Raw genomic sequence first — 68,615 nt, forward strand, 5'->3', positions numbered from 1 at the left:
GAGCAGGCCCTGCATGAAGCCCAACCACTACGAGAAGAGCCGGTTATGCCCATCAGTCACGCAGGTATGACATGGAGTGTGATGCTCTGCTTTGCTCTTGGTGGGTTTCTTGATTTTTCTAGTTAGGAGAGCACACCCCAGAGTGATGGAAGGCAAAGATGCACCAGGGTGACCCCCCAGAGGAAGGGAGCTGAGGGCAGGTCCATTGCAAAACTACAAGAAGAACCTTGGATGCCCAGCAATGGCTGAGCGGCTCCGCAGAGCTCGGCGACCCCCGCAGCCCCCCCGGAGCAATTCGTGCCCTACAAGGAGCAGGGCATAGCTGTGGCCCCAGTAGTGCCCTCAGTCCCCACCTTCCAGCAGCTGGAGGGGCAGATCCAACACTTGAACATCTCAGAGGCAGCCCCAGGTGGCAGCAGTGGTATCCCCACGGGTGACACCGTCCCCCTCCACAGCAACATCCCAGCAGGCATCTTTGCTGCCCCCAGTCCCCAAGAGATAGAGAACAGCCTGGAGAGCCTAGACAGAGATGTGCGCGAAGAGGTGCTGCTGGAGGAGGCTGCAAGGCTCTTCAACTGCTCCCCTGAGATGCTGAGCGGATCTGATCCTGAGCCCCAGGGGATCAACCACGGCCTCCCCAGCAGCATCCCCGTGCTCCAAGACCTCGGGGATCTCTGTGACCTCGATGAGATCATCACCTCTCACAGCATGAGCTCACTCTCACTGCCCGAAGAGATTCTCTCTTGCGACTACAGCGTCCCTGAAGCCTCCAGCATGAAGCTGAGCACGGAGCAGCTCAACCACGTTTGGATGTGCCCCAAGGAGGCGCGACAGGATCTGACACTGTCAGAAATGCTGCTGGCAATGCCCCGGGGTGATGAGCTCCAGCTGAAGGCCAAGTCAGAAAAGAGGGGGAAAAAGGAGCGAAGCAGCTTCCTGATGAGAAAAAGCCACAAAGAGAGGGTCTCCCCCTGCAGCAGTGGTGTAGAAGAGCAGGGTTAGAGCCATTCATATAGGAAAGGGGGGAGGGAAAGGTGGGATGAGGATAGTGTTCTGTTGTTGTACAGTTTCTCTCGTTTCCTAATAAATGTTTGTTCTGATCCGCTCCACGTCTTGCTGGGGTTGAAACAGCCCTTGGGGGGGGGAAGCTGGGACAGACACAGAAAGTGGTGTCCCCAGCCCAGAAGTGAAGCTCAGATCAAGGGCAGAGGAAGGCTGCAGTGCCTTCACCCCCCTAAGGCAGATGGGGTCACTTCTGGGGGGACGGGGGTGCACAGCCTTCCAAGGGGGGGCCCACTCCAGAGCCTGGGTTGTTCTCCCTGCTGTAGCAAAAGAACCCCAAATAACCCAAAGAAAAGTAAGGGAGGGAGCTGCTGGCAGGACACTACCCCACTCCCCTCGTCCACCCAACATAAAGCCACAGTACCAGAGGAAAAATAACATCACCTTCTGTATGGTAAATAACCCCCAAGGATGGTACTCAGTGAAAACAGTATGGAAGATGGTATATTTAGTAGGCTTATATAGATGGTGCACAGACAGCCGGCAAAGGATGGTGGCTCGGCTTCAGGATGAAAGAGGCTTGCCGTGGACGCCACGCAGGAGGGATCTCCAAGAAGAGATCCTTCCCCGGTGGTGGTCTGCCCTTAAATGGGGTTTGGGAGATGTGGAGCCAGGCTCCACCCGTTCCAATCACACAGGTATATCACCTTTAGCTGTGGCCCTGTGGCTGCCTCGGTGCTCAGCTCAGGTGATCCATCAGTGGTTCAGGCCGTGATTCAACAGTTCCCATACACCGTGGGTACAGCGTGGCTGCACAGAAGGATGCAGAAGGGGATGTCCAAAAATTACCCGTAAAAGCCACAGCTTTTCAGCCAGGCCTGGCTTGAGACGGATCCGGGAGCACGTGGGGAGCAGATGTGGTTAAGGGCGGTGGGTTCAAGGGCAGGGACACGGGGGGGAGAGGATGGGTGGCCCACGGTGCAGCCCCCGGGCAGCTCTCCAGGGCAGCGTGACACTGCACGAAAACTCACTGCAGTGCATCATGAAAGTCAGGCATGAGAGTCAGGCATCCGGAGCCGGAGCCTCAGCAGAGAGCATCTCCACCAGCCCCAAACACAACGGGAACCCCAAACGGGGCTCCACGTGCAGCCCCAAGCTCACACGTCCCTATGGTGGGCGCACGGATGGCCCCAGCACACATTGCTCTCTCCACAGCCACAGAAATCCCCCCTGGGCTGCAGTGATGGGAGCTCTGACCCCTTACCACCTTATAACGACCACGGTGAGGTCACTGCACCTCGCGGTTAACCCTGTAAGCTCATTGGAGGTGAGGAGGACGTGGTGGGCGGGGACAGAGCACGAGGACCCCCAGTAACGACCACCGGCAGGAGACCCCAACCGTTGGCAGTTGGAGCCGCTGCTCAAGAGCAGCAGACGCAGCTCTCTGCTGCTTACATCTCTGCTTCGTACTTCTCCCTGGCACCTCCGAAGCTCATCTATCCTGAGCTCCTCAACAGCGCAGGTGAGCAGCAGGGGGGCCCCGCTCGCCCCACGCCGGCGCTGCCGTCCCTTCTCCGTCCCCCTCCGGGCTCCTCCTGGCGGTTGGGGAGGGGATCGACGCCGTTTCCCCCATCTCTTCCAGTCTCAGCCAAACCCTGCCAGCCCCCTGCGAGGCAGCAGCCCCCGCTGGCAGCCCCGGGCACCTGGTTTACACCGATGGCAACCGGCGCAGCCAACGCTCTCCCACCAGGTTAGACGTGCCCCTACCCGCAGTGGGAGCTCTCCGGGGGAGGGGGTTTCAAAGACCCTTCCCCCCACAACTTCCCTCTATCCCCGCAGAGATGTGGAGAGCCCCGTGCGGATGCTACTTCGACCTCCGTGTCTTTCGCCTCCGGTGGGCAAACACTGCCGTGCCCCCACCGGCCAACCCCACCGGCCAACCTTGGATGCCCAGCAATGGCTGCGCAGCTCTGCAGAGCTGGGTGACCCCCGCAGCCCCCCCAGAGCAATTCGTGCCCTACACGGAGCAGGGCATAGCTGTGGCCCCAGTGGTGCCCTCAGTCCACACCTCCCAGCAGCTGGAGGGGCAGATGCAGCACTTGAACATCTCAGAGGCAGCCCCGGGTGGCAGCAGTGGTATCCCCACGGGTGACACCGTCCCCCTCCACAGCAACACCCCGGTGGGCACCTTTGCTGCCCCGTCTCCAAGAGATCGAGAACGGCAGGGAGAGCCTAGACAGAGATGTGCCCGGTGAGATGCTGCAGGAGGATTGGTTTACCAACCAATGGACTGGTTTACAAACAACATCTTGAGCTGCCTTGAAGTTGTTTCACATTTGCATTTGTGATGATGGCACACAGACTGCGCTACATGAGGTTCTATACTGCTGTTGCTTTTTCATGTTCCTGCTTTTTGTGGTACGTGACGCAGATGAGTATTAATTTAGTACACTCAAATAGTGCTTTCCAGAATTTGTTGCTAATTCATGAATTGCAAGTTTTGTTTCTTGCTTTACTTTGTCATTGTCTTCTGAAAATAAGAAACGTTTGACTTCTCAAAAGCTCCATGTTCTTTTCCTCTTTAAACGGTAATAACTAATTTTACAGAAGGTGAAGAGTTGTGAAATGGGAAGTTTATGTTCACAGTTTCCCATTCTCTGAAGAATCTTTATTGCCAGAGCGCTGCTAGATTGTTAGCTGTGTTTCTGTTTTGCTGTGTGGTTTTTTATACCTTTCAATACCTTAAAAGTAGAAGCTTCCTGTTTACAGTCATGCTAGTGGGTTTTTTTTTCAAATTGTCACTGAGTAAAAAAAGCTTCCTGCCATTATACATATCATTATTTGCCCTTGAAGGACTTTCTATGCCAAATAGGAGGTTCTGAGATTATTAACCCACCCCTAAGGCAGATGGGGTCACTTCTGGGGGGACAGGGGTGCAGAGCCTTCCAAGGGGGGGCCCACTCCAGAGCCTGGGTTGTTCTCCCTGCTGCAGCAAAAGAACCCCAAATAACCCAAAGAAAAGTAAGGGAGGGAAGGAGCTGCTGGCAGGACACTACCCCACTCCCCTCGTCCACCCAACATAAAGCCACAGTACCAGAGGAAAAATAACATCACCTTCGCAGCCAGAAAGCGCCGGAAAACTTCACCTCTCTTTATTGAGCATTTCACATCTGAGCTCCTCAACTTCATAGCAATGCAGCCAACACAGCACCTTCAGGCCACAGTGCCACCACTCTGCCACGCTCGAGCTCTCGGTGTCCCCATCGCCAGCCCCAGGACATGGAGGAGCGACGGGGTCCCAGCAACATCCCGGACCCCAGCAGAACCAGTGGCCATCACCAGAGCACAGAGCCCGATTACGGGCAGCGAGGATGGCTCAGGCACCCAAAAGCTCGGGGTGCTGCCCTGCCCTGAGCATCCTCACTCCAAAACAGAAGCACAGGCAGCAGCAGCGCCTCTGTGGGCCACAGAGAGACGCTCTGCTCAAGAAAAGAAGGAAAAGAAGAGTTCCTAAAGAAAAAAAGACGCCGAGCAGAGAGTCGGGGATGGGGACGCCACAAACGGACCCAGAGCCAGAAGGAGACCGTAACAAGTGCTGCAAACGCATAGGAAATCCAGCAGCTACACAGGACGGAAAGGTCACGGGCACACACTCGGAGAGCTCAGCGCAGCAGTTTACCTTTCGGGCCCAAATTGAACGCCCAGAGCAAAGACGAGGCCCGGACGGCACTCCGGGCAGTCGCAGGAGCAGCAGCAGGGACGGTCCCCGTCCTGAGCTCCAGAGTGGCAAGTCGGGGAAGCAGCGCAGATCCACGGTGCCACGGTGGGGCCTCCATGCAAACAGCCCACAGCTGTGGGGAAGCCACAGCCAGAAAGCCCATAGGGCACGACGAGGCCACGGGGCAGCTCCCAAGAGAAGCCCGGGCAGCTCCGGCCCCGCTCCGCACAGAGGGCGGAGCTGAGGGAGCCCACGGCCTTTCGGAGTCCTCAGCAGCAGCACAAGCGCTCCCGGCTGGCAAAGCGAGCAGCCCAACACCGCCGCGCTGCAGCACAGCCACAGCGCCTCGGCCCGCTCCTCCCGCCGCCCTGAGGGGGCCCGCTCTCCGCCCGCCCTTTTCTAGCCGCCCCGGCCCGTCGCGTGAGTGACGTCATCGCCGCGTGCGGCAGCAATGGCGGCAATGGCGGCAGTGGCGCCGGTCCGGGAGCGGTGAGTGCGGGGCCCGGGGGCTCACGTGTGCTCCCCCCGATCCCTGCGACATCGGCCGCCCCACGGGGCCGTCCCCGGGCCTGGGCTGCGTTGGGGGGAGCGAGCGGGAGATGCTGGTGCTCCTCGCTCAGGGGCTGCGGCCTACAGGGGGGCACCGGGGACGGCGCGGCCGCGTCCCGGGATGCGGCTGGATGGGGGTGGGGATGGGATCGGAGATTGGGAAGTGGCTTTGCTTGGGGTTGGGAGTGGGGATGGGCTCAGGGAGGGGGGCAGGGATGGAGTTGGGCATGGACATGAGGGGTTTGGGATGACGACGGGTTCGAGGATTAGGATGAGGTTGAGAAAGGAATGGAATCAAGGATGGGGATGGGGACTTAGCTGGGGTTGGGAGTGGGATGGAGTTGGGAATGGAGATGAGGTCGAGGAGGGGGTGGGGATGAAGATGAGGATGGGGGACGAGGATGACGATGAGGTCAAGGGGGGATAGGATCGAGGATGGGGATAGGGGTTTAATTTGGATTGGGGTCAGGGATAGATTTGGGAATAGGGATGACGTCGAGAAGGAGATGGGGACAAGGATGAGGATGAAGTTCGAGGAGGGGATGGGATCAGGGATGGGAATGGGATTTAGTTGGGAATGGGGTCATAGAAGGGGACAAGGATAGAGTTGGGAATGGAGATGAGATCGAGGAGGGGGTGGGGATGAAGATGAGGGTGGGTTTCAGGATGGGGACAGGGATGAGGTCAAGGAGATAGGATGGAGGATGGGGATAGGGATTTAATTGGGGTTGTGTTCAGGGATACAGTTGGGAATGGGGATGAGGTCGAGGAGGGGATGAGAGTGGGGGCACTCTGTGGCGCTGGCAGTGCAGCTCTTCACAGCTTCTTGATTCTTCTGCAGGTTCATTGCTTCCAAGGAGCGGTTCCATGCCTACCGGAGAGCCAACGGGGAGCCCGGCAGCCGAGGGGGTGGTGAGGAGGAGGAGGAAGAGAAGGAGAAGGAGGCTGTCAGCAAGCAGAGCAAGCCCCCTGCCAAGAGGGGGAGGTTGGATGCACAGGGCCAGGACGGAGAGAGGCAAGGGGAGCCCGAGGATGGGGAGCAGGAGCCCATGGAGCGCAAACGAGCCCGGGGGCAGAACAAGAGCAGGCCCTGCATGAAGCCCAACCACTACGAGAAGAGCCGGTTATGCCCATCAGTCACGCAGGTATGACATGGAGTGTGATGCTCTGCTTTGCTCTTGGTGGGTTTCTTGATTTTTCTAGTTAGGAGAGCACACCCCAGAGTGATGGAAGGCAAAGATGCACCAGGGTGACCCCCCAGAGGAAGGGAGCTGAGGGCAGGTCCATTGCAAAACTACAAGAAGAACCTTGGATGCCCAGCAATGGCTGAGCGGCTCCGCAGAGCTCGGCGACCCCCGCAGCCCCCCCGGAGCAATTCGTGCCCTACAAGGAGCAGGGCATAGCTGTGGCCCCAGTAGTGCCCTCAGTCCCCACCTTCCAGCAGCTGGAGGGGCAGATCCAACACTTGAACATCTCAGAGGCAGCCCCAGGTGGCAGCAGTGGTATCCCCACGGGTGACACCGTCCCCCTCCACAGCAACATCCCAGCGGGCATCTTTGCTGCCCCCAGTCCCCAAGAGATAGAGAACAGCCTGGAGAGCCTAGACAGAGATGTGCCCGAAGAGGTGCTGCTGGAGGAGGCTGCAAGGCTCTTCAACTGCTCCCCTGAGATGCTGAGCGGATCTGATCCTGAGCCCCAGGGGATCAACCACGGCCTCCCCAGCAGCATCCCCGTGCTCCAAGACCTCGGGGATCTCTGTGACCTCGATGAGATCATCACCTCTCACAGCATGAGCTCACTCTCACTGCCCGAAGAGATTCTCTCTTGCGACTACAGCGTCCCTGAAGCCTCCAGCATGAAGCTGAGCACGGAGCAGCTCAACCACGTTTGGATGTGCCCCAAGGAGGCGCGACAGGATCTGACACTGTCAGAAATGCTGCTGGCAATGCCCCGGGGTGATGAGCTCCAGCCGAAGGCCAAGTCAGAAAAGAGGGGGAAAAAGGAGCGAAGCAGCTTCCTGATGAGAAAAAGCCACAAAGAGAGGGTCTCCCCCTGCAGCAGTGGTGTAGAAGAGCAGGGTTAGAGCCATTCATATAGGAAAGGGGGGAGGGAAAGGTGGGATGAGGATAGTGTTCTGTTGTTGTACAGTTTCTCTCGTTTCCTAATAAATGTTTGTTCTGATCCGCTCCACGTCTTGCTGGGGTTGAAACAGCCCTTGGGGGGGGGAAGCTGGGACAGACACAGAAAGTGGTGTCCCCAGCCCAGAAGTGAAGCTCAGATCAAGGGCAGAGGAAGGCTGCAGTGCCTTCACCCCCCTAAGGCAGATGGGGTCACTTCTGGGGGGACGGGGGTGCACAGCCTTCCAAGGGGGGGCCCACTCCAGAGCCTGGGTTGTTCTCCCTGCTGTAGCAAAAGAACCCCAAATAACCCAAAGAAAAGTAAGGGAGGGAGCTGCTGGCAGGACACTACCCCACTCCCCTCGTCCACCCAACATAAAGCCACAGTACCAGAGGAAAAATAACATCACCTTCTGTATGGTAAATAACCCCCAAGGATGGTACTCAGTGAAAACAGTATGGAAGATGGTATATTTAGTAGGCTTATATAGATGGTGCACAGACAGCCGGCAAAGGATGGTGGCTCGGCTTCAGGATGAAAGAGGCTTGCCGTGGACGCCACGCAGGAGGGATCTCCAAGAAGAGATCCTTCCCCGGTGGTGGTCTGCCCTTAAATGGGGTTTGGGAGATGTGGAGCCAGGCTCCACCCGTTCCAATCACACAGGTATATCACCTTTAGCTGTGGCCCTGTGGCTGCCTCGGTGCTCAGCTCAGGTGATCCATCAGTGGTTCAGGCCGTGATTCAACAGTTCCCATACACCGTGGGTACAGCGTGGCTGCACAGAAGGATGCAGAAGGGGATGTCCAAAAATTACCCGTAAAAGCCACAGCTTTTCAGCCAGGCCTGGCTTGAGACGGATCCGGGAGCACGTGGGGAGCAGATGTGGTTAAGGGCGGTGGGTTCAAGGGCAGGGACACGGGGGGGAGAGGATGGGTGGCCCACGGTGCAGCCCCCGGGCAGCTCTCCAGGGCAGCGTGACACTGCACGAAAACTCACTGCAGTGCATCATGAAAGTCAGGCATGAGAGTCAGGCATCCGGAGCCGGAGCCTCAGCAGAGAGCATCTCCACCAGCCCCAAACACAACGGGAACCCCAAACGGGGCTCCACGTGCAGCCCCAAGCTCACACGTCCCTATGGTGGGCGCACGGATGGCCCCAGCACACATTGCTCTCTCCACAGCCACAGAAATCCCCCCTGGGCTGCAGTGATGGGAGCTCTGACCCCTTACCACCTTATAACGACCACGGTGAGGTCACTGCACCTCGCGGTTAACCCTGTAAGCTCATTGGAGGTGAGGAGGACGTGGTGGGCGGGGACAGAGCACGAGGACCCCCAGTAACGACCACCGGCAGGAGACCCCAACCGTTGGCAGTTGGAGCCGCTGCTCAAGAGCAGCAGACGCAGCTCTCTGCTGCTTACATCTCTGCTTCGTACTTCTCCCTGGCACCTCCGAAGCTCATCTATCCTGAGCTCCTCAACAGCGCAGGTGAGCAGCAGGGGGGCCCCGCTCGCCCCACGCCGGCGCTGCCGTCCCTTCTCCGTCCCCCTCCGGGCTCCTCCTGGCGGTTGGGGAGGGGATCGACGCCGTTTCCCCCATCTCTTCCAGGCTCCGCCAAACCCTGCCAGCCCCCTGCGAGGCAGCAGCCCCCGCTGGCAGCCCCGGGCACCTGGTTTACACCGATGGCAACCGGCGCAGCCAACGCTCTCCCACCAGGTTAGACGTGCCCCTACCCGCAGTGGGAGCTCTCCGGGGGAGGGGGTTTCAAAGACCCTTCCCCCCACAACTTCCCTCTATCCCCGCAGAGATGTGGAGAGCCCCGTGCGGATGCTACTTCGACCTCCGTGTCTTTCGCCTCCGGTGGGCAAACACTGCCGTGCCCCCACCGGCCAACCCCACCGGCCAACCTTGGATGCCCAGCAATGGCTGCGCAGCTCTGCAGAGCTGGGTGACCCCCGCAGCCCCCCCAGAGCAATTCGTGCCCTACACGGAGCAGGGCATAGCTGTGGCCCCAGTGGTGCCCTCAGTCCACACCTCCCAGCAGCTGGAGGGGCAGATGCAGCACTTGAACATCTCAGAGGCAGCCCCGGGTGGCAGCAGTGGTATCCCCACGGGTGACACCGTCCCCCTCCACAGCAACACCCCAGTGGGCACCTTTGCTGCCCCGTCTCCAAGAGATCGAGAACAGCAGGGAGAGCCTAGACAGAGATGTGCCCGGTGAGATGCTGCAGGAGGATTGGTTTACCAACCAATGGACTGGTTTACAAACAACATCTTGAGCTGCCTTGAAGTTGTTTCACATTTGCATTTGTGATGATGGCACACAGACTGCGCTACATGAGGTTCTATACTGCTGTTGCTTTTTCATGTTCCTGCTTTTTGTGGTACGTGACGCAGATGAGTATTAATTTAGTAAACTCAAATAGTGCTTTCCAGAATTTGTTGCTAATTCATGAATTGCAAGTTTTGTTTCTTGCTTTACTTTGTCATTGTCTTCTGAAAATAAGAAACGTTTGACTTCTCAAAAGCTCCATGTTTTTTTCCTCTTTAAACGGTAATAACTAAGTTAAAATTTTACAGAAGGTGAAGAGTTGTGAAATGGGAAGTTTATGTTCACAGTTTCCCATTCTCTGAAGAATCTTTATTGCCAGAGCGCTGCTAGATTGTTAGTTGTGTTTCTGTTTTGCTGTGTGGTTTTTTTATACCTTTCAATACCTTAAAAGTAGAAGCTTCCTGTTTACAGTCATGCTAGTGGGTTTTTTTTTCAAATTGTCACTGAGTAAAAAAAGCTTCCTGCCATTATACATATCATTATTTGCCCTTGAAGGACTTTCTATGCCAAATAGGAGGTTCTGAGATTATTAACCCACCCCTAAGGCAGATGGGGTCACTTCTGGGGGGACAGGGGTGCAGAGCCTTCCAAGGGGGGGCCCACTCCAGAGCCTGGGTTGTTCTCCCTGCTGCAGCAAAAGAACCCCAAATAACCCAAAGAAAAGTAAGGGAGGGAAGGAGCTGCTGGCAGGACACTACCCCACTCCCCTCGTCCACCCAACATAAAGCCACAGTACCAGAGGAAAAATAACATCACCTTCGCAGCCAGAAAGCGCCGGAAAACTTCACCTCTCTTTATTGAGCATTTCACATCTGAGCTCCTCAACTTCATAGCAATGCAGCCAACACAGCACCTTCAGGCCACAGTGCCACCACTCTGCCACGCTCGAGCTCTCGGTGTCCCCATCGCCAGCCCCAGGACATGGAGGAGCGACGGGGTCCCAGCAACATCCCGGACCCCAGCAGAACCAGTGGCCATCACCAGAGCACAGAGCCCGATTACGGGCAGCGAGGATGGCTCAGGCACCCAAAAGCTCGGGGTGCTGCCCTGCCCTGAGCATCCTCACTCCAAAACAGAAGCACAGGCAGCAGCAGCGCCTCTGTGGGCCACAGAGAGACGCTCTGCTCAAGAAAAGAAGGAAAAGAAGAGTTCCTAAAGAAAAAAAGACGCCGAGCAGAGAGTCGGGGATGGGGACGCCACAAACGGACCCAGAGCCAGAAGGAGACCGTAACAAGTGCTGCAAACGCATAGGAAATCCAGCAGCTACACAGGACGGAAAGGTCACGGGCACACACTCGGAGAGCTCAGCGCAGCAGTTTACCTTTCGGGCCCAAATTGAACGCCCAGAGCAAAGACGAGGCCCGGACGGCACTCCGGGCAGTCGCAGGAGCAGCAGCAGGGACGGTCCCCGTCCTGAGCTCCAGAGTGGCAAGTCGGGGAAGCAGCGCAGATCCACGGTGCCACGGTGGGGCCTCCATGCAAACAGCCCACAGCTGTGGGGAAGCCACAGCCAGAAAGCCCATAGGGCACGACGAGGCCACGGGGCAGCTCCCAAGAGAAGCCCGGGCAGCTCCGGCCCCGCTCCGCACAGAGGGCGGAGCTGAGGGAGCCCACGGCCTTTCGGAGTCCTCAGCAGCAGCACAAGCGCTCCCGGCTGGCAAAGCGAGCAGCCCAACACCGCCGCGCTGCAGCACAGCCACAGCGCCTCGGCCCGCTCCTCCCGCCGCCCTGAGGGGGCCCGCTCTCCGCCCGCCCTTTTCTAGCCGCCCCGGCCCGTCGCGTGAGTGACGTCATCGCCGCGTGCGGCAGCAATGGCGGCAATGGCGGCAGTGGCGCCGGTCCGGGAGCGGTGAGTGCGGGGCCCGGGGGCTCACGTGTGCTCCCCCCGATCCCTGCGACATCGGCCGCCCCACGGGGCCGTCCCCGGGCCTGGGCTGCGTTGGGGGGAGCGAGCGGGAGATGCTGGTGCTCCTCGCTCAGGGGCTGCGGCCTACAGGGGGGCACCGGGGACGGCGCGGCCGCGTCCCGGGATGCGGCTGGATGGGGGTGGGGATGGGATCGGAGATTGGGAAGTGGCTTTGCTTGGGGTTGGGAGTGGGGATGGGCTCAGGGAGGGGGGCAGGGATGGAGTTGGGCATGGACATGAGGGGTTTGGGATGACGACGGGTTCGAGGATTAGGATGAGGTTGAGAAAGGAATGGAATCAAGGATGGGGATGGGGACTTAGCTGGGGTTGGGAGTGGGATGGAGTTGGGAATGGAGATGAGGTCGAGGAGGGGGTGGGGATGAAGATGAGGATGGGGGACGAGGATGACGATGAGGTCAAGGGGGGATAGGATCGAGGATGGGGATAGGGGTTTAATTTGGATTGGGGTCAGGGATAGATTTGGGAATAGGGATGACGTCGAGAAGGAGATGGGGACAAGGATGAGGATGAAGTTCGAGGAGGGGATGGGATCAGGGATGGGAATGGGATTTAGTTGGGAATGGGGTCATAGAAGGGGACAAGGATAGAGTTGGGAATGGAGATGAGATCGAGGAGGGGGTGGGGACAGGGATGAGGGTGGGTTTCAGGATGGGGACAGGGATGAGGTCAAGGAGATAGGATGGAGGATGGGGATAGGGATTTAATTGGGGTTGTGTTCAGGGATACAGTTGGGAATGGGGATGAGGTCGAGGAGGGGATGAGAGTGGGGGCACTCTGTGGCGCTGGCAGTGCAGCTCTTCACAGCTTCTTGATTCTTCTGCAGGTTCATTGCTTCCAAGGAGCGGTTCCATGCCTACCGGAGAGCCAACGGGGAGCCCGGCAGCCGAGGGGGTGGTGAGGAGGAGGAGGAAGAGAAGGAGAAGGAGGCTGTCAGCAAGCAGAGCAAGCCCCCTGCCAAGAGGGGGAGGTTGGATGCACAGGGCCAGGACGGAGAGAGGCAAGGGGAGCCCGAGGATGGGGAGCAGGAGCCCATGGAGCGCAAACGAGCCCGGGGGCAGAACAAGAGCAGGCCCTGCATGAAGCCCAACCACTACGAGAAGAGCCGGTTATGCCCATCAGTCACGCAGGTATGACATGGAGTGTGATGCTCTGCTTTGCTCTTGGTGGGTTTCTTGATTTTTCTAGTTAGGAGAGCACACCCCAGAGTGATGGAAGGCAAAGATGCACCAGGGTGACCCCCCAGAGGAAGGGAGCTGAGGGCAGGTCCATTGCAAAACTACAAGAAGAACCTTGGATGCCCAGCAATGGCTGAGCGGCTCCGCAGAGCTCGGCGACCCCCGCAGCCCCCCCGGAGCAATTCGTGCCCTACAAGGAGCAGGGCATAGCTGTGGCCCCAGTAGTGCCCTCAGTCCCCACCTTCCAGCAGCTGGAGGGGCAGATCCAACACTTGAACATCTCAGAGGCAGCCCCAGGTGGCAGCAGTGGTATCCCCACGGGTGACACCGTCCCCCTCCACAGCAACATCCCAGCAGGCATCTTTGCTGCCCCCAGTCCCCAAGAGATAGAGAACAGCCTGGAGAGCCTAGACAGAGATGTGCCCGAAGAGGTGCTGCTGGAGGAGGCTGCAAGGCTCTTCAACTGCTCCCCTGAGATGCTGAGCGGATCTGATCCTGAGCCCCAGGGGATCAACCACGGCCTCCCCAGCAGCATCCCCGTGCTCCAAGACCTCGGGGATCTCTGTGACCTCGATGAGATCATCACCTCTCACAGCATGAGCTCACTCTCACTGCCCGAAGAGATTCTCTCTTGCGACTACAGCGTCCCTGAAGCCTCCAGCATGAAGCTGAGCACGGAGCAGCTCAACCACGTTTGGATGTGCCCCAAGGAGGCGCGACAGGATCTGACACTGTCAGAAATGCTGCTGGCAATGCCCCGGGGTGATGAGCTCCAGCCGAAGGCCAAGTCAGAAAAGAGGGGGAAAAAGGAGCGAAGCAGCTTCCTGATGAGAAAAAGCCACAAAGAGAGGGTCTCCCCCTGCAGCAGTGGTGTAGAAGAGCAGGGTTAGAGCCATTCATATAGGAAAGGGGGGAGGGAAAGGTGGGATGAGGATAGTGTTCTGTTGTTGTACAGTTTCTCTCGTTTCCTAATAAATGTTTGTTCTGATCCGCTCCACGTCTTGCTGGGGTTGAAACAGCCCTTGGGGGGGGGAAGCTGGGACAGACACAGAAAGTGGTGTCCCCAGCCCAGAAGTGAAGCTCAGATCAAGGGCAGAGGAAGGCTGCAGTGCCTTCACCCCCCTAAGGCAGATGGGGTCACTTCTGGGGGGACGGGGGTGCACAGCCTTCCAAGGGGGGGCCCACTCCAGAGCCTGGGTTGTTCTCCCTGCTGTAGCAAAAGAACCCCAAATAACCCAAAGAAAAGTAAGGGAGGGAGCTGCTGGCAGGACACTACCCCACTCCCCTCGTCCACCCAACATAAAGCCACAGTACCAGAGGAAAAATAACATCACCTTCTGTATGGTAAATAACCCCCAAGGATGGTACTCAGTGAAAACAGTATGGAAGATGGTATATTTAGTAGGCTTATATAGATGGTGCACAGACAGCCGGCAAAGGATGGTGGCTCGGCTTCAGGATGAAAGAGGCTTGCCGTGGACGCCACGCAGGAGGGATCTCCAAGAAGAGATCCTTCCCCGGTGGTGGTCTGCCCTTAAATGGGGTTTGGGAGATGTGGAGCCAGGCTCCACCCGTTCCAATCACACAGGTATATCACCTTTAGCTGTGGCCCTGTGGCTGCCTCGGTGCTCAGCTCAGGTGATCCATCAGTGGTTCAGGCCGTGATTCAACACTTCCCATACACCGTGGGTACAGCGTGGCTGCACAGAAGGATGCAGAAGGGGATGTCCAAAAATTACCCGTAAAAGCCACAGCTTTTCAGCCAGGCCTGGCTTGAGACGGATCCGGGAGCACGTGGGGAGCAGATGTGGTTAAGGGCGGTGGGTTCAAGGGCAGGGACACGGGGGGGAGAGGATGGGTGGCCCACGGTGCAGCCCCCGGGCAGCTCTCCAGGGCAGCGTGACACTGCACGAAAACTCACTGCAGTGCATCATGAAAGTCAGGCATGAGAGTCAGGCATCCGGAGCCGGAGCCTCAGCAGAGAGCATCTCCACCAGCCCCAAACACAACGGGAACCCCAAACGGGGCTCCACGTGCAGCCCCAAGCTCACACGTCCCTATGGTGGGCGCACGGATGGCCCCAGCACACATTGCTCTCTCCACAGCCACAGAAATCCCCCCTGGGCTGCAGTGATGGGAGCTCTGACCCCTTACCACCTTATAACGACCACGGTGAGGTCACTGCACCTCGCGGTTAACCCTGTAAGCTCATTGGAGGTGAGGAGGACGTGGTGGGCGGGGACAGAGCACGAGGACCCCCAGTAACGACCACCGGCAGGAGACCCCAACCGTTGGCAGTTGGAGCCGCTGCTCAAGAGCAGCAGACGCAGCTCTCTGCTGCTTACTTCTGTGCTTCGTACTTCTCCCTGGCACCTCCGAAGCTCATCTATCCTGAGCTCCTCAACAGCGCAGGTGAGCAGCAGGGGGGCCCCGCTCGCCCCACGCCGGCGCTGCCGTCCCTTCTCCGTCCCCCTCCGGGCTCCTCCTGGCGGTTGGGGAGGGGATCGACGCCGTTTCCCCCATCTCTTCCAGTCTCAGCCAAACCCTGCCAGCCCCCTGCGAGGCAGCAGCCCCCGCTGGCAGCCCCGGGCACCTGGTTTACACCGATGGCAACCGGCGCAGCCAACGCTCTCCCACCAGGTTAGACGTGCCCCTACCCGCAGTGGGAGCTCTCCGGGGGAGGGGGTTTCAAAGACCCTTCCCCCCACAACTTCCCTCTATCCCCGCAGAGATGTGGAGAGCCCCGTGCGGATGCTACTTCGACCTCCGTGTCTTTCGCCTCCGGTGGGCAAACACTGCCGTGCCCCCACCGGCCAACCCCACCGGCCAACCTTGGATGCCCAGCAATGGCTGCGCAGCTCTGCAGAGCTGGGTGACCCCCGCAGCCCCCCCAGAGCAATTCGTGCCCTACACGGAGCAGGGCATAGCTGTGGCCCCAGTGGTGCCCTCAGTCCACACCTCCCAGCAGCTGGAGGGGCAGATGCAGCACTTGAACATCTCAGAGGCAGCCCCGGGTGGCAGCAGTGCTATCCCCACGGGTGACACCGTCCCCCTCCACAGCAACACCCCAGTGGGCACCTTTGCTGCCCCGTCTCCAAGAGATCGAGAACAGCAGGGAGAGCCTAGACAGAGATGTGCCCGGTGAGATGCTGCAGGAGGATTGGTTTACCAACCAATGGACTGGTTTACAAACAACATCTTGAGCTGCCTTGAAGTTGTTTCACATTTGCATTTGTGATGATGGCACACAGACTGCGCTACATGAGGTTCTATACTGCTGTTGCTTTTTCATGTTCCTGCTTTTTGTGGTACGTGACGCAGATGAGTATTAATTTAGTAAACTCAAATAGTGCTTTCCAGAATTTGTTGCTAATTCATGAATTGCAAGTTTTGTTTCTTGCTTTACTTTGTCATTGTCTTCTGAAAATAAGAAACGTTTGACTTCTCAAAAGCTCCATGTTTTTTTCCTCTTTAAACGGTAATAACTAAGTTAAAATTTTACAGAAGGTGAAGAGTTGTGAAATGGGAAGTTTATGTTCACAGTTTCCCATTCTCTGAAGAATCTTTATTGCCAGAGCGCTGCTAGATTGTTAGCTGTGTTTCTGTTTTGCTGTGTGGTTTTTCATACCTTTCAATACCTTAAAAGTAGAAGCTTCCTGTTTACAGTCATGCTAGTGGGTTTTTTTTTCAAATTGTCACTGAGTAAAAAAAGCTTCCTGCCATTATACATATCATTATTTGCCCTTGAAGGACTTTCTATGCCAAATAGGAGGTTCTGAGATTATTAACCCACCCCTAAGGCAGATGGGGTCACTTCTGGGGGGACAGGGGTGCAGAGCCTTCCAAGGGGGGGCCCACTCCAGAGCCTGGGTTGTTCTCCCTGCTGCAGCAAAAGAACCCCAAATAACCCAAAGAAAAGTAAGGGAGGGAAGGAGCTGCTGGCAGGACACTACCCCACTCCCCTCGTCCACCCAACATAAAGCCACAGTACCAGAGGAAAAATAACATCACCTTCGCAGCCAGAAAGCGCCGGAAAACTTCACCTCTCTTTATTGAGCATTTCACATCTGAGCTCCTCAACTTCATAGCAATGCAGCCAACACAGCACCTTCAGGCCACAGTGCCACCACTCTGCCACGCTCGAGCTCTCGGTGTCCCCATCGCCAGCCCCAGGACATGGAGGAGCGACGGGGTCCCAGCAACATCCCGGACCCCAGCAGAACCAGTGGCCATCACCAGAGCACAGAGCCCGATTACGGGCAGCGAGGATGGCTCAGGCACCCAAAAGCTCGGGGTGCTGCCCTGCCCTGAGCATCCTCACTCCAAAACAGAAGCACAGGCAGCAGCAGCGCCTCTGTGGGCCACAGAGAGACGCTCTGCTCAAGAAAAGAAGGAAAAGAAGAGTTCCTAAAGAAAAAAAGACGCCGAGCAGAGAGTCGGGGATGGGGACGCCACAAACGGACCCAGAGCCAGAAGGAGACCGTAACAAGTGCTGCAAACGCATAGGAAATCCAGCAGCTACACAGGACGGAAAGGTCACGGGCACACACTCGGAGAGCTCAGCGCAGCAGTTTACCTTTCGGGCCCAAATTGAACGCCCAGAGCAAAGACGAGGCCCGGACGGCACTCCGGGCAGTCGCAGGAGCAGCAGCAGGGACGGTCCCCGTCCTGAGCTCCAGAGTGGCAAGTCGGGGAAGCAGCGCAGATCCACGGTGCCACGGTGGGGCCTCCATGCAAACAGCCCACAGCTGTGGGGAAGCCACAGCCAGAAAGCCCATAGGGCACGACGAGGCCACGGGGCAGCTCCCAAGAGAAGCCCGGGCAGCTCCGGCCCCGCTCCGCACAGAGGGCGGAGCTGAGGGAGCCCACGGCCTTTCGGAGTCCTCAGCAGCAGCACAAGCGCTCCCGGCTGGCAAAGCGAGCAGCCCAACACCGCCGCGCTGCAGCACAGCCACAGCGCCTCGGCCCGCTCCTCCCGCCGCCCTGAGGGGGCCCGCTCTCCGCCCGCCCTTTTCTAGCCGCCCCGGCCCGTCGCGTGAGTGACGTCATCGCCGCGTGCGGCAGCAATGGCGGCAATGGCGGCAGTGGCGCCGGTCCGGGAGCGGTGAGTGCGGGGCCCGGGGGCTCACGTGTGCTCCCCCCGATCCCTGCGACATCGGCCGCCCCACGGGGCCGTCCCCGGGCCTGGGCTGCGTTGGGGGGAGCGAGCGGGAGATGCTGGTGCTCCTCGCTCAGGGGCTGCGGCCTACAGGGGGGCACCGGGGACGGCGCGGCCGCGTCCCGGGATGCGGCTGGATGGGGGTGGGGATGGGATCGGAGATTGGGAAGTGGCTTTGCTTGGGGTTGGGAGTGGGGATGGGCTCAGGGAGGGGGGCAGGGATGGAGTTGGGCATGGACATGAGGGGTTTGGGATGACGACGGGTTCGAGGATTAGGATGAGGTTGAGAAAGGAATGGAATCAAGGATGGGGATGGGGACTTAGCTGGGGTTGGGAGTGGGATGGAGTTGGGAATGGAGATGAGGTCGAGGAGGGGGTGGGGATGAAGATGAGGATGGGGGACGAGGATGACGATGAGGTCAAGGGGGGATAGGATCGAGGATGGGGATAGGGGTTTAATTTGGATTGGGGTCAGGGATAGATTTGGGAATAGGGATGACGTCGAGAAGGAGATGGGGACAAGGATGAGGATGAAGTTCGAGGAGGGGATGGGATCAGGGATGGGAATGGGATTTAGTTGGGAATGGGGTCATAGAAGGGGACAAGGATAGAGTTGGGAATGGAGATGAGATCGAGGAGGGGGTGGGGATGAAGATGAGGGTGGGTTTCAGGATGGGGACAGGGATGAGGTCAAGGAGATAGGATGGAGGATGGGGATAGGGATTTAATTGGGGTTGTGTTCAGGGATACAGTTGGGAATGGGGATGAGGTCGAGGAGGGGATGAGAGTGGGGGCACTCTGTGGCGCTGGCAGTGCAGCTCTTCACAGCTTCTTGATTCTTCTGCAGGTTCATTGCTTCCAAGGAGCGGTTCCATGCCTACCGGAGAGCCAACGGGGAGCCCGGCAGCCGAGGGGGTGGTGAGGAGGAGGAGGAAGAGAAGGAGAAGGAGGCTGTCAGCAAGCAGAGCAAGCCCCCTGCCAAGAGGGGGAGGTTGGATGCACAGGGCCAGGACGGAGAGAGGCAAGGGGAGCCCGAGGATGGGGAGCAGGAGCCCATGGAGCGCAAACGAGCCCGGGGGCAGAACAAGAGCAGGCCCTGCATGAAGCCCAACCACTACGAGAAGAGCCGGTTATGCCCATCAGTCACGCAGGTATGACATGGAGTGTGATGCTCTGCTTTGCTCTTGGTGGGTTTCTTGATTTTTCTAGTTAGGAGAGCACACCCCAGAGTGATGGAAGGCAAAGATGCACCAGGGTGACCCCCCAGAGGAAGGGAGCTGAGGGCAGGTCCATTGCAAAACTACAAGAAGAACCTTGGATGCCCAGCAATGGCTGAGCGGCTCCGCAGAGCTCGGCGACCCCCGCAGCCCCCCCGGAGCAATTCGTGCCCTACAAGGAGCAGGGCATAGCTGTGGCCCCAGTAGTGCCCTCAGTCCCCACCTTCCAGCAGCTGGAGGGGCAGATCCAACACTTGAACATCTCAGAGGCAGCCCCAGGTGGCAGCAGTGGTATCCCCACGGGTGACACCGTCCCCCTCCACAGCAACATCCCAGCAGGCATCTTTGCTGCCCCCAGTCCCCAAGAGATAGAGAACAGCCTGGAGAGCCTAGACAGAGATGTGCCCGAAGAGGTGCTGCTGGAGGAGGCTGCAAGGCTCTTCAACTGCTCCCCTGAGATGCTGAGCGGATCTGATCCTGAGCCCCAGGGGATCAACCACGGCCTCCCCAGCAGCATCCCCGTGCTCCAAGACCTCGGGGATCTCTGTGACCTCGATGAGATCATCACCTCTCACAGCATGAGCTCACTCTCACTGCCCGAAGAGATTCTCTCTTGCGACTACAGCGTCCCTGAAGCCTCCAGCATGAAGCTGAGCACGGAGCAGCTCAACCACGTTTGGATGTGCCCCAAGGAGGCGCGACAGGATCTGACACTGTCAGAAATGCTGCTGGCAATGCCCCGGGGTGATGAGCTCCAGCTGAAGGCCAAGTCAGAAAAGAGGGGGAAAAAGGAGCGAAGCAGCTTCCTGATGAGAAAAAGCCACAAAGAGAGGGTCTCCCCCTGCAGCAGTGGTGTAGAAGAGCAGGGTTAGAGCCATTCATATAGGAAAGGGGGGAGGGAAAGGTGGGATGAGGATAGTGTTCTGTTGTTGTACAGTTTCTCTCGTTTCCTAATAAATGTTTGTTCTGATCCGCTCCACGTCTTGCTGGGGTTGAAACAGCCCTTGGGGGGGGGAAGCTGGGACAGACACAGAAAGTGGTGTCCCCAGCCCAGAAGTGAAGCTCAGATCAAGGGCAGAGGAAGGCTGCAGTGCCTTCACCCCCCTAAGGCAGATGGGGTCACTTCTGGGGGGACGGGGGTGCACAGCCTTCCAAGGGGGGGCCCACTCCAGAGCCTGGGTTGTTCTCCCTGCTGTAGCAAAAGAACCCCAAATAACCCAAAGAAAAGTAAGGGAGGGAAGGAGCTGCTGGCAGGACACTACCCCACTCCCCTCGTCCACCCAACATAAAGCCACAGTACCAGAGGAAAAATAACATCACCTTCTGTATGGTAAATAACCCCCAAGGATGGTACTCAGTGAAAACAGTATGGAAGATGGTATATTTAGTAGGCTTATATAGATGGTGCACAGACAGCCGGCAAAGGATGGTGGCTCGGCTTCAGGATGAAAGAGGCTTGCCGTGGACGCCACGCAGGAGGGATCTCCAAGAAGAGATCCTTCCCCGGTGGTGGTCTGCCCTTAAATGGGGTTTGGGAGATGTGGAGCCAGGCTCCACCCGTTCCAATCACACAGGTATATCACCTTTAGCTGTGGCCCTGTGGCTGCCTCGGTGCTCAGCTCAGGTGATCCATCAGTGGTTCAGGCCGTGATTCAACAGTTCCCATACACCGTGGGTACAGCGTGGCTGCACAGAAGGATGCAGAAGGGGATGTCCAAAAATTACCCGTAAAAGCCACAGCTTTTCAGCCAGGCCTGGCTTGAGACGGATCCGGGAGCACGTGGGGAGCAGATGTGGTTAAGGGCGGTGGGTTCAAGGGCAGGGACACGGGGGGGAGAGGATGGGTGGCCCACGGTGCAGCCCCCGGGCAGCTCTCCAGGGCAGCGTGACACTGCACGAAAACTCACTGCAGTGCATCATGAAAGTCAGGCATGAGAGTCAGGCATCCGGAGCCGGAGCCTCAGCAGAGAGCATCTCCACCAGCCCCAAACACAACGGGAACCCCAAACGGGGCTCCACGTGCAGCCCCAAGCTCACACGTCCCTATGGTGGGCGCACGGATGGCCCCAGCACACATTGCTCTCTCCACAGCCACAGAAATCCCCCCTGGGCTGCAGTGATGGGAGCTCTGACCCCTTACCACCTTATAACGACCACGGTGAGGTCACTGCACCTCGCGGTTAACCCTGTAAGCTCATTGGAGGTGAGGAGGACGTGGTGGGCGGGGACAGAGCACGAGGACCCCCAGTAACGACCACCGGCAGGAGACCCCAACCGTTGGCAGTTGGAGCCGCTGCTCAAGAGCAGCAGACGCAGCTCTCTGCTGCTTACTTCTGTGCTTCGTACTTCTCCCTGGCACCTCCGAAGCTCATCTATCCTGAGCTCCTCAACAGCGCAGGTGAGCAGCAGGGGGGCCCCGCTCGCCCCACGCCGGCGCTGCCGTCCCTTCTCCGTCCCCCTCCGGGCTCCTCCTGGCGGTTGGGGAGGGGATCGACGCCGTTTCCCCCATCTCTTCCAGTCTCAGCCAAACCCTGCCAGCCCCCTGCGAGGCAGCAGCCCCCGCTGGCAGCCCCGGGCACCTGGTTTACACCGATGGCAACCGGCGCAGCCAACGCTCTCCCACCAGGTTAGACGTGCCCCTACCCGCAGTGGGAGCTCTCCGGGGGAGGGGGTTTCAAAGACCCTTCCCCCCACAACTTCCCTCTATCCCCGCAGAGATGTGGAGAGCCCCGTGCGGATGCTACTTCGACCTCCGTGTCTTTCGCCTCCGGTGGGCAAACACTGCCGTGCCCCCACCGGCCAACCCCACCGGCCAACCTTGGATGCCCAGCAATGGCTGCGCAGCTCTGCAGAGCTGGGTGACCCCCGCAGCCCCCCCAGAGCAATTCGTGCCCTACACGGAGCAGGGCATAGCTGTGGCCCCAGTGGTGCCCTCAGTCCACACCTCCCAGCAGCTGGAGGGGCAGATGCAGCACTTGAACATCTCAGAGGCAGCCCCGGGTGGCAGCAGTGCTATCCCCACGGGTGACACCGTCCCCCTCCACAGCAACACCCCAGTGGGCACCTTTGCTGCCCCGTCTCCAAGAGATCGAGAACAGCAGGGAGAGCCTAGACAGAGATGTGCCCGGTGAGATGCTGCAGGAGGATTGGTTTACCAACCAATGGACTGGTTTACAAACAACATCTTGAGCTGCCTTGAAGTTGTTTCACATTTGCATTTGTGATGATGGCACACAGACTGCGCTACATGAGGTTCTATACTGCTGTTGCTTTTTCATGTTCCTGCTTTTTGTGGTACGTGACGCAGATGAGTATTAATTTAGTAAACTCAAATAGTGCTTTCCAGAATTTGTTGCTAATTCATGAATTGCAAGTTTTGTTTCTTGCTTTACTTTGTCATTGTCTTCTGAAAATAAGAAACGTTTGACTTCTCAAAAGCTCCATGTTTTTTTCCTCTTTAAACGGTAATAACTAAGTTAAAATTTTACAGAAGGTGAAGAGTTGTGAAATGGGAAGTTTATGTTCACAGTTTCCCATTCTCTGAAGAATCTTTATTGCCAGAGCGCTGCTAGATTGTTAGCTGTGTTTCTGTTTTGCTGTGTGGTTTTTCATACCTTTCAATACCTTAAAAGTAGAAGCTTCCTGTTTACAGTCATGCTAGTGGGTTTTTTTTTTCAAATTGTCACTGAGTAAAAAAAGCTTCCTGCCATTATACATATCATTATTTGCCCTTGAAGGACTTTCTATGCCAAATAGGAGGTTCTGAGATTATTAACCCACCCCTAAGGCAGATGGGGTCACTTCTGGGGGGACAGGGGTGCAGAGCCTTCCAAGGGGGGGCCCACTCCAGAGCCTGGGTTGTTCTCCCTGCTGCAGCAAAAGAACCCCAAATAACCCAAAGAAAAGTAAGGGAGGGAAGGAGCTGCTGGCAGGACACTACCCCACTCCCCTCGTCCACCCAACATAAAGCCACAGTACCAGAGGAAAAATAACATCACCTTCGCAGCCAGAAAGCGCCGGAAAACTTCACCTCTCTTTATTGAGCATTTCACATCTGAGCTCCTCAACTTCATAGCAATGCAGCCAACACAGCACCTTCAGGCCACAGTGCCACCACTCTGCCACGCTCGAGCTCTCGGTGTCCCCATCGCCAGCCCCAGGACATGGAGGAGCGACGGGGTCCCAGCAACATCCCGGACCCCAGCAGAACCAGTGGCCATCACCAGAGCACAGAGCCCGATTACGGGCAGCGAGGATGGCTCAGGCACCCAAAAGCTCGGGGTGCTGCCCTGCCCTGAGCATCCTCACTCCAAAACAGAAGCACAGGCAGCAGCAGCGCCTCTGTGGGCCACAGAGAGACGCTCTGCTCAAGAAAAGAAGGAAAAGAAGAGTTCCTAAAGAAAAAAAGACGCCGAGCAGAGAGTCGGGGATGGGGACGCCACAAACGGACCCAGAGCCAGAAGGAGACCGTAACAAGTGCTGCAAACGCATAGGAAATCCAGCAGCTACACAGGACGGAAAGGTCACGGGCACACACTCGGAGAGCTCAGCGCAGCAGTTTACCTTTCGGGCCCAAATTGAACGCCCAGAGCAAAGACGAGGCCCGGACGGCACTCCGGGCAGTCGCAGGAGCAGCAGCAGGGACGGTCCCCGTCCTGAGCTCCAGAGTGGCAAGTCGGGGAAGCAGCGCAGATCCACGGTGCCACGGTGGGGCCTCCATGCAAACAGCCCACAGCTGTGGGGAAGCCACAGCCAGAAAGCCCATAGGGCACGACGAGGCCACGGGGCAGCTCCCAAGAGAAGCCCGGGCAGCTCCGGCCCCGCTCCGCACAGAGGGCGGAGCTGAGGGAGCCCACGGCCTTTCGGAGTCCTCAGCAGCAGCACAAGCGCTCCCGGCTGGCAAAGCGAGCAGCCCAACACCGCCGCGCTGCAGCACAGCCACAGCGCCTCGGCCCGCTCCTCCCGCCGCCCTGAGGGGGCCCGCTCTCCGCCCGCCCTTTTCTAGCCGCCCCGGCCCGTCGCGTGAGTGACGTCATCGCCGCGTGCGGCAGCAATGGCGGCAATGGCGGCAGTGGCGCCGGTCCGGGAGCGGTGAGTGCGGGGCCCGGGGGCTCACGTGTGCTCCCCCCGATCCCTGCGACATCGGCCGCCCCACGGGGCCGTCCCCGGGCCTGGGCTGCGTTGGGGGGAGCGAGCGGGAGATGCTGGTGCTCCTCGCTCAGGGGCTGCGGCCTACAGGGGGGCACCGGGGACGGCGCGGCCGCGTCCCGGGATGCGGCTGGATGGGGGTGGGGATGGGATCGGAGATTGGGAAGTGGCTTTGCTTGGGGTTGGGAGTGGGGATGGGCTCAGGGAGGGGGGCAGGGATGGAGTTGGGCATGGACATGAGGGGTTTGGGATGACGACGGGTTCGAGGATTAGGATGAGGTTGAGAAAGGAATGGAATCAAGGATGGGGATGGGGACTTAGCTGGGGTTGGGAGTGGGATGGAGTTGGGAATGGAGATGAGGTCGAGGAGGGGGTGGGGATGAAGATGAGGATGGGGGACGAGGATGACGATGAGGTCAAGGGGGGATAGGATCGAGGATGGGGATAGGGGTTTAATTTGGATTGGGGTCAGGGATAGATTTGGGAATAGGGATGACGTCGAGAAGGAGATGGGGACAAGGATGAGGATGAAGTTCGAGGAGGGGATGGGATCAGGGATGGGAATGGGATTTAGTTGGGAATGGGGTCATAGAAGGGGACAAGGATAGAGTTGGGAATGGAGATGAGATCGAGGAGGGGGTGGGGATGAAGATGAGGGTGGGTTTCAGGATGGGGACAGGGATGAGGTCAAGGAGATAGGATGGAGGATGGGGATAGGGATTTAATTGGGGTTGTGTTCAGGGATACAGTTGGGAATGGGGATGAGGTCGAGGAGGGGATGAGAGTGGGGGCACTCTGTGGCGCTGGCAGTGCAGCTCTTCACAGCTTCTTGATTCTTCTGCAGGTTCATTGCTTCCAAGGAGCGGTTCCATGCCTACCGGAGAGCCAACGGGGAGCCCGGCAGCCGAGGGGGTGGTGAGGAGGAGGAGGAAGAGAAGGAGAAGGAGGCTGTCAGCAAGCAGAGCAAGCCCCCTGCCAAGAGGGGGAGGTTGGATGCACAGGGCCAGGACGGAGAGAGGCAAGGGGAGCCCGAGGATGGGGAGCAGGAGCCCATGGAGCGCAAACGAGCCCGGGGGCAGAACAAGAGCAGGCCCTGCATGAAGCCCAACCACTACGAGAAGAGCCGGTTATGCCCATCAGTCACGCAGGTATGACATGGAGTGTGATGCTCTGCTTTGCTCTTGGTGGGTTTCTTGATTTTTCTAGTTAGGAGAGCACACCCCAGAGTGATGGAAGGCAAAGATGCACCAGGGTGACCCCCCAGAGGAAGGGAGCTGAGGGCAGGTCCATTGCAAAACTACAAGAAGAACCTTGGATGCCCAGCAATGGCTGAGCGGCTCCGCAGAGCTCGGCGACCCCCGCAGCCCCCCCGGAGCAATTCGTGCCCTACAAGGAGCAGGGCATAGCTGTGGCCCCAGTAGTGCCCTCAGTCCCCACCTTCCAGCAGCTGGAGGGGCAGATCCAACACTTGAACATCTCAGAGGCAGCCCCAGGTGGCAGCAGTGGTATCCCCACGGGTGACACCGTCCCCCTCCACAGCAACATCCCAGCAGGCATCTTTGCTGCCCCCAGTCCCCAAGAGATAGAGAACAGCCTGGAGAGCCTAGACAGAGATGTGCGCGAAGAGGTGCTGCTGGAGGAGGCTGCAAGGCTCTTCAACTGCTCCCCTGAGATGCTGAGCGGATCTGATCCTGAGCCCCAGGGGATCAACCACGGCCTCCCCAGCAGCATCCCCGTGCTCCAAGACCTCGGGGATCTCTGTGACCTCGATGAGATCATCACCTCTCACAGCATGAGCTCACTCTCACTGCCCGAAGAGATTCTCTCTTGCGACTACAGCGTCCCTGAAGCCTCCAGCATGAAGCTGAGCACGGAGCAGCTCAACCACGTTTGGATGTGCCCCAAGGAGGCGCGACAGGATCTGACACTGTCAGAAATGCTGCTGGCAATGCCCCGGGGTGATGAGCTCCAGCTGAAGGCCAAGTCAGAAAAGAGGGGGAAAAAGGAGCGAAGCAGCTTCCTGATGAGAAAAAGCCACAAAGAGAGGGTCTCCCCCTGCAGCAGTGGTGTAGAAGAGCAGGGTTAGAGCCATTCATATAGGAAAGGGGGGAGGGAAAGGTGGGATGAGGATAGTGTTCTGTTGTTGTACAGTTTCTCTCGTTTCCTAATAAATGTTTGTTCTGATCCGCTCCACGTCTTGCTGGGGTTGAAACAGCCCTTGGGGGGGGGAAGCTGGGACAGACACAGAAAGTGGTGTCCCCAGCCCAGAAGTGAAGCTCAGATCAAGGGCAGAGGAAGGCTGCAGTGCCTTCACCCCCCTAAGGCAGATGGGGTCACTTCTGGGGGGACGGGGGTGCACAGCCTTCCAAGGGGGGGCCCACTCCAGAGCCTGGGTTGTTCTCCCTGCTGTAGCAAAAGAACCCCAAATAACCCAAAGAAAAGTAAGGGAGGGAAGGAGCTGCTGGCAGGACACTACCCCACTCCCCTCGTCCACCCAACATAAAGCCACAGTACCAGAGGAAAAATAACATCACCTTCTGTATGGTAAATAACCCCCAAGGATGGTACTCAGTGAAAACAGTATGGAAGATGGTATATTTAGTAGGCTTATATAGATGGTGCACAGACAGCCGGCAAAGGATGGTGGCTCGGCTTCAGGATGAAAGAGGCTTGCCGTGGACGCCACGCAGGAGGGATCTCCAAGAAGAGATCCTTCCCCGGTGGTGGTCTGCCCTTAAATGGGGTTTGGGAGATGTGGAGCCAGGCTCCACCCGTTCCAATCACACAGGTATATCACCTTTAGCTGTGGCCCTGTGGCTGCCTCGGTGCTCAGCTCAGGTGATCCATCAGTGGTTCAGGCCGTGATTCAACAGTTCCCATACACCGTGGGTACAGCGTGGCTGCACAGAAGGATGCAGAAGGGGATGTCCAAAAATTACCCGTAAAAGCCACAGCTTTTCAGCCAGGCCTGGCTTGAGACGGATCCGGGAGCACGTGGGGAGCAGATGTGGTTAAGGGCGGTGGGTTCAAGGGCAGGGACACGGGGGGGAGAGGATGGGTGGCCCACGGTGCAGCCCCCGGGCAGCTCTCCAGGGCAGCGTGACACTGCACGAAAACTCACTGCAGTGCATCATGAAAGTCAGGCATGAGAGTCAGGCATCCGGAGCCGGAGCCTCAGCAGAGAGCATCTCCACCAGCCCCAAACACAACGGGAACCCCAAACGGGGCTCCACGTGCAGCCCCAAGCTCACACGTCCCTATGGTGGGCGCACGGATGGCCCCAGCACACATTGCTCTCTCCACAGCCACAGAAATCCCCCCTGGGCTGCAGTGATGGGAGCTCTGACCCCTTACCACCTTATAACGACCACGGTGAGGTCACTGCACCTCGCGGTTAACCCTGTAAGCTCATTGGAGGTGAGGAGGACGTGGTGGGCGGGGACAGAGCACGAGGACCCCCAGTAACGACCACCGGCAGGAGACCCCAACCGTTGGCAGTTGGAGCCGCTGCTCAAGAGCAGCAGACGCAGCTCTCTGCTGCTTACATCTCTGCTTCGTACTTCTCCCTGGCACCTCCGAAGCTCATCTATCCTGAGCTCCTCAACAGCGCAGGTGAGCAGCAGGGGGGCCCCGCTCGCCCCACGCCGGCGCTGCCGTCCCTTCTCCGTCCCCCTCCGGGCTCCTCCTGGCGGTTGGGGAGGGGATCGACGCCGTTTCCCCCATCTCTTCCAGTCTCAGCCAAACCCTGCCAGCCCCCTGCGAGGCAGCAGCCCCCGCTGGCAGCCCCGGGCACCTGGTTTACACCGATGGCAACCGGCGCAGCCAACGCTCTCCCACCAGGTTAGACGTGCCCCTACCCGCAGTGGGAGCTCTCCGGGGGAGGGGGTTTCAAAGACCCTTCCCCCCACAACTTCCCTCTATCCCCGCAGAGATGTGGAGAGCCCCGTGCGGATGCTACTTCGACCTCCGTGTCTTTCGCCTCCGGTGGGCAAACACTGCCGTGCCCCCACCGGCCAACCCCACCGGCCAACCTTGGATGCCCAGCAATGGCTGCGCAGCTCTGCAGAGCTGGGTGACCCCCGCAGCCCCCCCAGAGCAATTCGTGCCCTACACGGAGCAGGGCATAGCTGTGGCCCCAGTGGTGCCCTCAGTCCACACCTCCCAGCAGCTGGAGGGGCAGATGCAGCACTTGAACATCTCAGAGGCAGCCCCGGGTGGCAGCAGTGGTATCCCCACGGGTGACACCGTCCCCCTCCACAGCAACACCCCGGTGGGCACCTTTGCTGCCCCGTCTCCAAGAGATCGAGAACGGCAGGGAGAGCCTAGACAGAGATGTGCCCGGTGAGATGCTGCAGGAGGATTGGTTTACCAACCAATGGACTGGTTTACAAACAACATCTTGAGCTGCCTTGAAGTTGTTTCACATTTGCATTTGTGATGATGGCACACAGACTGCGCTACATGAGGTTCTATACTGCTGTTGCTTTTTCATGTTCCTGCTTTTTGTGGTACGTGACGCAGATGAGTATTAATTTAGTACACTCAAATAGTGCTTTCCAGAATTTGTTGCTAATTCATGAATTGCAAGTTTTGTTTCTTGCTTTACTTTGTCATTGTCTTCTGAAAATAAGAAACGTTTGACTTCTCAAAAGCTCCATGTTTTTTTCCTCTTTAAACGGTAATAACTAAGTTAAAATTTTACAGAAGGTGAAGAGTTGTGAAATGGGAAGTTTATGTTCACAGTTTCCCATTCTCTGAAGAATCTTTATTGCCAGAGCGCTGCTAGATTGTTAGTTGTGTTTCTGTTTTGCTGTGTGGTTTTTTTATACCTTTCAATACCTTAAAAGTAGAAGCTTCCTGTTTACAGTCATGCTAGTGGGTTTTTTTTTCAAATTGTCACTGAGTAAAAAAAGCTTCCTGCCATTATACATATCATTATTTGCCCTTGAAGGACTTTCTATGCCAAATAGGAGGTTCTGAGATTATTAACCCACCCCTAAGGCAGATGGGGTCACTTCTGGGGGGACAGGGGTGCAGAGCCTTCCAAGGGGGGGCCCACTCCAGAGCCTGGGTTGTTCTCCCTGCTGCAGCAAAAGAACCCCAAATAACCCAAAGAAAAGTAAGGGAGGGAAGGAGCTGCTGGCAGGACACTACCCCACTCCCCTCGTCCACCCAACATAAAGCCACAGTACCAGAGGAAAAATAACATCACCTTCGCAGCCAGAAAGCGCCGGAAAACTTCACCTCTCTTTATTGAGCATTTCACATCTGAGCTCCTCAACTTCATAGCAATGCAGCCAACACAGCACCTTCAGGCCACAGTGCCACCACTCTGCCACGCTCGAGCTCTCGGTGTCCCCATCGCCAGCCCCAGGACATGGAGGAGCGACGGGGTCCCAGCAACATCCCGGACCCCAGCAGAACCAGTGGCCATCACCAGAGCACAGAGCCCGATTACGGGCAGCGAGGATGGCTCAGGCACCCAAAAGCTCGGGGTGCTGCCCTGCCCTGAGCATCCTCACTCCAAAACAGAAGCACAGGCAGCAGCAGCGCCTCTGTGGGCCACAGAGAGACGCTCTGCTCAAGAAAAGAAGGAAAAGAAGAGTTCCTAAAGAAAAAAAGACGCCGAGCAGAGAGTCGGGGATGGGGACGCCACAAACGGACCCAGAGCCAGAAGGAGACCGTAACAAGTGCTGCAAACGCATAGGAAATCCAGCAGCTACACAGGACGGAAAGGTCACGGGCACACACTCGGAGAGCTCAGCGCAGCAGTTTACCTTTCGGGCCCAAATTGAACGCCCAGAGCAAAGACGAGGCCCGGACGGCACTCCGGGCAGTCGCAGGAGCAGCAGCAGGGACGGTCCCCGTCCTGAGCTCCAGAGTGGCAAGTCGGGGAAGCAGCGCAGATCCACGGTGCCACGGTGGGGCCTCCATGCAAACAGCCCACAGCTGTGGGGAAGCCACAGCCAGAAAGCCCATAGGGCACGACGAGGCCACGGGGCAGCTCCCAAGAGAAGCCCGGGCAGCTCCGGCCCCGCTCCGCACAGAGGGCGGAGCTGAGGGAGCCCACGGCCTTTCGGAGTCCTCAGCAGCAGCACAAGCGCTCCCGGCTGGCAAAGCGAGCAGCCCAACACCGCCGCGCTGCAGCACAGCCACAGCGCCTCGGCCCGCTCCTCCCGCCGCCCTGAGGGGGCCCGCTCTCCGCCCGCCCTTTTCTAGCCGCCCCGGCCCGTCGCGTGAGTGACGTCATCGCCGCGTGCGGCAGCAATGGCGGCAATGGCGGCAGTGGCGCCGGTCCGGGAGCGGTGAGTGCGGGGCCCGGGGGCTCACGTGTGCTCCCCCCGATCCCTGCGACATCGGCCGCCCCACGGGGCCGTCCCCGGGCCTGGGCTGCGTTGGGGGGAGCGAGCGGGAGATGCTGGTGCTCCTCGCTCAGGGGCTGCGGCCTACAGGGGGGCACCGGGGACGGCGCGGCCGCGTCCCGGGATGCGGCTGGATGGGGGTGGGGATGGGATCGGAGATTGGGAAGTGGCTTTGCTTGGGGTTGGGAGTGGGGATGGGCTCAGGGAGGGGGGCAGGGATGGAGTTGGGCATGGACATGAGGGGTTTGGGATGACGACGGGTTCGAGGATTAGGATGAGGTTGAGAAAGGAATGGAATCAAGGATGGGGATGGGGACTTAGCTGGGGTTGGGAGTGGGATGGAGTTGGGAATGGAGATGAGGTCGAGGAGGGGGTGGGGATGAAGATGAGGATGGGGGACGAGGATGACGATGAGGTCAAGGGGGGATAGGATCGAGGATGGGGATAGGGGTTTAATTTGGATTGGGGTCAGGGATAGATTTGGGAATAGGGATGACGTCGAGAAGGAGATGGGGACAAGGATGAGGATGAAGTTCGAGGAGGGGATGGGATCAGGGATGGGAATGGGATTTAGTTGGGAATGGGGTCATAGAAGGGGACAAGGATAGAGTTGGGAATGGAGATGAGATCGAGGAGGGGGTGGGGACAGGGATGAGGGTGGGTTTCAGGATGGGGACAGGGATGAGGTCAAGGAGATAGGATCGAGGATGGGGATAGGGATTTAATTGGGGTTGTGTTCAGGGATACAGTTGGGAATGGGGATGAGGTCGAGGAGGGGATGAGAGTGGGGGCACTCTGTGGCGCTGGCAGTGCAGCTCTTCACAGCTTCTTGATTCTTCTGCAGGTTCATTGCTTCCAAGGAGCGGTTCCATGCCTACCGGAGAGCCAACGGGGAGCCCGGCAGCCGAGGGGGTGGTGAGGAGGAGGAGGAAGAGAAGGAGAAGGAGGCTGTCAGCAAGCAGAGCAAGCCCCCTGCCAAGAGGGGGAGGTTGGATGCACAGGGCCAGGACGGAGAGAGGCAAGGGGAGCCCGAGGATGGGGAGCAGGAGCCCATGGAGCGCAAACGAGCCCGGGGGCAGAACAAGAGCAGGCCCTGCATGAAGCCCAACCACTACGAGAAGAGCCGGTTATGCCCATCAGTCACGCAGGTATGACATGGAGTGTGATGCTCTGCTTTGCTCTTGGTGGGTTTCTTGATTTTTCTAGTTAGGAGAGCACACCCCAGAGTGATGGAAGGCAAAGATGCACCAGGGTGACCCCCCAGAGGAAGGGAGCTGAGGGCAGGTCCATTGCAAAACTACAAGAAGAACCTTGGATGCCCAGCAATGGCTGAGCGGCTCCGCAGAGCTCGGCGACCCCCGCAGCCCCCCCGGAGCAATTCGTGCCCTACAAGGAGCAGGGCATAGCTGTGGCCCCAGTAGTGCCCTCAGTCCCCACCTTCCAGCAGCTGGAGGGGCAGATCCAACACTTGAACATCTCAGAGGCAGCCCCAGGTGGCAGCAGTGGTATCCCCACGGGTGACACCGTCCCCCTCCACAGCAACATCCCAGCGGGCATCTTTGCTGCCCCCAGTCCCCAAGAGATAGAGAACAGCCTGGAGAGCCTAGACAGAGATGTGCCCGAAGAGGTGCTGCTGGAGGAGGCTGCAAGGCTCTTCAACTGCTCCCCTGAGATGCTGAGCGGATCTGATCCTGAGCCCCAGGGGATCAACCACGGCCTCCCCAGCAGCATCCCCGTGCTCCAAGACCTCGGGGATCTCTGTGACCTCGATGAGATCATCACCTCTCACAGCATGAGCTCACTCTCACTGCCCGAAGAGATTCTCTCTTGCGACTACAGCGTCCCTGAAGCCTCCAGCATGAAGCTGAGCACGGAGCAGCTCAACCACGTTTGGATGTGCCCCAAGGAGGCGCGACAGGATCTGACACTGTCAGAAATGCTGCTGGCAATGCCCCGGGGTGATGAGCTCCAGCTGAAGGCCAAGTCAGAAAAGAGGGGGAAAAAGGAGCGAAGCAGCTTCCTGATGAGAAAAAGCCACAAAGAGAGGGTCTCCCCCTGCAGCAGTGGTGTAGAAGAGCAGGGTTAGAGCCATTCATATAGGAAAGGGGGGAGGGAAAGGTGGGATGAGGATAGTGTTCTGTTGTTGTACAGTTTCTCTCGTTTCCTAATAAATGTTTGTTCTGATCCGCTCCACGTCTTGCTGGGGTTGAAACAGCCCTTGGGGGGGGGAAGCTGGGACAGACACAGAAAGTGGTGTCCCCAGCCCAGAAGTGAAGCTCAGATCAAGGGCAGAGGAAGGCTGCAGTGCCTTCACCCCCCTAAGGCAGATGGGGTCACTTCTGGGGGGACGGGGGTGCACAGCCTTCCAAGGGGGGGCCCACTCCAGAGCCTGGGTTGTTCTCCCTGCTGTAGCAAAAGAACCCCAAATAACCCAAAGAAAAGTAAGGGAGGGAGCTGCTGGCAGGACACTACCCCACTCCCCTCGTCCACCCAACATAAAGCCACAGTACCAGAGGAAAAATAACATCACCTTCTGTATGGTAAATAACCCCCAAGGATGGTACTCAGTGAAAACAGTATGGAAGATGGTATATTTAGTAGGCTTATATAGATGGTGCACAGACAGCCGGCAAAGGATGGTGGCTCGGCTTCAGGATGAAAGAGGCTTGCCGTGGACGCCACGCAGGAGGGATCTCCAAGAAGAGATCCTTCCCCGGTGGTGGTCTGCCCTTAAATGGGGTTTGGGAGATGTGGAGCCAGGCTCCACCCGTTCCAATCACACAGGTATATCACCTTTAGCTGTGGCCCTGTGGCTGCCTCGGTGCTCAGCTCAGGTGATCCATCAGTGGTTCAGGCCGTGATTCAACAGTTCCCATACACCGTGGGTACAGCGTGGCTGCACAGAAGGATGCAGAAGGGGATGTCCAAAAATTACCCGTAAAAGCCACAGCTTTTCAGCCAGGCCTGGCTTGAGACGGATCCGGGAGCACGTGGGGAGCAGATGTGGTTAAGGGCGGTGGGTTCAAGGGCAGGGACACGGGGGGGAGAGGATGGGTGGCCCACGGTGCAGCCCCCGGGCAGCTCTCCAGGGCAGCGTGACACTGCACGAAAACTCACTGCAGTGCATCATGAAAGTCAGGCATGAGAGTCAGGCATCCGGAGCCGGAGCCTCAGCAGAGAGCATCTCCACCAGCCCCAAACACAACGGGAACCCCAAACGGGGCTCCACGTGCAGCCCCAAGCTCACACGTCCCTATGGTGGGCGCACGGATGGCCCCAGCACACATTGCTCTCTCCACAGCCACAGAAATCCCCCCTGGGCTGCAGTGATGGGAGCTCTGACCCCTTACCACCTTATAACGACCACGGTGAGGTCACTGCACCTCGCGGTTAACCCTGTAAGCTCATTGGAGGTGAGGAGGACGTGGTGGGCGGGGACAGAGCACGAGGACCCCCAGTAACGACCACCGGCAGGAGACCCCAACCGTTGGCAGTTGGAGCCGCTGCTCAAGAGCAGCAGACGCAGCTCTCTGCTGCTTACTTCTGTGCTTCGTACTTCTCCCTGGCACCTCCGAAGCTCATCTATCCTGAGCTCCTCAACAGCGCAGGTGAGCAGCAGGGGGGCCCCGCTCGCCCCACGCCGGCGCTGCCGTCCCTTCTCCGTCCCCCTCCGGGCTCCTCCTGGCGGTTGGGGAGGGGATCGACGCCGTTTCCCCCATCTCTTCCAGTCTCAGCCAAACCCTGCCAGCCCCCTGCGAGGCAGCAGCCCCCGCTGGCAGCCCCGGGCACCTGGTTTACACCGATGGCAACCGGCGCAGCCAACGCTCTCCCACCAGGTTAGACGTGCCCCTACCCGCAGTGGGAGCTCTCCGGGGGAGGGGGTTTCAAAGACCCTTCCCCCCACAACTTCCCTCTATCCCCGCAGAGATGTGGAGAGCCCCGTGCGGATGCTACTTCGACCTCCGTGTCTTTCGCCTCCGGTGGGCAAACACTGCCGTGCCCCCACCGGCCAACCCCACCGGCCAACCTTGGATGCCCAGCAATGGCTGCGCAGCTCTGCAGAGCTGGGTGACCCCCGCAGCCCCCCCAGAGCAATTCGTGCCCTACACGGAGCAGGGCATAGCTGTGGCCCCAGTGGTGCCCTCAGTCCACACCTCCCAGCAGCTGGAGGGGCAGATGCAGCACTTGAACATCTCAGAGGCAGCCCCGGGTGGCAGCAGTGCTATCCCCACGGGTGACACCGTCCCCCTCCACAGCAACACCCCGGTGGGCACCTTTGCTGCCCCGTCTCCAAGAGATCGAGAACAGCAGGGAGAGCCTAGACAGAGATGTGCCCGGTGAGATGCTGCAGGAGGATTGGTTTACCAACCAATGGACTGGTTTACAAACAACATCTTGAGCTGCCTTGAAGTTGTTTCACATTTGCATTTGTGATGATGGCACACAGACTGCGCTACATGAGGTTCTATACTGCTGTTGCTTTTTCATGTTCCTGCTTTTTGTGGTACGTGACGCAGATGAGTATTAATTTAGTAAACTCAAATAGTGCTTTCCAGAATTTGTTGCTAATTCATGAATTGCAAGTTTTGTTTCTTGCTTTACTTTGTCATTGTCTTCTGAAAATAAGAAACGTTTGACTTCTCAAAAGCTCCATGTTTTTTTCCTCTTTAAACGGTAATAACTAAGTTAAAATTTTACAGAAGGTGAAGAGTTGTGAAATGGGAAGTTTATGTTCACAGTTTCCCATTCTCTGAAGAATCTTTATTGCCAGAGCGCTGCTAGATTGTTAGTTGTGTTTCTGTTTTGCTGTGTGGTTTTTCATTCCTTTCAATACCTTAAAAGTAGAAGCTTCCTGTTTACAGTCATGCTAGTGGGTTTTTTTTTCAAATTGTCACTGAGTAAAAAAAGCTTCCTGCCATTATACATATCATTATTTGCCCTTGAAGGACTTTCTATGCCAAATAGGAGGTTCTGAGATTATTAACCCACCCCTAAGGCAGATGGGGTCACTTCTGGGGGGACAGGGGTGCAGAGCCTTCCAAGGGGGGGCCCACTCCAGAGCCTGGGTTGTTCTCCCTGCTGCAGCAAAAGAACCCCAAATAACCCAAAGAAAAGTAAGGGAGGGAAGGAGCTGCTGGCAGGACACTACCCCACTCCCCTCGTCCACCCAACATAAAGCCACAGTACCAGAGGAAAAATAACATCACCTTCGCAGCCAGAAAGCGCCGGAAAACTTCACCTCTCTTTATTGAGCATTTCACATCTGAGCTCCTCAACTTCATAGCAATGCAGCCAACACAGCACCTTCAGGCCACAGTGCCACCACTCTGCCACGCTCGAGCTCTCGGTGTCCCCATCGCCAGCCCCAGGACATGGAGGAGCGACGGGGTCCCAGCAACATCCCGGACCCCAGCAGAACCAGTGGCCATCACCAGAGCACAGAGCCCGATTACGGGCAGCGAGGATGGCTCAGGCACCCAAAAGCTCGGGGTGCTGCCCTGCCCTGAGCATCCTCACTCCAAAACAGAAGCACAGGCAGCAGCAGCGCCTCTGTGGGCCACAGAGAGACGCTCTGCTCAAGAAAAGAAGGAAAAGAAGAGTTCCTAAAGAAAAAAAGACGCCGAGCAGAGAGTCGGGGATGGGGACGCCACAAACGGACCCAGAGCCAGAAGGAGACCGTAACAAGTGCTGCAAACGCATAGGAAATCCAGCAGCTACACAGGACGGAAAGGTCACGGGCACACACTCGGAGAGCTCAGCGCAGCAGTTTACCTTTCGGGCCCAAATTGAACGCCCAGAGCAAAGACGAGGCCCGGACGGCACTCCGGGCAGTCGCAGGAGCAGCAGCAGGGACGGTCCCCGTCCTGAGCTCCAGAGTGGCAAGTCGGGGAAGCAGCGCAGATCCACGGTGCCACGGTGGGGCCTCCATGCAAACAGCCCACAGCTGTGGGGAAGCCACAGCCAGAAAGCCCATAGGGCACGACGAGGCCACGGGGCAGCTCCCAAGAGAAGCCCGGGCAGCTCCGGCCCCGCTCCGCACAGAGGGCGGAGCTGAGGGAGCCCACGGCCTTTCGGAGTCCTCAGCAGCAGCACAAGCGCTCCCGGCTGGCAAAGCGAGCAGCCCAACACCGCCGCGCTGCAGCACAGCCACAGCGCCTCGGCCCGCTCCTCCCGCCGCCCTGAGGGGGCCCGCTCTCCGCCCGCCCTTTTCTAGCCGCCCCGGCCCGTCGCGTGAGTGACGTCATCGCCGCGTGCGGCAGCAATGGCGGCAATGGCGGCAGTGGCGCCGGTCCGGGAGCGGTGAGTGCGGGGCCCGGGGGCTCACGTGTGCTCCCCCCGATCCCTGCGACATCGGCCGCCCCACGGGGCCGTCCCCGGGCCTGGGCTGCGTTGGGGGGAGCGAGCGGGAGATGCTGGTGCTCCTCGCTCAGGGGCTGCGGCCTACAGGGGGGCACCGGGGACGGCGCGGCCGCGTCCCGGGATGCGGCTGGATGGGGGTGGGGATGGGATCGGAGATTGGGAAGTGGCTTTGCTTGGGGTTGGGAGTGGGGATGGGCTCAGGGAGGGGGGCAGGGATGGAGTTGGGCATGGACATGAGGGGTTTGGGATGACGACGGGTTCGAGGATTAGGATGAGGTTGAGAAAGGAATGGAATCAAGGATGGGGATGGGGACTTAGCTGGGGTTGGGAGTGGGATGGAGTTGGGAATGGAGATGAGGTCGAGGAGGGGGTGGGGATGAAGATGAGGATGGGGGACGAGGATGACGATGAGGTCAAGGGGGGATAGGATCGAGGATGGGGATAGGGGTTTAATTTGGATTGGGGTCAGGGATAGATTTGGGAATAGGGATGACGTCGAGAAGGAGATGGGGACAAGGATGAGGATGAAGTTCGAGGAGGGGATGGGATCAGGGATGGGAATGGGATTTAGTTGGGAATGGGGTCATAGAAGGGGACAAGGATAGAGTTGGGAATGGAGATGAGATCGAGGAGGGGGTGGGGATGAAGATGAGGGTGGGTTTCAGGATGGGGACAGGGATGAGGTCAAGGAGATAGGATGGAGGATGGGGATAGGGATTTAATTGGGGTTGTGTTCAGGGATACAGTTGGGAATGGGGATGAGGTCGAGGAGGGGATGAGAGTGGGGGCACTCTGTGGCGCTGGCAGTGCAGCTCTTCACAGCTTCTTGATTCTTCTGCAGGTTCATTGCTTCCAAGGAGCGGTTCCATGCCTACCGGAGAGCCAACGGGGAGCCCGGCAGCCGAGGGGGTGGTGAGGAGGAGGAGGAAGAGAAGGAGAAGGAGGCTGTCAGCAAGCAGAGCAAGCCCCCTGCCAAGAGGGGGAGGTTGGATGCACAGGGCCAGGACGGAGAGAGGCAAGGGGAGCCCGAGGATGGGGAGCAGGAGCCCATGGAGCGCAAACGAGCCCGGGGGCAGAACAAGAGCAGGCCCTGCATGAAGCCCAACCACTACGAGAAGAGCCGGTTATGCCCATCAGTCACGCAGGTATGACATGGAGTGTGATGCTCTGCTTTGCTCTTGGTGGGTTTCTTGATTTTTCTAGTTAGGAGAGCACACCCCAGAGTGATGGAAGGCAAAGATGCACCAGGGTGACCCCCCAGAGGAAGGGAGCTGAGGGCAGGTCCATTGCAAAACTACAAGAAGAACCTTGGATGCCCAGCAATGGCTGAGCGGCTCCGCAGAGCTCGGCGACCCCCGCAGCCCCCCCGGAGCAATTCGTGCCCTACAAGGAGCAGGGCATAGCTGTGGCCCCAGTAGTGCCCTCAGTCCCCACCTTCCAGCAGCTGGAGGGGCAGATCCAACACTTGAACATCTCAGAGGCAGCCCCAGGTGGCAGCAGTGGTATCCCCACGGGTGACACCGTCCCCCTCCACAGCAACATCCCAGCAGGCATCTTTGCTGCCCCCAGTCCCCAAGAGATAGAGAACAGCCTGGAGAGCCTAGACAGAGATGTGCGCGAAGAGGTGCTGCTGGAGGAGGCTGCAAGGCTCTTCAACTGCTCCCCTGAGATGCTGAGCGGATCTGATCCTGAGCCCCAGGGGATCAACCACGGCCTCCCCAGCAGCATCCCCGTGCTCCAAGACCTCGGGGATCTCTGTGACCTCGATGAGATCATCACCTCTCACAGCATGAGCTCACTCTCACTGCCCGAAGAGATTCTCTCTTGCGACTACAGCGTCCCTGAAGCCTCCAGCATGAAGCTGAGCACGGAGCAGCTCAACCACGTTTGGATGTGCCCCAAGGAGGCGCGACAGGATCTGACACTGTCAGAAATGCTGCTGGCAATGCCCCGGGGTGATGAGCTCCAGCTGAAGGCCAAGTCAGAAAAGAGGGGGAAAAAGGAGCGAAGCAGCTTCCTGATGAGAAAAAGCCACAAAGAGAGGGTCTCCCCCTGCAGCAGTGGTGTAGAAGAGCAGGGTTAGAGCCATTCATATAGGAAAGGGGGGAGGGAAAGGTGGGATGAGGATAGTGTTCTGTTGTTGTACAGTTTCTCTCGTTTCCTAATAAATGTTTGTTCTGATCCGCTCCACGTCTTGCTGGGGTTGAAACAGCCCTTGGGGGGGGGAAGCTGGGACAGACACAGAAAGTGGTGTCCCCAGCCCAGAAGTGAAGCTCAGATCAAGGGCAGAGGAAGGCTGCAGTGCCTTCACCCCCCTAAGGCAGATGGGGTCACTTCTGGGGGGACGGGGGTGCACAGCCTTCCAAGGGGGGGCCCACTCCAGAGCCTGGGTTGTTCTCCCTGCTGTAGCAAAAGAACCCCAAATAACCCAAAGAAAAGTAAGGGAGGGAGCTGCTGGCAGGACACTACCCCACTCCCCTCGTCCACCCAACATAAAGCCACAGTACCAGAGGAAAAATAACATCACCTTCTGTATGGTAAATAACCCCCAAGGATGGTACTCAGTGAAAACAGTATGGAAGATGGTATATTTAGTAGGCTTATATAGATGGTGCACAGACAGCCGGCAAAGGATGGTGGCTCGGCTTCAGGATGAAAGAGGCTTGCCGTGGACGCCACGCAGGAGGGATCTCCAAGAAGAGATCCTTCCCCGGTGGTGGTCTGCCCTTAAATGGGGTTTGGGAGATGTGGAGCCAGGCTCCACCCGTTCCAATCACACAGGTATATCACCTTTAGCTGTGGCCCTGTGGCTGCCTCGGTGCTCAGCTCAGGTGATCCATCAGTGGTTCAGGCCGTGATTCAACAGTTCCCATACACCGTGGGTACAGCGTGGCTGCACAGAAGGATGCAGAAGGGGATGTCCAAAAATTACCCGTAAAAGCCACAGCTTTTCAGCCAGGCCTGGCTTGAGACGGATCCGGGAGCACGTGGGGAGCAGATGTGGTTAAGGGCGGTGGGTTCAAGGGCAGGGACACGGGGGGGAGAGGATGGGTGGCCCACGGTGCAGCCCCCGGGCAGCTCTCCAGGGCAGCGTGACACTGCACGAAAACTCACTGCAGTGCATCATGAAAGTCAGGCATGAGAGTCAGGCATCCGGAGCCGGAGCCTCAGCAGAGAGCATCTCCACCAGCCCCAAACACAACGGGAACCCCAAACGGGGCTCCACGTGCAGCCCCAAGCTCACACGTCCCTATGGTGGGCGCACGGATGGCCCCAGCACACATTGCTCTCTCCACAGCCACAGAAATCCCCCCTGGGCTGCAGTGATGGGAGCTCTGACCCCTTACCACCTTATAACGACCACGGTGAGGTCACTGCACCTCGCGGTTAACCCTGTAAGCTCATTGGAGGTGAGGAGGACGTGGTGGGCGGGGACAGAGCACGAGGACCCCCAGTAACGACCACCGGCAGGAGACCCCAACCGTTGGCAGTTGGAGCCGCTGCTCAAGAGCAGCAGACGCAGCTCTCTGCTGCTTACTTCTGTGCTTCGTACTTCTCCCTGGCACCTCCGAAGCTCATCTATCCTGAGCTCCTCAACAGCGCAGGTGAGCAGCAGGGGGGCCCCGCTCGCCCCACGCCGGCGCTGCCGTCCCTTCTCCGTCCCCCTCCGGGCTCCTCCTGGCGGTTGGGGAGGGGATCGACGCCGTTTCCCCCATCTCTTCCAGTCTCAGCCAAACCCTGCCAGCCCCCTGCGAGGCAGCAGCCCCCGCTGGCAGCCCCGGGCACCTGGTTTACACCGATGGCAACCGGCGCAGCCAACGCTCTCCCACCAGGTTAGACGTGCCCCTACCCGCAGTGGGAGCTCTCCGGGGGAGGGGGTTTCAAAGACCCTTCCCCCCACAACTTCCCTCTATCCCCGCAGAGATGTGGAGAGCCCCGTGCGGATGCTACTTCGACCTCCGTGTCTTTCGCCTCCGGTGGGCAAACACTGCCGTGCCCCCACCGGCCAACCCCACCGGCCAACCTTGGATGCCCAGCAATGGCTGCGCAGCTCTGCAGAGCTGGGTGACCCCCGCAGCCCCCCCAGAGCAATTCGTGCCCTACACGGAGCAGGGCATAGCTGTGGCCCCAGTGGTGCCCTCAGTCCACACCTCCCAGCAGCTGGAGGGGCAGATGCAGCACTTGAACATCTCAGAGGCAGCCCCGGGTGGCAGCAGTGCTATCCCCACGGGTGACACCGTCCCCCTCCACAGCAACACCCCAGTGGGCACCTTTGCTGCCCCGTCTCCAAGAGATCGAGAACGGCAGGGAGAGCCTAGACAGAGATGTGCCCGGTGAGATGCTGCAGGAGGATTGGTTTACCAACCAATGGACTGGTTTACAAACAACATCTTGAGCTGCCTTGAAGTTGTTTCACATTTGCATTTGTGATGATGGCACACAGACTGCGCTACATGAGGTTCTATACTGCTGTTGCTTTTTCATGTTCCTGCTTTTTGTGGTACGTGACGCAGATGAGTATTAATTTAGTAAACTCAAATAGTGCTTTCCAGAATTTGTTGCTAATTCATGAATTGCAAGTTTTGTTTCTTGCTTTACTTTGTCATTGTCTTCTGAAAATAAGAAACGTTTGACTTCTCAAAAGCTCCATGTTTTTTTCCTCTTTAAACGGTAATAACTAAGTTAAAATTTTACAGAAGGTGAAGAGTTGTGAAATGGGAAGTTTATGTTCACAGTTTCCCATTCTCTGAAGAATCTTTATTGCCAGAGCGCTGCTAGATTGTTAGTTGTGTTTCTGTTTTGCTGTGTGGTTTTTCATACCTTTCAATACCTTAAAAGTAGAAGCTTCCTGTTTACAGTCATGCTAGTGGGTTTTTTTTTCAAATTGTCACTGAGTAAAAAAAGCTTCCTGCCATTATACATATCATTATTTGCCCTTGAAGGACTTTCTATGCCAAATAGGAGGTTCTGAGATTATTAACCCACCCCTAAGGCAGATGGGGTCACTTCTGGGGGGACAGGGGTGCAGAGCCTTCCAAGGGGGGGCCCACTCCAGAGCCTGGGTTGTTCTCCCTGCTGCAGCAAAAGAACCCCAAATAACCCAAAGAAAAGTAAGGGAGGGAAGAAGCTGCTGGCAGGACACTACCCCACTCCCCTCGTCCACCCAACATAAAGCCACAGTACCAGAGGAAAAATAACATCACCTTCGCAGCCAGAAAGCGCCGGAAAACTTCACCTCTCTTTATTGAGCATTTCACATCTGAGCTCCTCAACTTCATAGCAATGCAGCCAACACAGCACCTTCAGGCCACAGTGCCACCACTCTGCCACGCTCGAGCTCTCGGTGTCCCCATCGCCAGCCCCAGGACATGGAGGAGCGACGGGGTCCCAGCAACATCCCGGACCCCAGCAGAACCAGTGGCCATCACCAGAGCACAGAGCCCGATTACGGGCAGCGAGGATGGCTCAGGCACCCAAAAGCTCGGGGTGCTGCCCTGCCCTGAGCATCCTCACTCCAAAACAGAAGCACAGGCAGCAGCAGCGCCTCTGTGGGCCACAGAGAGACGCTCTGCTCAAGAAAAGAAGGAAAAGAAGAGTTCCTAAAGAAAAAAAGACGCCGAGCAGAGAGTCGGGGATGGGGACGCCACAAACGGACCCAGAGCCAGAAGGAGACCGTAACAAGTGCTGCAAACGCATAGGAAATCCAGCAGCTACACAGGACGGAAAGGTCACGGGCACACACTCGGAGAGCTCAGCGCAGCAGTTTACCTTTCGGGCCCAAATTGAACGCCCAGAGCAAAGACGAGGCCCGGACGGCACTCCGGGCAGTCGCAGGAGCAGCAGCAGGGACGGTCCCCGTCCTGAGCTCCAGAGTGGCAAGTCGGGGAAGCAGCGCAGATCCACGGTGCCACGGTGGGGCCTCCATGCAAACAGCCCACAGCTGTGGGGAAGCCACAGCCAGAAAGCCCATAGGGCACGACGAGGCCACGGGGCAGCTCCCAAGAGAAGCCCGGGCAGCTCCGGCCCCGCTCCGCACAGAGGGCGGAGCTGAGGGAGCCCACGGCCTTTCGGAGTCCTCAGCAGCAGCACAAGCGCTCCCGGCTGGCAAAGCGAGCAGCCCAACACCGCCGCGCTGCAGCACAGCCACAGCGCCTCGGCCCGCTCCTCCCGCCGCCCTGAGGGGGCCCGCTCTCCGCCCGCCCTTTTCTAGCCGCCCCGGCCCGTCGCGTGAGTGACGTCATCGCCGCGTGCGGCAGCAATGGCGGCAATGGCGGCAGTGGCGCCGGTCCGGGAGCGGTGAGTGCGGGGCCCGGGGGCTCACGTGTGCTCCCCCCGATCCCTGCGACATCGGCCGCCCCACGGGGCCGTCCCCGGGCCTGGGCTGCGTTGGGGGGAGCGAGCGGGAGATGCTGGTGCTCCTCGCTCAGGGGCTGCGGCCTACAGGGGGGCACCGGGGACGGCGCGGCCGCGTCCCGGGATGCGGCTGGATGGGGGTGGGGATGGGATCGGAGATTGGGAAGTGGCTTTGCTTGGGGTTGGGAGTGGGGATGGGCTCAGGGAGGGGGGCAGGGATGGAGTTGGGCATGGACATGAGGGGTTTGGGATGACGACGGGTTCGAGGATTAGGATGAGGTTGAGAAAGGAATGGAATCAAGGATGGGGATGGGGACTTAGCTGGGGTTGGGAGTGGGATGGAGTTGGGAATGGAGATGAGGTCGAGGAGGGGGTGGGGATGAAGATGAGGATGGGGGACGAGGATGACGATGAGGTCAAGGGGGGATAGGATCGAGGATGGGGATAGGGGTTTAATTTGGATTGGGGTCAGGGATAGATTTGGGAATAGGGATGACGTCGAGAAGGAGATGGGGACAAGGATGAGGATGAAGTTCGAGGAGGGGATGGGATCAGGGATGGGAATGGGATTTAGTTGGGAATGGGGTCATAGAAGGGGACAAGGATAGAGTTGGGAATGGAGATGAGATCGAGGAGGGGGTGGGGATGAAGATGAGGGTGGGTTTCAGGATGGGGACAGGGATGAGGTCAAGGAGATAGGATCGAGGATGGGGATAGGGATTTAATTGGGGTTGTGTTCAGGGATACAGTTGGGAATGGGGATGAGGTCGAGGAGGGGATGAGAGTGGGGGCACTCTGTGGCGCTGGCAGTGCAGCTCTTCACAGCTTCTTGATTCTTCTGCAGGTTCATTGCTTCCAAGGAGCGGTTCCATGCCTACCGGAGAGCCAACGGGGAGCCCGGCAGCCGAGGGGGTGGTGAGGAGGAGGAGGAAGAGAAGGAGAAGGAGGCTGTCAGCAAGCAGAGCAAGCCCCCTGCCAAGAGGGGGAGGTTGGATGCACAGGGCCAGGACGGAGAGAGGCAAGGGGAGCCCGAGGATGGGGAGCAGGAGCCCATGGAGCGCAAACGAGCCCGGGGGCAGAACAAGAGCAGGCCCTGCATGAAGCCCAACCACTACGAGAAGAGCCGGTTATGCCCATCAGTCACGCAGGTATGACATGGAGTGTGATGCTCTGCTTTGCTCTTGGTGGGTTTCTTGATTTTTCTAGTTAGGAGAGCACACCCCAGAGTGATGGAAGGCAAAGATGCACCAGGGTGACCCCCCAGAGGAAGGGAGCTGAGGGCAGGTCCATTGCAAAACTACAAGAAGAACCTTGGATGCCCAGCAATGGCTGAGCGGCTCCGCAGAGCTCGGCGACCCCCGCAGCCCCCCCGGAGCAATTCGTGCCCTACAAGGAGCAGGGCATAGCTGTGGCCCCAGTAGTGCCCTCAGTCCCCACCTTCCAGCAGCTGGAGGGGCAGATCCAACACTTGAACATCTCAGAGGCAGCCCCAGGTGGCAGCAGTGGTATCCCCACGGGTGACACCGTCCCCCTCCACAGCAACATCCCAGCGGGCATCTTTGCTGCCCCCAGTCCCCAAGAGATAGAGAACAGCCTGGAGAGCCTAGACAGAGATGTGCCCGAAGAGGTGCTGCTGGAGGAGGCTGCAAGGCTCTTCAACTGCTCCCCTGAGATGCTGAGCGGATCTGATCCTGAGCCCCAGGGGATCAACCACGGCCTCCCCAGCAGCATCCCCGTGCTCCAAGACCTCGGGGATCTCTGTGACCTCGATGAGATCATCACCTCTCACAGCATGAGCTCACTCTCACTGCCCGAAGAGATTCTCTCTTGCGACTACAGCGTCCCTGAAGCCTCCAGCATGAAGCTGAGCACGGAGCAGCTCAACCACGTTTGGATGTGCCCCAAGGAGGCGCGACAGGATCTGACACTGTCAGAAATGCTGCTGGCAATGCCCCGGGGTGATGAGCTCCAGCCGAAGGCCAAGTCAGAAAAGAGGGGGAAAAAGGAGCGAAGCAGCTTCCTGATGAGAAAAAGCCACAAAGAGAGGGTCTCCCCCTGCAGCAGTGGTGTAGAAGAGCAGGGTTAGAGCCATTCATATAGGAAAGGGGGGAGGGAAAGGTGGGATGAGGATAGTGTTCTGTTGTTGTACAGTTTCTCTCGTTTCCTAATAAATGTTTGTTCTGATCCGCTCCACGTCTTGCTGGGGTTGAAACAGCCCTTGGGGGGGGGAAGCTGGGACAGACACAGAAAGTGGTGTCCCCAGCCCAGAAGTGAAGCTCAGATCAAGGGCAGAGGAAGGCTGCAGTGCCTTCACCCCCCTAAGGCAGATGGGGTCACTTCTGGGGGGACGGGGGTGCACAGCCTTCCAAGGGGGGGCCCACTCCAGAGCCTGGGTTGTTCTCCCTGCTGTAGCAAAAGAACCCCAAATAACCCAAAGAAAAGTAAGGGAGGGAGCTGCTGGCAGGACACTACCCCACTCCCCTCGTCCACCCAACATAAAGCCACAGTACCAGAGGAAAAATAACATCACCTTCTGTATGGTAAATAACCCCCAAGGATGGTACTCAGTGAAAACAGTATGGAAGATGGTATATTTAGTAGGCTTATATAGATGGTGCACAGACAGCCGGCAAAGGATGGTGGCTCGGCTTCAGGATGAAAGAGGCTTGCCGTGGACGCCACGCAGGAGGGATCTCCAAGAAGAGATCCTTCCCCGGTGGTGGTCTGCCCTTAAATGGGGTTTGGGAGATGTGGAGCCAGGCTCCACCCGTTCCAATCACACAGGTATATCACCTTTAGCTGTGGCCCTGTGGCTGCCTCGGTGCTCAGCTCAGGTGATCCATCAGTGGTTCAGGCCGTGATTCAACGGTTCCCATACACCGTGGGTACAGCGTGGCTGCACAGAAGGATGCAGAAGGGGATGTCCAAAAATTACCCGTAAAAGCCACAGCTTTTCAGCCAGGCCTGGCTTGAGACGGATCCGGGAGCACGTGGGGAGCAGATGTGGTTAAGGGCGGTGGGTTCAAGGGCAGGGACACGGGGGGGAGAGGATGGGTGGCCCACGGTGCAGCCCCCGGGCAGCTCTCCAGGGCAGCGTGACACTGCACGAAAACTCACTGCAGTGCATCATGAAAGTCAGGCATGAGAGTCAGGCATCCGGAGCCGGAGCCTCAGCAGAGAGCATCTCCACCAGCCCCAAACACAACGGGAACCCCAAACGGGGCTCCACGTGCAGCCCCAAGCTCACACGTCCCTATGGTGGGCGCACGGATGGCCCCAGCACACATTGCTCTCTCCACAGCCACAGAAATCCCCCCTGGGCTGCAGTGATGGGAGCTCTGACCCCTTACCACCTTATAACGACCACGGTGAGGTCACTGCACCTCGCGGTTAACCCTGTAAGCTCATTGGAGGTGAGGAGGACGTGGTGGGCGGGGACAGAGCACGAGGACCCCCAGTAACGACCACCGGCAGGAGACCCCAACCGTTGGCAGTTGGAGCCGCTGCTCAAGAGCAGCAGACGCAGCTCTCTGCTGCTTACTTCTGTGCTTCGTACTTCTCCCTGGCACCTCCGAAGCTCATCTATCCTGAGCTCCTCAACAGCGCAGGTGAGCAGCAGGGGGGCCCCGCTCGCCCCACGCCGGCGCTGCCGTCCCTTCTCCGTCCCCCTCCGGGCTCCTCCTGGCGGTTGGGGAGGGGATCGACGCCGTTTCCCCCATCTCTTCCAGTCTCAGCCAAACCCTGCCAGCCCCCTGCGAGGCAGCAGCCCCCGCTGGCAGCCCCGGGCACCTGGTTTACACCGATGGCAACCGGCGCAGCCAACGCTCTCCCACCAGGTTAGACGTGCCCCTACCCGCAGTGGGAGCTCTCCGGGGGAGGGGGTTTCAAAGACCCTTCCCCCCACAACTTCCCTCTATCCCCGCAGAGATGTGGAGAGCCCCGTGCGGATGCTACTTCGACCTCCGTGTCTTTCGCCTCCGGTGGGCAAACACTGCCGTGCCCCCACCGGCCAACCCCACCGGCCAACCTTGGATGCCCAGCAATGGCTGCGCAGCTCTGCAGAGCTGGGTGACCCCCGCAGCCCCCCCAGAGCAATTCGTGCCCTACACGGAGCAGGGCATAGCTGTGGCCCCAGTGGTGCCCTCAGTCCACACCTCCCAGCAGCTGGAGGGGCAGATGCAGCACTTGAACATCTCAGAGGCAGCCCCGGGTGGCAGCAGTGGTATCCCCACGGGTGACACCGTCCCCCTCCACAGCAACACCCCAGTGGGCACCTTTGCTGCCCCGTCTCCAAGAGATCGAGAACAGCAGGGAGAGCCTAGACAGAGATGTGCCCGGTGAGATGCTGCAGGAGGATTGGTTTACCAACCAATGGACTGGTTTACAAACAACATCTTGAGCTGCCTTGAAGTTGTTTCACATTTGCATTTGTGATGATGGCACACAGACTGCGCTACATGAGGTTCTATACTGCTGTTGCTTTTTCATGTTCCTGCTTTTTGTGGTACGTGACGCAGATGAGTATTAATTTAGTACACTCAAATAGTGCTTTCCAGAATTTGTTGCTAATTCATGAATTGCAAGTTTTGTTTCTTGCTTTACTTTGTCATTGTCTTCTGAAAATAAGAAACGTTTGACTTCTCAAAAGCTCCATGTTTTTTTCCTCTTTAAACGGTAATAACTAAGTAATTTTACAGAAGGTGAAGAGTTGTGAAATGGGAAGTTTATGTTCACAGTTTCCCATTCTCTGAAGAATCTTTATTGCCAGAGCGCTGCTAGATTGTTAGTTGTGTTTCTGTTTTGCTGTGTGGTTTTTCATACCTTTCAATACCTTAAAAGTAGAAGCTTCCTGTTTACAGTCATGCTAGTGGGTTTTTTTTTCAAATTGTCACTGAGTAAAAAAAGCTTCCTGCCATTATACATATCATTATTTGCCCTTGAAGGACTTTCTATGCCAAATAGGAGGTTCTGAGATTATTAACCCACCCCTAAGGCAGATGGGGTCACTTCTGGGGGGACAGGGGTGCAGAGCCTTCCAAGGGGGGGCCCACTCCAGAGCCTGGGTTGTTCTCCCTGCTGCAGCAAAAGAACCCCAAATAACCCAAAGAAAAGTAAGGGAGGGAAGGAGCTGCTGGCAGGACACTACCCCACTCCCCTCGTCCACCCAACATAAAGCCACAGTACCAGAGGAAAAATAACATCACCTTCGCAGCCAGAAAGCGCCGGAAAACTTCACCTCTCTTTATTGAGCATTTCACATCTGAGCTCCTCAACTTCATAGCAATGCAGCCAACACAGCACCTTCAGGCCACAGTGCCACCACTCTGCCACGCTCGAGCTCTCGGTGTCCCCATCGCCAGCCCCAGGACATGGAGGAGCGACGGGGTCCCAGCAACATCCCGGACCCCAGCAGAACCAGTGGCCATCACCAGAGCACAGAGCCCGATTACGGGCAGCGAGGATGGCTCAGGCACCCAAAAGCTCGGGGTGCTGCCCTGCCCTGAGCATCCTCACTCCAAAACAGAAGCACAGGCAGCAGCAGCGCCTCTGTGGGCCACAGAGAGACGCTCTGCTCAAGAAAAGAAGGAAAAGAAGAGTTCCTAAAGAAAAAAAGACGCCGAGCAGAGAGTCGGGGATGGGGACGCCACAAACGGACCCAGAGCCAGAAGGAGACCGTAACAAGTGCTGCAAACGCATAGGAAATCCAGCAGCTACACAGGACGGAAAGGTCACGGGCACACACTCGGAGAGCTCAGCGCAGCAGTTTACCTTTCGGGCCCAAATTGAACGCCCAGAGCAAAGACGAGGCCCGGACGGCACTCCGGGCAGTCGCAGGAGCAGCAGCAGGGACGGTCCCCGTCCTGAGCTCCAGAGTGGCAAGTCGGGGAAGCAGCGCAGATCCACGGTGCCACGGTGGGGCCTCCATGCAAACAGCCCACAGCTGTGGGGAAGCCACAGCCAGAAAGCCCATAGGGCACGACGAGGCCACGGGGCAGCTCCCAAGAGAAGCCCGGGCAGCTCCGGCCCCGCTCCGCACAGAGGGCGGAGCTGAGGGAGCCCACGGCCTTTCGGAGTCCTCAGCAGCAGCACAAGCGCTCCCGGCTGGCAAAGCGAGCAGCCCAACACCGCCGCGCTGCAGCACAGCCACAGCGCCTCGGCCCGCTCCTCCCGCCGCCCTGAGGGGGCCCGCTCTCCGCCCGCCCTTTTCTAGCCGCCCCGGCCCGTCGCGTGAGTGACGTCATCGCCGCGTGCGGCAGCAATGGCGGCAATGGCGGCAGTGGCGCCGGTCCGGGAGCGGTGAGTGCGGGGCCCGGGGGCTCACGTGTGCTCCCCCCGATCCCTGCGACATCGGCCGCCCCACGGGGCCGTCCCCGGGCCTGGGCTGCGTTGGGGGGAGCGAGCGGGAGATGCTGGTGCTCCTCGCTCAGGGGCTGCGGCCTACAGGGGGGCACCGGGGACGGCGCGGCCGCGTCCCGGGATGCGGCTGGATGGGGGTGGGGATGGGATCGGAGATTGGGAAGTGGCTTTGCTTGGGGTTGGGAGTGGGGATGGGCTCAGGGAGGGGGGCAGGGATGGAGTTGGGCATGGACATGAGGGGTTTGGGATGACGACGGGTTCGAGGATTAGGATGAGGTTGAGAAAGGAATGGAATCAAGGATGGGGATGGGGACTTAGCTGGGGTTGGGAGTGGGATGGAGTTGGGAATGGAGATGAGATCGAGGAGGGGGTGGGGATGAAGATGAGGGTGGGTTTCAGGATGGGGACAGGGATGAGGTCAAGGAGATAGGATCGAGGATGGGGATAGGGATTTAATTGGGGTTGTGTTCAGGGATACAGTTGGGAATGGGGATGAGGTCGAGGAGGGGATGAGAGTGGGGGCACTCTGTGGCGCTGGCAGTGCAGCTCTTCACAGCTTCTTGATTCTTCTGCAGGTTCATTGCTTCCAAGGAGCGGTTCCATGCCTACCGGAGAGCCAACGGGGAGCCCGGCAGCCGAGGGGGTGGTGAGGAGGAGGAGGAAGAGAAGGAGAAGGAGGCTGTCAGCAAGCAGAGCAAGCCCCCTGCCAAGAGGGGGAGGTTGGATGCACAGGGCCAGGACGGAGAGAGGCAAGGGGAGCCCGAGGATGGGGAGCAGGAGCCCATGGAGCGCAAACGAGCCCGGGGGCAGAACAAGAGCAGGCCCTGCATGAAGCCCAACCACTACGAGAAGAGCCGGTTATGCCCATCAGTCACGCAGGTATGACATGGAGTGTGATGCTCTGCTTTGCTCTTGGTGGGTTTCTTGATTTTTCTAGTTAGGAGAGCACACCCCAGAGTGATGGAAGGCAAAGATGCACCAGGGTGACCCCCCAGAGGAAGGGAGCTGAGGGCAGGTCCATTGCAAAACTACAAGAAGAACCTTGGATGCCCAGCAATGGCTGAGCGGCTCCGCAGAGCTCGGCGACCCCCGCAGCCCCCCCGGAGCAATTCGTGCCCTACAAGGAGCAGGGCATAGCTGTGGCCCCAGTAGTGCCCTCAGTCCCCACCTTCCAGCAGCTGGAGGGGCAGATCCAACACTTGAACATCTCAGAGGCAGCCCCAGGTGGCAGCAGTGGTATCCCCACGGGTGACACCGTCCCCCTCCACAGCAACATCCCAGCGGGCATCTTTGCTGCCCCCAGTCCCCAAGAGATAGAGAACAGCCTGGAGAGCCTAGACAGAGATGTGCCCGAAGAGGTGCTGCTGGAGGAGGCTGCAAGGCTCTTCAACTGCTCCCCTGAGATGCTGAGCGGATCTGATCCTGAGCCCCAGGGGATCAACCACGGCCTCCCCAGCAGCATCCCCGTGCTCCAAGACCTCGGGGATCTCTGTGACCTCGATGAGATCATCACCTCTCACAGCATGAGCTCACTCTCACTGCCCGAAGAGATTCTCTCTTGCGACTACAGCGTCCCTGAAGCCTCCAGCATGAAGCTGAGCACGGAGCAGCTCAACCACGTTTGGATGTGCCCCAAGGAGGCGCGACAGGATCTGACACTGTCAGAAATGCTGCTGGCAATGCCCCGGGGTGATGAGCTCCAGCCGAAGGCCAAGTCAGAAAAGAGGGGGAAAAAGGAGCGAAGCAGCTTCCTGATGAGAAAAAGCCACAAAGAGAGGGTCTCCCCCTGCAGCAGTGGTGTAGAAGAGCAGGGTTAGAGCCATTCATATAGGAAAGGGGGGAGGGAAAGGTGGGATGAGGATAGTGTTCTGTTGTTGTACAGTTTCTCTCGTTTCCTAATAAATGTTTGTTCTGATCCGCTCCACGTCTTGCTGGGGTTGAAACAGCCCTTGGGGGGGGGAAGCTGGGACAGACACAGAAAGTGGTGTCCCCAGCCCAGAAGTGAAGCTCAGATCAAGGGCAGAGGAAGGCTGCAGTGCCTTCACCCCCCTAAGGCAGATGGGGTCACTTCTGGGGGGACGGGGGTGCACAGCCTTCCAAGGGGGGGCCCACTCCAGAGCCTGGGTTGTTCTCCCTGCTGTAGCAAAAGAACCCCAAATAACCCAAAGAAAAGTAAGGGAGGGAGCTGCTGGCAGGACACTACCCCACTCCCCTCGTCCACCCAACATAAAGCCACAGTACCAGAGGAAAAATAACATCACCTTCTGTATGGTAAATAACCCCCAAGGATGGTACTCAGTGAAAACAGTATGGAAGATGGTATATTTAGTAGGCTTATATAGATGGTGCACAGACAGCCGGCAAAGGATGGTGGCTCGGCTTCAGGATGAAAGAGGCTTGCCGTGGACGCCACGCAGGAGGGATCTCCAAGAAGAGATCCTTCCCCGGTGGTGGTCTGCCCTTAAATGGGGTTTGGGAGATGTGGAGCCAGGCTCCACCCGTTCCAATCACACAGGTATATCACCTTTAGCTGTGGCCCTGTGGCTGCCTCGGTGCTCAGCTCAGGTGATCCATCAGTGGTTCAGGCCGTGATTCAACGGTTCCCATACACCGTGGGTACAGCGTGGCTGCACAGAAGGATGCAGAAGGGGATGTCCAAAAATTACCCGTAAAAGCCACAGCTTTTCAGCCAGGCCTGGCTTGAGACGGATCCGGGAGCACGTGGGGAGCAGATGTGGTTAAGGGCGGTGGGTTCAAGGGCAGGGACACGGGGGGGAGAGGATGGGTGGCCCACGGTGCAGCCCCCGGGCAGCTCTCCAGGGCAGCGTGACACTGCACGAAAACTCACTGCAGTGCATCATGAAAGTCAGGCATGAGAGTCAGGCATCCGGAGCCGGAGCCTCAGCAGAGAGCATCTCCACCAGCCCCAAACACAACGGGAACCCCAAACGGGGCTCCACGTGCAGCCCCAAGCTCACACGTCCCTATGGTGGGCGCACGGATGGCCCCAGCACACATTGCTCTCTCCACAGCCACAGAAATCCCCCCTGGGCTGCAGTGATGGGAGCTCTGACCCCTTACCACCTTATAACGACCACGGTGAGGTCACTGCACCTCGCGGTTAACCCTGTAAGCTCATTGGAGGTGAGGAGGACGTGGTGGGCGGGGACAGAGCACGAGGACCCCCAGTAACGACCACCGGCAGGAGACCCCAACCGTTGGCAGTTGGAGCCGCTGCTCAAGAGCAGCAGACGCAGCTCTCTGCTGCTTACTTCTGTGCTTCGTACTTCTCCCTGGCACCTCCGAAGCTCATCTATCCTGAGCTCCTCAACAGCGCAGGTGAGCAGCAGGGGGGCCCCGCTCGCCCCACGCCGGCGCTGCCGTCCCTTCTCCGTCCCCCTCCGGGCTCCTCCTGGCGGTTGGGGAGGGGATCGACGCCGTTTCCCCCATCTCTTCCAGTCTCAGCCAAACCCTGCCAGCCCCCTGCGAGGCAGCAGCCCCCGCTGGCAGCCCCGGGCACCTGGTTTACACCGATGGCAACCGGCGCAGCCAACGCTCTCCCACCAGGTTAGACGTGCCCCTACCCGCAGTGGGAGCTCTCCGGGGGAGGGGGTTTCAAAGACCCTTCCCCCCACAACTTCCCTCTATCCCCGCAGAGATGTGGAGAGCCCCGTGCGGATGCTACTTCGACCTCCGTGTCTTTCGCCTCCGGTGGGCAAACACTGCCGTGCCCCCACCGGCCAACCCCACCGGCCAACCTTGGATGCCCAGCAATGGCTGCGCAGCTCTGCAGAGCTGGGTGACCCCCGCAGCCCCCCCAGAGCAATTCGTGCCCTACACGGAGCAGGGCATAGCTGTGGCCCCAGTGGTGCCCTCAGTCCACACCTCCCAGCAGCTGGAGGGGCAGATGCAGCACTTGAACATCTCAGAGGCAGCCCCGGGTGGCAGCAGTGCTATCCCCACGGGTGACACCGTCCCCCTCCACAGCAACACCCCAGTGGGCACCTTTGCTGCCCCGTCTCCAAGAGATCGAGAACAGCAGGGAGAGCCTAGACAGAGATGTGCCCGGTGAGATGCTGCAGGAGGATTGGTTTACCAACCAATGGACTGGTTTACAAACAACATCTTGAGCTGCCTTGAAGTTGTTTCACATTTGCATTTGTGATGATGGCACACAGACTGCGCTACATGAGGTTCTATACTGCTGTTGCTTTTTCATGTTCCTGCTTTTTGTGGTACGTGACGCAGATGAGTATTAATTTAGTAAACTCAAATAGTGCTTTCCAGAATTTGTTGCTAATTCATGAATTGCAAGTTTTGTTTCTTGCTTTACTTTGTCATTGTCTTCTGAAAATAAGAAACGTTTGACTTCTCAAAAGCTCCATGTTTTTTTCCTCTTTAAACGGTAATAACTAAGTTAAAATTTTACAGAAGGTGAAGAGTTGTGAAATGGGAAGTTTATGTTCACAGTTTCCCATTCTCTGAAGAATCTTTATTGCCAGAGCGCTGCTAGATTGTTAGTTGTGTTTCTGTTTTGCTGTGTGGTTTTTCATTCCTTTCAATACCTTAAAAGTAGAAGCTTCCTGTTTACAGTCATGCTAGTGGGTTTTTTTTTCAAATTGTCACTGAGTAAAAAAAGCTTCCTGCCATTATACATATCATTATTTGCCCTTGAAGGACTTTCTATGCCAAATAGGAGGTTCTGAGATTATTAACCCACCCCTAAGGCAGATGGGGTCACTTCTGGGGGGACAGGGGTGCAGAGCCTTCCAAGGGGGGGCCCACTCCAGAGCCTGGGTTGTTCTCCCTGCTGCAGCAAAAGAACCCCAAATAACCCAAAGAAAAGTAAGGGAGGGAAGGAGCTGCTGGCAGGACACTACCCCACTCCCCTCGTCCACCCAACATAAAGCCACAGTACCAGAGGAAAAATAACATCACCTTCGCAGCCAGAAAGCGCCGGAAAACTTCACCTCTCTTTATTGAGCATTTCACATCTGAGCTCCTCAACTTCATAGCAATGCAGCCAACACAGCACCTTCAGGCCACAGTGCCACCACTCTGCCACGCTCGAGCTCTCGGTGTCCCCATCGCCAGCCCCAGGACATGGAGGAGCGACGGGGTCCCAGCAACATCCCGGACCCCAGCAGAACCAGTGGCCATCACCAGAGCACAGAGCCCGATTACGGGCAGCGAGGATGGCTCAGGCACCCAAAAGCTCGGGGTGCTGCCCTGCCCTGAGCATCCTCACTCCAAAACAGAAGCACAGGCAGCAGCAGCGCCTCTGTGGGCCACAGAGAGACGCTCTGCTCAAGAAAAGAAGGAAAAGAAGAGTTCCTAAAGAAAAAAAGACGCCGAGCAGAGAGTCGGGGATGGGGACGCCACAAACGGACCCAGAGCCAGAAGGAGACCGTAACAAGTGCTGCAAACGCATAGGAAATCCAGCAGCTACACAGGACGGAAAGGTCACGGGCACACACTCGGAGAGCTCAGCGCAGCAGTTTACCTTTCGGGCCCAAATTGAACGCCCAGAGCAAAGACGAGGCCCGGACGGCACTCCGGGCAGTCGCAGGAGCAGCAGCAGGGACGGTCCCCGTCCTGAGCTCCAGAGTGGCAAGTCGGGGAAGCAGCGCAGATCCACGGTGCCACGGTGGGGCCTCCATGCAAACAGCCCACAGCTGTGGGGAAGCCACAGCCAGAAAGCCCATAGGGCACGACGAGGCCACGGGGCAGCTCCCAAGAGAAGCCCGGGCAGCTCCGGCCCCGCTCCGCACAGAGGGCGGAGCTGAGGGAGCCCACGGCCTTTCGGAGTCCTCAGCAGCAGCACAAGCGCTCCCGGCTGGCAAAGCGAGCAGCCCAACACCGCCGCGCTGCAGCACAGCCACAGCGCCTCGGCCCGCTCCTCCCGCCGCCCTGAGGGGGCCCGCTCTCCGCCCGCCCTTTTCTAGCCGCCCCGGCCCGTCGCGTGAGTGACGTCATCGCCGCGTGCGGCAGCAATGGCGGCAATGGCGGCAGTGGCGCCGGTCCGGGAGCGGTGAGTGCGGGGCCCGGGGGCTCACGTGTGCTCCCCCCGATCCCTGCGACATCGGCCGCCCCACGGGGCCGTCCCCGGGCCTGGGCTGCGTTGGGGGGAGCGAGCGGGAGATGCTGGTGCTCCTCGCTCAGGGGCTGCGGCCTACAGGGGGGCACCGGGGACGGCGCGGCCGCGTCCCGGGATGCGGCTGGATGGGGGTGGGGATGGGATCGGAGATTGGGAAGTGGCTTTGCTTGGGGTTGGGAGTGGGGATGGGCTCAGGGAGGGGGGCAGGGATGGAGTTGGGCATGGACATGAGGGGTTTGGGATGACGACGGGTTCGAGGATTAGGATGAGGTTGAGAAAGGAATGGAATCAAGGATGGGGATGGGGACTTAGCTGGGGTTGGGAGTGGGATGGAGTTGGGAATGGAGATGAGATCGAGGAGGGGGTGGGGATGAAGATGAGGGTGGGTTTCAGGATGGGGACAGGGATGAGGTCAAGGAGATAGGATCGAGGATGGGGATAGGGATTTAATTGGGGTTGTGTTCAGGGATACAGTTGGGAATGGGGATGAGGTCGAGGAGGGGATGAGAGTGGGGGCACTCTGTGGCGCTGGCAGTGCAGCTCTTCACAGCTTCTTGATTCTTCTGCAGGTTCATTGCTTCCAAGGAGCGGTTCCATGCCTACCGGAGAGCCAACGGGGAGCCCGGCAGCCGAGGGGGTGGTGAGGAGGAGGAGGAAGAGAAGGAGAAGGAGGCTGTCAGCAAGCAGAGCAAGCCCCCTGCCAAGAGGGGGAGGTTGGATGCACAGGGCCAGGACGGAGAGAGGCAAGGGGAGCCCGAGGATGGGGAGCAGGAGCCCATGGAGCGCAAACGAGCCCGGGGGCAGAACAAGAGCAGGCCCTGCATGAAGCCCAACCACTACGAGAAGAGCCGGTTATGCCCATCAGTCACGCAGGTATGACATGGAGTGTGATGCTCTGCTTTGCTCTTGGTGGGTTTCTTGATTTTTCTAGTTAGGAGAGCACACCCCAGAGTGATGGAAGGCAAAGATGCACCAGGGTGACCCCCCAGAGGAAGGGAGCTGAGGGCAGGTCCATTGCAAAACTACAAGAAGAACCTTGGATGCCCAGCAATGGCTGAGCGGCTCCGCAGAGCTCGGCGACCCCCGCAGCCCCCCCGGAGCAATTCGTGCCCTACAAGGAGCAGGGCATAGCTGTGGCCCCAGTAGTGCCCTCAGTCCCCACCTTCCAGCAGCTGGAGGGGCAGATCCAACACTTGAACATCTCAGAGGCAGCCCCAGGTGGCAGCAGTGGTATCCCCACGGGTGACACCGTCCCCCTCCACAGCAACATCCCAGCGGGCATCTTTGCTGCCCCCAGTCCCCAAGAGATAGAGAACAGCCTGGAGAGCCTAGACAGAGATGTGCCCGAAGAGGTGCTGCTGGAGGAGGCTGCAAGGCTCTTCAACTGCTCCCCTGAGATGCTGAGCGGATCTGATCCTGAGCCCCAGGGGATCAACCACGGCCTCCCCAGCAGCATCCCCGTGCTCCAAGACCTCGGGGATCTCTGTGACCTCGATGAGATCATCACCTCTCACAGCATGAGCTCACTCTCACTGCCCGAAGAGATTCTCTCTTGCGACTACAGCGTCCCTGAAGCCTCCAGCATGAAGCTGAGCACGGAGCAGCTCAACCACGTTTGGATGTGCCCCAAGGAGGCGCGACAGGATCTGACACTGTCAGAAATGCTGCTGGCAATGCCCCGGGGTGATGAGCTCCAGCCGAAGGCCAAGTCAGAAAAGAGGGGGAAAAAGGAGCGAAGCAGCTTCCTGATGAGAAAAAGCCACAAAGAGAGGGTCTCCCCCTGCAGCAGTGGTGTAGAAGAGCAGGGTTAGAGCCATTCATATAGGAAAGGGGGGAGGGAAAGGTGGGATGAGGATAGTGTTCTGTTGTTGTACAGTTTCTCTCGTTTCCTAATAAATGTTTGTTCTGATCCGCTCCACGTCTTGCTGGGGTTGAAACAGCCCTTGGGGGGGGGAAGCTGGGACAGACACAGAAAGTGGTGTCCCCAGCCCAGAAGTGAAGCTCAGATCAAGGGCAGAGGAAGGCTGCAGTGCCTTCACCCCCCTAAGGCAGATGGGGTCACTTCTGGGGGGACGGGGGTGCACAGCCTTCCAAGGGGGGGCCCACTCCAGAGCCTGGGTTGTTCTCCCTGCTGTAGCAAAAGAACCCCAAATAACCCAAAGAAAAGTAAGGGAGGGAGCTGCTGGCAGGACACTACCCCACTCCCCTCGTCCACCCAACATAAAGCCACAGTACCAGAGGAAAAATAACATCACCTTCTGTATGGTAAATAACCCCCAAGGATGGTACTCAGTGAAAACAGTATGGAAGATGGTATATTTAGTAGGCTTATATAGATGGTGCACAGACAGCCGGCAAAGGATGGTGGCTCGGCTTCAGGATGAAAGAGGCTTGCCGTGGACGCCACGCAGGAGGGATCTCCAAGAAGAGATCCTTCCCCGGTGGTGGTCTGCCCTTAAATGGGGTTTGGGAGATGTGGAGCCAGGCTCCACCCGTTCCAATCACACAGGTATATCACCTTTAGCTGTGGCCCTGTGGCTGCCTCGGTGCTCAGCTCAGGTGATCCATCAGTGGTTCAGGCCGTGATTCAACGGTTCCCATACACCGTGGGTACAGCGTGGCTGCACAGAAGGATGCAGAAGGGGATGTCCAAAAATTACCCGTAAAAGCCACAGCTTTTCAGCCAGGCCTGGCTTGAGACGGATCCGGGAGCACGTGGGGAGCAGATGTGGTTAAGGGCGGTGGGTTCAAGGGCAGGGACACGGGGGGGAGAGGATGGGTGGCCCACGGTGCAGCCCCCGGGCAGCTCTCCAGGGCAGCGTGACACTGCACGAAAACTCACTGCAGTGCATCATGAAAGTCAGGCATGAGAGTCAGGCATCCGGAGCCGGAGCCTCAGCAGAGAGCATCTCCACCAGCCCCAAACACAACGGGAACCCCAAACGGGGCTCCACGTGCAGCCCCAAGCTCACACGTCCCTATGGTGGGCGCACGGATGGCCCCAGCACACATTGCTCTCTCCACAGCCACAGAAATCCCCCCTGGGCTGCAGTGATGGGAGCTCTGACCCCTTACCACCTTATAACGACCACGGTGAGGTCACTGCACCTCGCGGTTAACCCTGTAAGCTCATTGGAGGTGAGGAGGACGTGGTGGGCGGGGACAGAGCACGAGGACCCCCAGTAACGACCACCGGCAGGAGACCCCAACCGTTGGCAGTTGGAGCCGCTGCTCAAGAGCAGCAGACGCAGCTCTCTGCTGCTTACTTCTGTGCTTCGTACTTCTCCCTGGCACCTCCGAAGCTCATCTATCCTGAGCTCCTCAACAGCGCAGGTGAGCAGCAGGGGGGCCCCGCTCGCCCCACGCCGGCGCTGCCGTCCCTTCTCCGTCCCCCTCCGGGCTCCTCCTGGCGGTTGGGGAGGGGATCGACGCCGTTTCCCCCATCTCTTCCAGTCTCAGCCAAACCCTGCCAGCCCCCTGCGAGGCAGCAGCCCCCGCTGGCAGCCCCGGGCACCTGGTTTACACCGATGGCAACCGGCGCAGCCAACGCTCTCCCACCAGGTTAGACGTGCCCCTACCCGCAGTGGGAGCTCTCCGGGGGAGGGGGTTTCAAAGACCCTTCCCCCCACAACTTCCCTCTATCCCCGCAGAGATGTGGAGAGCCCCGTGCGGATGCTACTTCGACCTCCGTGTCTTTCGCCTCCGGTGGGCAAACACTGCCGTGCCCCCACCGGCCAACCCCACCGGCCAACCTTGGATGCCCAGCAATGGCTGCGCAGCTCTGCAGAGCTGGGTGACCCCCGCAGCCCCCCCAGAGCAATTCGTGCCCTACACGGAGCAGGGCATAGCTGTGGCCCCAGTGGTGCCCTCAGTCCACACCTCCCAGCAGCTGGAGGGGCAGATGCAGCACTTGAACATCTCAGAGGCAGCCCCGGGTGGCAGCAGTGCTATCCCCACGGGTGACACCGTCCCCCTCCACAGCAACACCCCAGTGGGCACCTTTGCTGCCCCGTCTCCAAGAGATCGAGAACAGCAGGGAGAGCCTAGACAGAGATGTGCCCGGTGAGATGCTGCAGGAGGATTGGTTTACCAACCAATGGACTGGTTTACAAACAACATCTTGAGCTGCCTTGAAGTTGTTTCACATTTGCATTTGTGATGATGGCACACAGACTGCGCTACATGAGGTTCTATACTGCTGTTGCTTTTTCATGTTCCTGCTTTTTGTGGTACGTGACGCAGATGAGTATTAATTTAGTAAACTCAAATAGTGCTTTCCAGAATTTGTTGCTAATTCATGAATTGCAAGTTTTGTTTCTTGCTTTACTTTGTCATTGTCTTCTGAAAATAAGAAACGTTTGACTTCTCAAAAGCTCCATGTTTTTTTCCTCTTTAAACGGTAATAACTAAGTTAAAATTTTACAGAAGGTGAAGAGTTGTGAAATGGGAAGTTTATGTTCACAGTTTCCCATTCTCTGAAGAATCTTTATTGCCAGAGCGCTGCTAGATTGTTAGTTGTGTTTCTGTTTTGCTGTGTGGTTTTTCATTCCTTTCAATACCTTAAAAGTAGAAGCTTCCTGTTTACAGTCATGCTAGTGGGTTTTTTTTTCAAATTGTCACTGAGTAAAAAAAGCTTCCTGCCATTATACATATCATTATTTGCCCTTGAAGGACTTTCTATGCCAAATAGGAGGTTCTGAGATTATTAACCCACCCCTAAGGCAGATGGGGTCACTTCTGGGGGGACAGGGGTGCAGAGCCTTCCAAGGGGGGGCCCACTCCAGAGCCTGGGTTGTTCTCCCTGCTGCAGCAAAAGAACCCCAAATAACCCAAAGAAAAGTAAGGGAGGGAAGGAGCTGCTGGCAGGACACTACCCCACTCCCCTCGTCCACCCAACATAAAGCCACAGTACCAGAGGAAAAATAACAACATCACCTTCGCAGCCAGAAAGCGCCGGAAAACTTCACCTCTCTTTATTGAGCATTTCACATCTGAGCTCCTCAACTTCATAGCAATGCAGCCAACACAGCACCTTCAGGCCACAGTGCCACCACTCTGCCACGCTCGAGCTCTCGGTGTCCCCATCGCCAGCCCCAGGACATGGAGGAGCGACGGGGTCCCAGCAACATCCCGGACCCCAGCAGAACCAGTGGCCATCACCAGAGCACAGAGCCCGATTACGGGCAGCGAGGATGGCTCAGGCACCCAAAAGCTCGGGGTGCTGCCCTGCCCTGAGCATCCTCACTCCAAAACAGAAGCACAGGCAGCAGCAGCGCCTCTGTGGGCCACAGAGAGACGCTCTGCTCAAGAAAAGAAGGAAAAGAAGAGTTCCTAAAGAAAAAAAGACGCCGAGCAGAGAGTCGGGGATGGGGACGCCACAAACGGACCCAGAGCCAGAAGGAGACCGTAACAAGTGCTGCAAACGCATAGGAAATCCAGCAGCTACACAGGACGGAAAGGTCACGGGCACACACTCGGAGAGCTCAGCGCAGCAGTTTACCTTTCGGGCCCAAATTGAACGCCCAGAGCAAAGACGAGGCCCGGACGGCACTCCGGGCAGTCGCAGGAGCAGCAGCAGGGACGGTCCCCGTCCTGAGCTCCAGAGTGGCAAGTCGGGGAAGCAGCGCAGATCCACGGTGCCACGGTGGGGCCTCCATGCAAACAGCCCACAGCTGTGGGGAAGCCACAGCCAGAAAGCCCATAGGGCACGACGAGGCCACGGGGCAGCTCCCAAGAGAAGCCCGGGCAGCTCCGGCCCCGCTCCGCACAGAGGGCGGAGCTGAGGGAGCCCACGGCCTTTCGGAGTCCTCAGCAGCAGCACAAGCGCTCCCGGCTGGCAAAGCGAGCAGCCCAACACCGCCGCGCTGCAGCACAGCCACAGCGCCTCGGCCCGCTCCTCCCGCCGCCCTGAGGGGGCCCGCTCTCCGCCCGCCCTTTTCTAGCCGCCCCGGCCCGTCGCGTGAGTGACGTCATCGCCGCGTGCGGCAGCAATGGCGGCAATGGCGGCAGTGGCGCCGGTCCGGGAGCGGTGAGTGCGGGGCCCGGGGGCTCACGTGTGCTCCCCCCGATCCCTGCGACATCGGCCGCCCCACGGGGCCGTCCCCGGGCCTGGGCTGCGTTGGGGGGAGCGAGCGGGAGATGCTGGTGCTCCTCGCTCAGGGGCTGCGGCCTACAGGGGGGCACCGGGGACGGCGCGGCCGCGTCCCGGGATGCGGCTGGATGGGGGTGGGGATGGGATCGGAGATTGGGAAGTGGCTTTGCTTGGGGTTGGGAGTGGGGATGGGCTCAGGGAGGGGGGCAGGGATGGAGTTGGGCATGGACATGAGGGGTTTGGGATGACGACGGGTTCGAGGATTAGGATGAGGTTGAGAAAGGAATGGAATCAAGGATGGGGATGGGGACTTAGCTGGGGTTGGGAGTGGGATGGAGTTGGGAATGGAGATGAGGTCGAGGAGGGGGTGGGGATGAAGATGAGGATGGGGGACGAGGATGACGATGAGGTCAAGGGGGGATAGGATCGAGGATGGGGATAGGGGTTTAATTTGGATTGGGGTCAGGGATAGATTTGGGAATAGGGATGACGTCGAGAAGGAGATGGGGACAAGGATGAGGATGAAGTTCGAGGAGGGGATGGGATCAGGGATGGGAATGGGATTTAGTTGGGAATGGGGTCATAGAAGGGGACAAGGATAGAGTTGGGAATGGAGATGAGATCGAGGAGGGGGTGGGGATGAAGATGAGGGTGGGTTTCAGGATGGGGACAGGGATGAGGTCAAGGAGATAGGATCGAGGATGGGGATAGGGATTTAATTGGGGTTGTGTTCAGGGATACAGTTGGGAATGGGGATGAGGTCGAGGAGGGGATGAGAGTGGGGGCACTCTGTGGCGCTGGCAGTGCAGCTCTTCACAGCTTCTTGATTCTTCTGCAGGTTCATTGCTTCCAAGGAGCGGTTCCATGCCTACCGGAGAGCCAACGGGGAGCCCGGCAGCCGAGGGGGTGGTGAGGAGGAGGAGGAAGAGAAGGAGAAGGAGGCTGTCAGCAAGCAGAGCAAGCCCCCTGCCAAGAGGGGGAGGTTGGATGCACAGGGCCAGGACGGAGAGAGGCAAGGGGAGCCCGAGGATGGGGAGCAGGAGCCCATGGAGCGCAAACGAGCCCGGGGGCAGAACAAGAGCAGGCCCTGCATGAAGCCCAACCACTACGAGAAGAGCCGGTTATGCCCATCAGTCACGCAGGTATGACATGGAGTGTGATGCTCTGCTTTGCTCTTGGTGGGTTTCTTGATTTTTCTAGTTAGGAGAGCACACCCCAGAGTGATGGAAGGCAAAGATGCACCAGGGTGACCCCCCAGAGGAAGGGAGCTGAGGGCAGGTCCATTGCAAAACTACAAGAAGAACCTTGGATGCCCAGCAATGGCTGAGCGGCTCCGCAGAGCTCGGCGACCCCCGCAGCCCCCCCGGAGCAATTCGTGCCCTACAAGGAGCAGGGCATAGCTGTGGCCCCAGTAGTGCCCTCAGTCCCCACCTTCCAGCAGCTGGAGGGGCAGATCCAACACTTGAACATCTCAGAGGCAGCCCCAGGTGGCAGCAGTGGTATCCCCACGGGTGACACCGTCCCCCTCCACAGCAACATCCCAGCGGGCATCTTTGCTGCCCCCAGTCCCCAAGAGATAGAGAACAGCCTGGAGAGCCTAGACAGAGATGTGCCCGAAGAGGTGCTGCTGGAGGAGGCTGCAAGGCTCTTCAACTGCTCCCCTGAGATGCTGAGCGGATCTGATCCTGAGCCCCAGGGGATCAACCACGGCCTCCCCAGCAGCATCCCCGTGCTCCAAGACCTCGGGGATCTCTGTGACCTCGATGAGATCATCACCTCTCACAGCATGAGCTCACTCTCACTGCCCGAAGAGATTCTCTCTTGCGACTACAGCGTCCCTGAAGCCTCCAGCATGAAGCTGAGCACGGAGCAGCTCAACCACGTTTGGATGTGCCCCAAGGAGGCGCGACAGGATCTGACACTGTCAGAAATGCTGCTGGCAATGCCCCGGGGTGATGAGCTCCAGCCGAAGGCCAAGTCAGAAAAGAGGGGGAAAAAGGAGCGAAGCAGCTTCCTGATGAGAAAAAGCCACAAAGAGAGGGTCTCCCCCTGCAGCAGTGGTGTAGAAGAGCAGGGTTAGAGCCATTCATATAGGAAAGGGGGGAGGGAAAGGTGGGATGAGGATAGTGTTCTGTTGTTGTACAGTTTCTCTCGTTTCCTAATAAATGTTTGTTCTGATCCGCTCCACGTCTTGCTGGGGTTGAAACAGCCCTTGGGGGGGGGAAGCTGGGACAGACACAGAAAGTGGTGTCCCCAGCCCAGAAGTGAAGCTCAGATCAAGGGCAGAGGAAGGCTGCAGTGCCTTCACCCCCCTAAGGCAGATGGGGTCACTTCTGGGGGGACGGGGGTGCACAGCCTTCCAAGGGGGGGCCCACTCCAGAGCCTGGGTTGTTCTCCCTGCTGTAGCAAAAGAACCCCAAATAACCCAAAGAAAAGTAAGGGAGGGAGCTGCTGGCAGGACACTACCCCACTCCCCTCGTCCACCCAACATAAAGCCACAGTACCAGAGGAAAAATAACATCACCTTCTGTATGGTAAATAACCCCCAAGGATGGTACTCAGTGAAAACAGTATGGAAGATGGTATATTTAGTAGGCTTATATAGATGGTGCACAGACAGCCGGCAAAGGATGGTGGCTCGGCTTCAGGATGAAAGAGGCTTGCCGTGGACGCCACGCAGGAGGGATCTCCAAGAAGAGATCCTTCCCCGGTGGTGGTCTGCCCTTAAATGGGGTTTGGGAGATGTGGAGCCAGGCTCCACCCGTTCCAATCACACAGGTATATCACCTTTAGCTGTGGCCCTGTGGCTGCCTCGGTGCTCAGCTCAGGTGATCCATCAGTGGTTCAGGCCGTGATTCAACGGTTCCCATACACCGTGGGTACAGCGTGGCTGCACAGAAGGATGCAGAAGGGGATGTCCAAAAATTACCCGTAAAAGCCACAGCTTTTCAGCCAGGCCTGGCTTGAGACGGATCCGGGAGCACGTGGGGAGCAGATGTGGTTAAGGGCGGTGGGTTCAAGGGCAGGGACACGGGGGGGAGAGGATGGGTGGCCCACGGTGCAGCCCCCGGGCAGCTCTCCAGGGCAGCGTGACACTGCACGAAAACTCACTGCAGTGCATCATGAAAGTCAGGCATGAGAGTCAGGCATCCGGAGCCGGAGCCTCAGCAGAGAGCATCTCCACCAGCCCCAAACACAACGGGAACCCCAAACGGGGCTCCACGTGCAGCCCCAAGCTCACACGTCCCTATGGTGGGCGCACGGATGGCCCCAGCACACATTGCTCTCTCCACAGCCACAGAAATCCCCCCTGGGCTGCAGTGATGGGAGCTCTGACCCCTTACCACCTTATAACGACCACGGTGAGGTCACTGCACCTCGCGGTTAACCCTGTAAGCTCATTGGAGGTGAGGAGGACGTGGTGGGCGGGGACAGAGCACGAGGACCCCCAGTAACGACCACCGGCAGGAGACCCCAACCGTTGGCAGTTGGAGCCGCTGCTCAAGAGCAGCAGACGCAGCTCTCTGCTGCTTACTTCTGTGCTTCGTACTTCTCCCTGGCACCTCCGAAGCTCATCTATCCTGAGCTCCTCAACAGCGCAGGTGAGCAGCAGGGGGGCCCCGCTCGCCCCACGCCGGCGCTGCCGTCCCTTCTCCGTCCCCCTCCGGGCTCCTCCTGGCGGTTGGGGAGGGGATCGACGCCGTTTCCCCCATCTCTTCCAGTCTCAGCCAAACCCTGCCAGCCCCCTGCGAGGCAGCAGCCCCCGCTGGCAGCCCCGGGCACCTGGTTTACACCGATGGCAACCGGCGCAGCCAACGCTCTCCCACCAGGTTAGACGTGCCCCTACCCGCAGTGGGAGCTCTCCGGGGGAGGGGGTTTCAAAGACCCTTCCCCCCACAACTTCCCTCTATCCCCGCAGAGATGTGGAGAGCCCCGTGCGGATGCTACTTCGACCTCCGTGTCTTTCGCCTCCGGTGGGCAAACACTGCCGTGCCCCCACCGGCCAACCCCACCGGCCAACCTTGGATGCCCAGCAATGGCTGCGCAGCTCTGCAGAGCTGGGTGACCCCCGCAGCCCCCCCAGAGCAATTCGTGCCCTACACGGAGCAGGGCATAGCTGTGGCCCCAGTGGTGCCCTCAGTCCACACCTCCCAGCAGCTGGAGGGGCAGATGCAGCACTTGAACATCTCAGAGGCAGCCCCGGGTGGCAGCAGTGCTATCCCCACGGGTGACACCGTCCCCCTCCACAGCAACACCCCAGTGGGCACCTTTGCTGCCCCGTCTCCAAGAGATCGAGAACAGCAGGGAGAGCCTAGACAGAGATGTGCCCGGTGAGATGCTGCAGGAGGATTGGTTTACCAACCAATGGACTGGTTTACAAACAACATCTTGAGCTGCCTTGAAGTTGTTTCACATTTGCATTTGTGATGATGGCACACAGACTGCGCTACATGAGGTTCTATACTGCTGTTGCTTTTTCATGTTCCTGCTTTTTGTGGTACGTGACGCAGATGAGTATTAATTTAGTAAACTCAAATAGTGCTTTCCAGAATTTGTTGCTAATTCATGAATTGCAAGTTTTGTTTCTTGCTTTACTTTGTCATTGTCTTCTGAAAATAAGAAACGTTTGACTTCTCAAAAGCTCCATGTTTTTTTCCTCTTTAAACGGTAATAACTAAGTTAAAATTTTACAGAAGGTGAAGAGTTGTGAAATGGGAAGTTTATGTTCACAGTTTCCCATTCTCTGAAGAATCTTTATTGCCAGAGCGCTGCTAGATTGTTAGTTGTGTTTCTGTTTTGCTGTGTGGTTTTTCATTCCTTTCAATACCTTAAAAGTAGAAGCTTCCTGTTTACAGTCATGCTAGTGGGTTTTTTTTTCAAATTGTCACTGAGTAAAAAAAGCTTCCTGCCATTATACATATCATTATTTGCCCTTGAAGGACTTTCTATGCCAAATAGGAGGTTCTGAGATTATTAACCCACCCCTAAGGCAGATGGGGTCACTTCTGGGGGGACAGGGGTGCAGAGCCTTCCAAGGGGGGGCCCACTCCAGAGCCTGGGTTGTTCTCCCTGCTGCAGCAAAAGAACCCCAAATAACCCAAAGAAAAGTAAGGGAGGGAAGGAGCTGCTGGCAGGACACTACCCCACTCCCCTCGTCCACCCAACATAAAGCCACAGTACCAGAGGAAAAATAACAACATCACCTTCGCAGCCAGAAAGCGCCGGAAAACTTCACCTCTCTTTATTGAGCATTTCACATCTGAGCTCCTCAACTTCATAGCAATGCAGCCAACACAGCACCTTCAGGCCACAGTGCCACCACTCTGCCACGCTCGAGCTCTCGGTGTCCCCATCGCCAGCCCCAGGACATGGAGGAGCGACGGGGTCCCAGCAACATCCCGGACCCCAGCAGAACCAGTGGCCATCACCAGAGCACAGAGCCCGATTACGGGCAGCGAGGATGGCTCAGGCACCCAAAAGCTCGGGGTGCTGCCCTGCCCTGAGCATCCTCACTCCAAAACAGAAGCACAGGCAGCAGCAGCGCCTCTGTGGGCCACAGAGAGACGCTCTGCTCAAGAAAAGAAGGAAAAGAAGAGTTCCTAAAGAAAAAAAGACGCCGAGCAGAGAGTCGGGGATGGGGACGCCACAAACGGACCCAGAGCCAGAAGGAGACCGTAACAAGTGCTGCAAACGCATAGGAAATCCAGCAGCTACACAGGACGGAAAGGTCACGGGCACACACTCGGAGAGCTCAGCGCAGCAGTTTACCTTTCGGGCCCAAATTGAACGCCCAGAGCAAAGACGAGGCCCGGACGGCACTCCGGGCAGTCGCAGGAGCAGCAGCAGGGACGGTCCCCGTCCTGAGCTCCAGAGTGGCAAGTCGGGGAAGCAGCGCAGATCCACGGTGCCACGGTGGGGCCTCCATGCAAACAGCCCACAGCTGTGGGGAAGCCACAGCCAGAAAGCCCATAGGGCACGACGAGGCCACGGGGCAGCTCCCAAGAGAAGCCCGGGCAGCTCCGGCCCCGCTCCGCACAGAGGGCGGAGCTGAGGGAGCCCACGGCCTTTCGGAGTCCTCAGCAGCAGCACAAGCGCTCCCGGCTGGCAAAGCGAGCAGCCCAACACCGCCGCGCTGCAGCACAGCCACAGCGCCTCGGCCCGCTCCTCCCGCCGCCCTGAGGGGGCCCGCTCTCCGCCCGCCCTTTTCTAGCCGCCCCGGCCCGTCGCGTGAGTGACGTCATCGCCGCGTGCGGCAGCAATGGCGGCAATGGCGGCAGTGGCGCCGGTCCGGGAGCGGTGAGTGCGGGGCCCGGGGGCTCACGTGTGCTCCCCCCGATCCCTGCGACATCGGCCGCCCCACGGGGCCGTCCCCGGGCCTGGGCTGCGTTGGGGGGAGCGAGCGGGAGATGCTGGTGCTCCTCGCTCAGGGGCTGCGGCCTACAGGGGGGCACCGGGGACGGCGCGGCCGCGTCCCGGGATGCGGCTGGATGGGGGTGGGGATGGGATCGGAGATTGGGAAGTGGCTTTGCTTGGGGTTGGGAGTGGGGATGGGCTCAGGGAGGGGGGCAGGGATGGAGTTGGGCATGGACATGAGGGGTTTGGGATGACGACGGGTTCGAGGATTAGGATGAGGTTGAGAAAGGAATGGAA

At 58.4% G+C, this 68,615-nt stretch overlaps 3 protein-coding genes across 3 annotated transcripts; all 3 read left to right on the forward strand.

Moving 5' to 3' along the window:
- Positions 1–708: 708 nt before the first annotated feature.
- On the forward strand, positions 709–15,465 carry LOC136055534 (uncharacterized). Its single transcript, XM_065747327.1, has 13 exons — positions 709–963; positions 2,218–2,284; positions 2,411–2,524; positions 2,645–2,752; positions 2,842–3,014; positions 6,642–7,313; positions 8,568–8,634; positions 8,761–8,874; positions 8,995–9,102; positions 9,192–9,364; positions 13,000–13,671; positions 14,926–14,992; positions 15,353–15,465. The coding sequence occupies exons 1-13, from the start codon at positions 709–711 to the stop codon at positions 15,463–15,465; spliced, it is 2,703 nt and encodes a 900-aa protein (XP_065603399.1).
- Positions 15,466–19,773: 4,308 nt separating this feature from the next.
- On the forward strand, positions 19,774–47,260 carry LOC136055535 (uncharacterized). Its single transcript, XM_065747328.1, has 21 exons — positions 19,774–20,028; positions 21,287–21,353; positions 21,714–21,821; positions 21,911–21,993; positions 22,186–22,219; positions 25,678–26,390; positions 27,649–27,715; positions 27,842–27,955; positions 28,076–28,183; positions 28,273–28,445; positions 32,081–32,752; positions 34,007–34,073; positions 34,434–34,541; positions 34,631–34,803; positions 38,438–39,109; positions 40,364–40,430; positions 40,791–40,898; positions 40,988–41,160; positions 44,795–45,466; positions 46,721–46,787; positions 47,148–47,260. Exons 1-21 carry the CDS (start codon positions 19,774–19,776, stop codon positions 47,258–47,260), a joined length of 4,614 nt encoding a protein of 1,537 aa, XP_065603400.1.
- Positions 47,261–47,346: 86 nt separating this feature from the next.
- On the forward strand, positions 47,347–59,439 carry LOC136055536 (uncharacterized). The gene is made up of 9 exons (XM_065747329.1): positions 47,347–47,427; positions 47,620–47,653; positions 50,842–51,554; positions 52,809–52,875; positions 53,236–53,343; positions 53,433–53,605; positions 56,974–57,645; positions 58,900–58,966; positions 59,327–59,439. The coding sequence occupies exons 1-9, from the start codon at positions 47,347–47,349 to the stop codon at positions 59,437–59,439; spliced, it is 2,028 nt and encodes a 675-aa protein (XP_065603401.1).
- Positions 59,440–68,615: the final 9,176 nt, after the last annotated feature.

This window comes from Cyrtonyx montezumae, unplaced genomic scaffold, assembly GCF_038088225.1.
Source record: "Cyrtonyx montezumae isolate F1298 unplaced genomic scaffold, pur_monq_1.0 scaffold_44, whole genome shotgun sequence".
NCBI lineage: Eukaryota > Metazoa > Chordata > Aves > Galliformes > Odontophoridae > Cyrtonyx > Cyrtonyx montezumae.

Coding starts and splice junctions, on each gene's coding strand:
- LOC136055534 (XM_065747327.1), top strand. CDS start 709: ATGAGCTCACTCTCACTGCCCGAAGAGATTCTCTCTTGCGACTACAGC. Junction 2,753..2,841: donor AGCCAACGCTCTCCCACCAG/GTTAGACGTGCC, acceptor CTATCCCCGCAG/AGATGTGGAGAGCCCCGTGC. Junction 9,103..9,191: donor AGCCAACGCTCTCCCACCAG/GTTAGACGTGCC, acceptor CTATCCCCGCAG/AGATGTGGAGAGCCCCGTGC.
- LOC136055536 (XM_065747329.1), top strand. CDS start 47,347: ATGTGGAGAGCCCCGTGCGGATGCTACTTCGACCTCCGTGTCTTTCGC. Junction 47,654..50,841: donor CAGCAGTGGTATCCCCACGG/GTGACACCGTCC, acceptor GCAATGGCTGAG/CGGCTCCGCAGAGCTCGGCG. Junction 53,606..56,973: donor CAGCCCCCCCAGAGCAATTC/GTGCCCTACACG, acceptor GCCCCCCCGGAG/CAATTCGTGCCCTACAAGGA.
- LOC136055535 (XM_065747328.1), top strand. CDS start 19,774: ATGAGCTCACTCTCACTGCCCGAAGAGATTCTCTCTTGCGACTACAGC. Junction 32,753..34,006: donor GAAAAAGCCACAAAGAGAGG/GTCTCCCCCTGC, acceptor CTCTCTCCACAG/CCACAGAAATCCCCCCTGGG. Junction 45,467..46,720: donor GAAAAAGCCACAAAGAGAGG/GTCTCCCCCTGC, acceptor CTCTCTCCACAG/CCACAGAAATCCCCCCTGGG.